This window comes from Alexandromys fortis, unplaced genomic scaffold (assembly GCF_014885135.2).
Source record: "Alexandromys fortis isolate MF-2015 unplaced genomic scaffold, M_Fortis_MF-2015_v1.1 scaffold_43, whole genome shotgun sequence".
NCBI lineage: Eukaryota > Metazoa > Chordata > Mammalia > Rodentia > Cricetidae > Alexandromys > Alexandromys fortis.
In genome coordinates, this window is record NW_026067928.1 from 8,285,836 (window position 1) to 8,346,783 (window position 60,948).

A 60,948-nucleotide genomic window follows, 5' to 3' on the forward strand; every position below is an offset into this window, starting at 1 on the left:
AAACAACTTCAGTCTGCAGCTTTCTCCACTTCACAGGCTCCACTCCCCGTCCATCCAGCAGGCAGAAAAACTGGAATTGCAAGCCAGCGTTTACCTCCAGGCTAACCACTGTAGGGCTTTATCTTTAAAAAGTGAGCAAGCTTCCTGTTTGAAGCCAGCGCTTCCAGTCCGGAAGAGGAGAATAAACTTCTCCTCACCTTGGCATCTGAGCGCCCAGCTGACCTCTGGCTTTCTGCCTGCGGGAGTTGTAAAGTCAGCCAGGTGAGCTGGTCTAACTCACTCGACTGTGTTCTGAGCGGCCCTCCTATCTGCAGGAAAAGTCGCTCTGAGAACTGCCTTGCTTTCACTCCCTGGGTTCGCACTTAGCACCTGGAATTAAGAAGGCTTCCTTCCTCCCCCAGGAAGAACATGCAACCACATGAAAAACTGCAATAATGCGCAGCAGATACGGCTCTGTGTCTTTACAATTGATTCATCTTGTGGGATTTAAATCTCCCTTTAGGAGGTACTATTATACTCTCTGTTTTACAGCGCAGGAAACTCCGGGGCATAGAAAGTTAACTACTTGTTCAAAGCCAGCTAGTTAATAAGTGCTAGAGCTGAGATGGAGAGCCAAAAATCTGGCCCCTAGAATCTACATTCCTAAAAGCTATGCAACACTACTTAACTTTGTTATCGGCTTAAAAAAAAAAAAGAAAGAAAGAAAGAAAGGAAAGATAGAAAAATCTTTTAGAGATAGAAAGGATCATTGAGCTTTTAAGTCTTATGTCATAGCTTATCTCATGAAATTGTGAAGCTAGGAGCATCCCAAGGAAAAGGAGGATGAGTTCAGAGAGGCTGTAAATGGGATCCATCAGCTAGGGCTGGTGACTCACATCTGTAGTACAAACGCAGGTGCAGAGGGAGGACCAGAAGGTCAAAGTCATCCGGTGGCAGAATTCATGGAAGAACAGTCTGGGCCCCATGTCTCAAGAAAGATAAAATAAAATAAAATAATGAGTAGTTTGAAAGGAAGGCAAGGCAGAGAAAATCTGTTAAAATGCAGCACTGTGGGTAGTTTTATTAAAAAATAAACATCACAGAGAATCATTCCAAAAAGCTCAAAATTTAGCTGTTTGTTGCTTAGTTTTCCATGCTGGGAGTCAAATCCAGGTCTTCATACATGCTAGGCCACTAGCACTGCCACGGAGCCTCATGCCTATCCCTAGACAGCTCAGAGTTCAGGAACAGCGGTCACAAAAGATAGCAACAAGGGCTGGAGAGGTGACTCAGACGTTAATAACATTTATTGCTTGTCGAGAAAGCCCAGGTTTGGTTCCCAGCACCCACATTGGGCAGTTCACAGCCTGTAACTGCAGTTCTAAGGAATCTGATCCTTCCTTCCTTCCTTCCTTCCTTCCTTCCTTCCTTCCTTCCTTCCTTTCTTCCTTCCTTTCTTCCTTCTTTCCTTCCTTCCTTCCCAAATACCTGCACACCTGTGGTTCACATATAGGGGCAGGCACACACACATACTCATAATAAAGAAAATTAAGATAGGAAATAGGCAGAAAGAAATCAATATATGTGTTAAAATTCCCCAGTACTGAATATACAACACGAAGTAGAAAGAGTTCATTGTGTATTCAAAGAGATGTCAGAACAAAGACCCAGAATCCAAAATGTATCCTTGTGAAATTCTCAACTCCTCACAGCTGAAGACGAATGCTAAGGGTTCCTAGGAAAATGGGGAATGCATTTGTTTATTAGGGATAAAAGACCATAATGCAGACTAAGATAAGTTTCATCAGTTATAACCAGTGCCGGCATCTTGCACTTTCTGGTGAGGAGGAGAAAGGGTCCTGAGGCTGGCGTGCACTACAGCCAAACCTGAGGATAAAAGAGAGGCACCTTTATGTGAAAATCAAGTAACATCTAGCATGATAAACATGTTTATGTTTATGTACGTATCTATAAGCAAAACAGAATGAGTAGTTGAATATGTTTAATTCGGAGCGTGAGCATTGTGCTCACTAAGCATGAGTCAGAAGATTTTATGTTTACAGTATGCCATTTTGAAGCCTGTGTTAGCTGTTTTTGTACCACTATGGCAAAGTGGTTGAGAGGAACAAGGGAAGGAAGAACTCATCTACACATTGATGGTGTTTCTGCCCCTACAGTAGCAGATTTAGAACCTTCTACCTGCCAGAGAGGGTAACAGGGCTTGCTGAGCAAGCCTGGTGCCCCAAGTTCAATCCTTGGAGCCTCCATAAAAGTGAAAGGAAAGAAGTATGCAGAGGTCTCCTGTCCTCTCCACACGTGATCTGTGGCATGTGTGCCACACATAAACATCATGTGCACAGGCAATAGTGTGGAAACATTTTTACTTAAAAAATAAAAGTCCTGGGACAAGAATATGGGTATCTGCGGGAAAACATTCTGCCTGCCACACTGAACTATGAAGTTTAAGTCAGTAATGTAATCATCCAGGCACAGATAATATCCTTGAAAGAAACCAATGCATTTAGACGAAATGAATCAGACAATGGCCCACGGTGGAGCTGGCTTTTGCTATGACTGACACTAAGACGAGAAACACAACTTGACACACCGCTATTCCGTTGGGTTGGCAGAGTGACTCAGGAGTTCATGGTTTGAAAAGCACGTCTACCCTCATGGGTGCAATGCATTAATGAATGTGTGGGAAGTGGGAGGAGGAGGAAGTTGGGAAAAGAAGAGAATAAAGCACGACTCATCTATCATATTGTGCCAAAATGACTCATGAAGGTCATGAAGGAGAAGCTTTGCTATCCACTGGATTTGATGCACACAAAGCAAGGCAAAAACCAAGAAAGCAACTTTTCCCTAAAGATTCCTATTTTATATTTGAGAAAGCAGTTCATTGCTTTGATTTTTTTTTTTTTTTTTTTTTTTTTTTTTTTTTTTTTTTTTTTTTTTTTTGAGACAGAGTCTCTCTGCATAGCTCTGGTTGTCCTAAAACTCACTCTTGTAGGCCAGGCTGACCTCCTCCTCACAGAGTTCCACCTGCTTCGCCTCCGAAGTGCTGGAGCTAGAGCTGTGTGCAACATACCAGCTGGAGAAAGCGGAATTTTAACAGCATATAGTAGAAAGAAGAGCTTGGCTTCAATCTGCTTCTCAAATCGCATGTCCTTAAGCAATTGCCCTAACCTTCAAAAGCATTATCTAGTCCTACAAAGTGGAGTAGTACTATCTGCCTAACAGGCTGCAAGAATTTGATATACTCCTGTCAATAACATAGTAGACAAAGTCACACTTGGTCACCTCAGTCTCTGTAAACACACCAATCTTCAGTGTATTAAATAGAGGGCTAGGTTCAGAGGCGTGGATCACATTTTCACATAAGTTATCAGAGTCCTTCAGTGCAGGAAGCACTGGAAAGCCCTGGTTCTATGTAGTGCCATTGATTCTCTGCAGACATTTCTGGTCAAGGCTAATTATTCTTCCAAGATGAATATAACAGCGTGATGTGTCATTCATAGGAATGGGACTTTTTATGTTTCTGCCTGCCCTGATTGCATCCAGATTCAGGGGTAAGTTATTTTAAATAGCTGACTGTCACCTTCAGGTCTCCCTGTAATCTTCAATTTATCCCCTTATGCCAACAAGATAAAAAAGAAAGTATATGTCTAACATAATCTGACACATATATTCTCTACTAAGGATTAGTTTATCCTTCTTAATTGTGCAAATAAATATTTCTCTTCTATATTCCACAATTAAATATTGTTTGTCTATATCGCTGTTCTGAACTCTGCAATCTCAGTCAGGTAGTCAAAAGAGATAGATTTGCATGAAAATAGAATTGGCATTAGACATACTTTTTGCAGGCACCTAGTCTATGAACTCAGCAGCATTCAGATTCTCTATGTGCTGGTGATATTGTCTTAACTTGTGTTTCTATTGTTGTGAGGAGACACCATGACCACGGTAACTCTTACAAAGGAAAACATTTGTATGGGGATAGCTTACAGTTCAGAGGTTTAGTCGATTATTGTCACGGTAAGGAGCATGCCAGCCTGCAGTCAGGGTGGAGAGGTAGCTGAGAGTTCTACATCTTGATCCTCAAGCAGCCGGAAGTGAACTGTGTACTGGGCATAGATTGAGCATATATGAGACCTCAAAGCCCACTCCCATGGTGACATACTTTTTCCAATAAGGGCACACCTCCGAATAATACCACTTCCTATGGGCCAAGCATTCAAACACATGAGTGTACATGGGGTCATACCTATACAAACTACCACAGTATAAATAAGAGTGTCCATTTCCCTAGAGGTTAAAGAATTTTTGCTATCAATCTTTATTATACATATGTGTTTATATATGTATATTAATTTTATTTTTATTTTGACCAGAAATAACACTTCATTTAGTCTAATGACTCTTCTAACCTTCTGCTGAAAAAGTAATTAATGATGTTATTAAGTTTTAATTTTTTTCAAAATTGAAAAATAATTAAGACAATGAACATGAAACTGAATTCAATTATTTTTCCCTGAGGGTGGGTTTAAATGTATTTAAGGCAAAAGCAAATGGAAGAGTTTCTCCATGAGTTTAAAATCACAGCAGTATTTTGGTGAATGACCCACAGATCACCACCATCAGAAGGCCAACGGGGTTTGCTGTGAAAGTAACTATGAGTGTCACTCTCTTCGATATGGTTTCTCTTGCTGAGAAGAGAAACCATGACTACTTATAAAGGAAATTTTTATAAAGGAAAACATTAAATGGGGAGGCTTACAGTTTTGGGGGTTTAGTCCATTATTATCATGGTGGGACATGGTGATATACAGGCAGACATGGTCCTGGAACTGAGTGTCCTACATCTTGATTGACAGTCAACAGGAAGTGAACTGAGGTACTAGACGTGTCTTGAGCATATATGAGACCCCAAATCCTGCCTCTACAGTGATGCACTTCCTCCAACAAGACCACACCTACTTCAACAAGGATACACCTCTTAGTAGTGCTATACTTCTTATGAGCTTATGGGGACCAATAACATTCAAACTACAATAACTACCAAATATATTAAAGCAGAGTATGGGGAGCTGGGTGAAAAATAAAATGCTATTTTTATTTAAAATTTTTAAAGACAGCACCTTGCTACATTGCCTACACTGACCTTGAACTCCTGAACTCAAGCATTCTTCTGCCTGGACTTTTGGAATACTGCAAACCACTTATTCACCCACAGACACATGTTGACTGCCCCTATGTGCTATTGTAGACTGAGTATTGTCAGACTACAGCCTAGCACTATGGTTATATAACCTGAGAACCCAAGGTTTATGATTGAAAAAATCAAAATAATATTATATAGTACATATAACTTATACAAAAATCAAGGTGTAGGGGATGTAGTGTCCACTAATGAAATTTTATTAGGAAAAAGCCAGACTCCTTGTCTGGAGCTGGGCAGAGTCTGACTATGGCTGTTGGCAATGAGGGGTTCAAATGAGAAAGATGGAGCTAGTACCCAAGTATCAGTCAGATCCCTGCACTGTGACATTACACTTTTAGTTCAGCTAAATATTGTAGCAAAAGTCAGTAGAAGGAAACAAAATAGGCTTTGAATGTCACACTTTAAGATACAATTGAATGTGGATATTTTCTTATGAAAATAGAAGCAAAGTATGATCACTCTGTAAAGGTTTTTAGTATGCAAAACAAATACAGTCTAGCTACTTCAACATCACCAAATCTAGTACCTGTTACAGTGTCTTCAATGTGTGTGTGACAGAGACGTAACTGAACATGCAAAGTGCCAAAGCGAACAAACCATTTGTTACACAGGGTCACATAGAAACCAGACTATCCTCTCAATTTTGCTATGTAGCCAAGGCTTGTATTGAAGTCCTAGCCTCCACTTCCTGACTTCTGCGATGACAGACTTGTATCACCACACCTGATTTATAAAACAAAATGTCTTACTATAGAAAAATTTTATTACAAAAATATTAAGATGAAACTAGAAACTAACAAATAAATGACTCCTGTGTTGCCCATGTCAGAAAGCCTGCTTACTAATGGGGGGGGCGGGGTGTGTGATCAAATTGGCCCAGTAGCCAAAGGAATACGGCCAGAGAAAATCATCTTGTTAAAATCAATTGACCTCTCGGTAAAAATACTTGCTCCAAGAGTTCAAGACATAGAAAACATCAATTAAGATTTGAGGTGTCGCCCGGGCGGTGGTGGCGCACGCCTTTAATCCCAGCACTCGGGAGGCAGAGGCAGGTGGATCTCTGTGAGTTCGAGACCAGCCTGGTCTACAGAGCTAGTTCCAGGACAGGCTCCAAAGCCACAGAGAAACCCTGTCTCGAAAAACCANAAAAAAAAAAAAAAAAAAAAAAAAAAAAAAAAAAGATTTGAGGTGTCCTTGTGAGTTTTTATCATCAACTTGACACAGACAAGAGTCCCGTGGGAAGAGGGAATCTCATCTGATGAACTGCCTTGATGAGGATGCCTGTGGTCATGTCTGTGAGACATTGTCATGAGTGATGATCACTATGGGATGATCCAGTCTCCTATGGGTAGTGCCATCCCTAGGCAAGCGCATTGGAGCTATAGCAGGAAGCTGCAGTATATACTTTTACTTGCTGGGCCATCTTGGTAGCCTACCTTTACTTTTACTGGCTACATTAAAACCAACCATCTTATGGATTAATGGGATGGCGTTCAAAAGTGTAATGGATTACAGGCTGCCTTTACTTAGCATTTGTGGCACAGGTGAGCACAGTTCTTATGAGATCTATCCTAGACTAGATAATTTTCATTACTATGATAAGCTGCCCTAACTAGGCAATTTATAAAAGAAGAAATTTACTAGGGGCTTGAAGTTTCAGAGGGTTATAGTTCATGATGGTAGATTAGAGGTCGCAGGGGGCAAGCATCTGGAGCAACAGATGAGAGCTCATGTCTTGATCCACAAACAGGAAGCAAAAGCAAACTGGGATGGGCTCAAGTTTTTTGAAACCTTAAATCCAGTCCTCGGTGACACACCTTCTCCAACAAGACCACAACTCCTAATCCCTCCAAAACAGTTCCACCAACTGGGGATGACGTGTTCAAACACAGGAGTCTATGGGTGGCATTTTCATTCAAGACTATCTAAGATTATAAAGTCAAACAGAAGCTTATAATTTAATAAAGCAAGACTGACAAAAGCAAGCATAGTTTGACTCCAAATAAACTTAAACTGCTTTATGTCTTCCCCTTTGTGTCAGAGCTTAAAACAAAAGGCAAGATTTCAATGACCCAAACAATAGTTGACTTGCAGCTAATAGTGACATTCTGTAATCAGACCAAGATGTTCAGTCATTTTAGGAAGTACATTTTATGTTTATAACAATGTTGATGGAAGAGTGTTCCCCTTAAGTTTTCTTAAAAAAATAAATAAATAAATAAACTCATGAGAAACATCTTAAACCTGAAAAGGGGAGTGGAGAAGCCGTCTTATGGCAAATGCGGAGGAAGATTTCAATCACCTGCTCCCACTATAATGAGGCCATCCTGGACAAGTGAGAACTCACTTATTTGGGAAAGGTTTTGGCCCTTCGTTTAACAGCCTTAATTGCCTCATATAGACCCAACTTCCCAACGCTACAGCAAAGCAGCCAGGTTTCAGCATAAGTTTTGCAAAGTATGAACTGCATTCAAACCACAGCATATTTACTCCCAGTGTCGAGAGATGCTGCTGTCATTGGATTTGAAATGTCCCCCAAATGCTCAGTCTCTAGTTTGAAAGTGTGATTTGGAAGAGGTAATGGGCCCATGCCTCTCTTCTCTGCCTCTTTCATTTCTTGCCTATGAGGGGGGCACTTTGCTTGACCATGTGTTTCCTCCACAGCAGGCTGTCTCTCCACAGCTAATAAAGCCCACAGATCCTAAACTACAACCTGTAAAGCCATGAGCTGCATCAACCTCTGTCTACCTAAGTTGGTTATCTGAGTAATGGAGAAGTCAAATATCTACCCTCAGGCATTCACACTGTTTGCTTCTTTCGCTCACAGTCAGCAATTCCAGCATTTTTCTCACTTCCAAATTAAAAATTGGGAGTTGGACAAAAATCTTACAGAGAATGAAGAATTTGCTGATAACCTTAACAGATAAATTGTATACATCTATCCCACCCTCCCCCACCCCCTCACATACCCATAATCCTTATTTAACTTGGCAAAGGAGCAATGCTTTGCTGGGGTGAGGGGAGCAATAGTACCAAGCTAGATGTAAGACAAAGAATACCATAGGCTCCATGACCTTCTTTCCTATTTTGTCACCTATCACAGATCCAAGGATGACTCTTTGCCTGCTGGCACAGGACTCTCTAGAACTTCTCTGTAATCTACAAGCAGAGGGCGGTTTCCCTTTAGTGATTGTTTGGTACACGCTATTTGATACTCACCTTCCACATTCAACAAATCACCATCAGTATCCAAGTCTGTACATCCTGTTCTCTTCATGTTCCCTTTAGAACCTGACTATTCAGTTGTCTTAGTTGCTTTCCTATCGCTGTGGCAAAACACCAGGAACAAGGCAATTTATAAAAGAAAGTGTTGAATTTGGTTCATGGTTTTCAGAGGGCTAGAATCCGTCATAGCAGAGCAAAGGTATGGTGGCACAAACAGCTCATCTATGAGCCCACAACTTGCTCCACAAGCAGCAGGAAAAGAGGGCACATGGAAAATGGCACAGGTCTTTTGATACCTGTATATCTGCCCTCAAGGACACACCTCTAACAAAGCCAGATTTCGCAAACGATTCCACCAATGGGGACCAAGTATTCAAGAATGTGAGCCTATGGGGAGCCATTCTCATCAAACTACCACATTTACTCTATGCCCCATTAGGATCGTGGCCAACCATCAAAGTTCCCATAGTCTGCCACAGTATCAGCACTGTTTGAAAGACCAAAGTCTCAGACTCTAGGCAATTTCTTAATTATGACCCCTTGTAAAGTCAAAAAGCAAAGCAATACATCCAACGTTCAATGGCACAGATTATACCGTTCCAAATGGAAGGAATTAGGGCTTAATAAGGAAATACGGGAGCAAAGCATAATGGGGCAAACCCCAAACCCTACAGTTCCATGTCTGATGTCAAAGGGCTTAGATGGTTCTGCCCTTCTAGCTCTGCTGACCACAACCACTTCTCTCTCTTGTCCGGGGCTGGTTTCATTCCCTGGGTGCAGCTCTACTTGGAAGATGTCTCATGGCTCTGGAGTTTCCAAAACTTTGTGGTTTCCAAAGCCATCCATGTTTCACGTCTATGACTTCACCCACTGTCCTCTCCAGATCTCTATGCAGGGACTACCTTGCCATACATCTGGCCTCAGTGGCTCTCCTTAGCCACAGAGGAAGATTCCATACCCCTTTCCCTTATTTTCCTGCATGACTCTAAAGCCAGTCTGTGTGGACGACACTGGCACATTTGACTATCAGCCTAGGGTGGTCCTTGACCCCCGCTGAATCACATTTACAGCAGCTTTGGTTGGTTTTTCCTTTCTAGGAAAATTCCTTAGCCCTTCCTCTTTCACAATTTGGAAGCTTAAGTGAGTGGGGTCTTGCCCCAAGGTTGCCTCTACCTTTATTTCCATACCAGTCCTCCACTTAATCTACTTACACTTTCAGCACAAGCTTTGGCTCCATCATTAAGTTTCTTGCTGCAATTTTTCTCTTCAAACTGCATTCTGTCTCTGTTTTCTACAGCTTTGACAAAACATTATGATCAAGGCAGCCTATTTATGAGCGTCTTTACTTGGGCTTACAGTTTTCCAGGGGTTAGAACTCATGATGACACAGCAAAGGCATGATATAAGCGTAGGTGAGAGCTCACCTCTAAATCTAGAAGCACGAAAAAGAGAGGGCACAATGGGAATGGCACAGGTCTTAAACCTCAGAGCCTTACCCCGGTGACACTCCCCCTCTGATAAGGCCAAACCTCTTAATACTTCTCAAATAGTTCCACCTAGGGAGAATCAAGTATTTCAAATGTATGACCCTATGGGCGCATTCTTATTCAAACACCATAGTGGTATTCCATGATTTGGTTAATAACTCAACTCCATGCTAATGCCTGTTTTATAATCTACATTTGTCTCAGCAGAACATATATCAGAATATCAGTGTGTTTCTAGATGAATATTGCTCATAGGACTCATTGTGGGGGTAAAAATCAGAACAAATAATATTTGCAATGAATTGACATAAGATTTCAAAAATGTTAATAATGATTACTTGTGTATTACAAAAAAATCTGTGAGAAAAATTTAGTCTATAAGATTCACTACTGTGAATGTTACTAGGTATGATCTGATAGAGTATTGGAACAGAAGCCAATCACACAGGTCTGTATATAAAACTATTAGAAACAAAACAATAAAATATATAATATAAAATACAAGATTCTATCATTTTCTTATTTTTACTGGTTATAATTTCTTGGCTCTTAAAATGACAATTTTTAAGATTTGATGTTTAAAATCTGAGAATTTTTTAAATACGGTGATTATATCCTCACATATAATAGAACCACAAATGTAAACCATTATAATGCACTTTAAAAATTTAGAATAATATACATTTGATTAAAGAGATAATATTTGTGTTAATTTCACTTAAAGGATTTAAGGGGACACCAAATTGTGCTCAAAATCTATTCTGAAAAATTCTCAGCTGGATTTTGTAGGGAATATTAATTTTTCTCATAGCTATTCAGACTATTTACATGTCATATTTGTTTAAAATCATTACTAAAATATAAATTCTTTCTATGGGTTTTCTGTCTTATCCATTTTTACCATTCTCATAATTTTGGCATGAGATGAAGACATCAAATACGATTCTGTATATTTGGGGCAGGGTTAAGATCAATAGAAATTGAGTATAATGAATAGGTTTTACCTTCTGCTTGAGAAGGAAATGAAATTGCGTGGCCTATTTTTTAAGAGCACATGCACATATGCACACACACCGAGTGGGGTTAAACAGAGAGAAAAAAGGAGTAAAAGTTCACTGGGACCTGGTGATTTATTGGGGAAGGCTCAGCAAGCTCACATAAAAACTGAAGGGGGGAAGTGGTTGGACATTGGGTCAAATCCCCATTCCCATGTTGTATAATAAAAGACTGACCGTAGCCTTTCAGCCTCGTCTCCTCGTAGACAATGGCAACTGCAGAGCAAGACTAATAACGGGATTTAGCATAAATCCACCACAGGAAGTGAACAGTGGCGCTGGCAAATAATTAGCCAGGAGCCGTTCTACAGCAGCATCAAGACGCGTCCATGAGCTCCCCAACTCTCAGTGCGTTTGTGATCATGAAAACATCATGGGTTCTCAGTGATTGTAGTGTTCTGTGTGTTTGCTGTAAGATAGCTCTCTTCCCCGTTTTTTTTTTTTTTTTCCATAAGCAGGCCTTGTTTTTCCTGTCCTAATGTAGCAGCCACAGTGAGGGTTTTGAAGTCTCAAGGGAGGGGTTTAGAATGTGCTCCTTTTTCCTCCTGCTGATGCTTTTTTACTATAAGGTGGATGGTGCTCATTTTGCACAGCTAACAAGTGAGTTCAAAGCAACGCGTTCCTTTTGAAATCCTGCCAGAATCCCAAAGCTGAAGGCTCCCCCTGCACGGCAGAGGCAACCTGGACTATCAAAGCCTGATGAATTTGCAGAGGAACGTCAAAATGACAGGTGTGCCACATTTTCCAGCACCTGCTTCATTTGACACTTAAAGGGAAGGCTAAGCGGGAGTGTAAAAGGAAGGGAAGGCATTCAAAACTTGCCTGTGTGCTCATTGATTTCTGTGACTCTGGAAACACATTGCTGAGCACTTCCGTTCTCACCTTCTGAACCCTTAGTTTCCGTCAGTGTTTGAGGTAGTGCTAACAACCATTCACGCCATCATAGTAGGGCCAATGCTGCAATAGACTTGGCTTTGAAGTTCTTTCTGTCAAATATGTACATGACGTGAAGCCATCTGATATTGTCATCACAGAACAGCTCTTGAAAGACAGTCAAGGCCAATATTTCTCTCCTTTTAACACTGGTAAAAGTTCGCTTTCTCAAAAACCAAGAGAGTTATGATGGTGAGCAAACACTGGCATAATGGCAAAGTCCTAAACTGAGCATCGAAAAGCCTTCATCCTGGAAATTCAGTCCAGCTCACCTCAGAGGGATCACTGCGGAATGAAGTCATGAAGTCGTGACAGGTCAGATGAGAGACTTCAGCATCACATTGACTAGTTTCAGCCTCTGTGTCCTGATGTAAGTTTAGAGCCTTGAACTTCATTGAAGACTGCTGTTGAAAATATAGCGCTGGAGCTGGATATGATGTCTATAGCGGGCCGTCCTTGCAGTCCCAGCACATGGGAGCTGAGGCAGAATGTTGTGGGAGGATCAGAAGCCCAAGTTTAAGATCAGCTTGAACCACATAGCAGAATCTGTCTCTAAAAAGTATTATTATTTACAATTAATAATTAATTAATTATAACTAGCTGTTAATTAATTAATAACTATGTCAGAAACACTGCAGTTGATCTACAAGTCAGATTCCCAAGCCTTGACCCCAGATCCTCAGCATTCTTACTAAATGTTTTCCCAAGGAACTTGCTGTGTCTGCTGTAAGCTAACATCTTCATTTCCTGGTAAACAGGAATGCCATCTTCAAATATTGCCTTCCTTTTATGAGCTTCAACTATACATGTCTTTAATGTTACTCTCTGATACTGACATCCATAAGTCATCATACTATGGGCTTTTGAAAGGATACCTTATAATTGTTACTTTACCATAAGGGAGAGTGGAGAGATTGATTAGTGGTTAAGATCACTTGTTTCTCTATCAGAGAGAATCTGTGCTGAGTTTCTAGTACCCACATCCAGTGGCTCACAGTTGCCTGTGAGTCTAGCTCTGCAGAACCCTAGCCCCTCCTCTGGTCTCCACGGGCACCTACACAGTACACACACATAAACAAACAAATTAATAATAATAATACTTCTTTTTTTTTAAAAAATATCCAGTGGAATGAGGGTATAGCTTAGCACAAACAAGGTACTGGGTGCACCTCCAGCACCACGACTGGAGGAAGGAGAGGAAGGTGGAGAGGAGGAGGAGAAGGAGGACCAGAGACCACAGCAGTAAGATTCTGATAATGCCCCAGTTAATTGACCTGAGTTAGCAAGGAAGTCATGCCATAGCTGTCTAAAAGGTGCCTTGGTCAAACTAAGCCCTGCAAATGCTGAAATGTTGAGGTCTAGAATTGTTGGATCCAAGCTTGAATTACAACTGGAGCACTAAGCAATTATTTAGCCACTACTAATTAATGAACGTTTAAAGTCTTAGCTTCCTCTTATGTACAGCGAGGATATTAAAGGCACCTGAAGTTACATTTTGCTCCAGTATGTAGTGGGGTTGACACACAGTCATGCCAACTATCACAAGAATCAGAACAGTTTGGAAATGCTGCACAGCGGAAAAGAAGAACCCCGCCAAATCGATTTTACATATTGACAACGTGTTGGTTTTTGGAACAGCGATCTGGGATGATGTGATCTTTGTCTTGCAGTGTTCTTTGTCTCCTTTCTGTGTTAGTTTTGTCTTCAGGCTAGTTCCCCTCGTGTTTGCAAAATAAATGCCAATCACAACTGAGACAAGCAACTTCTTTGTTAGAGTCCTGTAGAAAAGATGAGAGGAAAATATTTCTTTATCCATGAAATATCCTGACTGGAACAGCGTAAGCACTGTAGCCATCACAAGTGACCTCATGGGCAGTACAGAAATATTTTCTCCTCAGCCTCAGTTCCCATGATGGTTTCTAATATGCAGGAAAAGAACATCTGTAGGAGTAGGCACCAGATGCTGGAAAGAAATACATCAACTATCTTTCCCTGGGTCAACCACAGAGGTACAGAAGAGGCAGAACCTAAAGAGATGATGTTCTTTTAGGGCTTTTTGGAGCCCATTCTCTCTGGAGGAATACTTAACTCAGCCTAGATATGTGGGGAGGGCCTTGGTCCTGCCTTAAAGTGATGTGCCAGACTTTGTTGACTCCCCATGGGAAGCCTTACCCTCTCTGGGAACTGGATGAGGGGAGGGAAGATGGGGGGAACGGGAAGAGGGGAGGGAGAGTAAACTGGGATTGGTATGTAAAATCAGAAAAGATCGTTTAGAATAAACAAATAAATAAAAATAAATTCTTCTAGAAAAACGTAGCCAGTGAGAAGTACATGCAGACCTCATGTATAGCCCCTGTCTCTCTCTGATACCACCACCCGACAATAAGCCCCTACCTGGAACTTATGGCCTTGGCTGACTATATGACTGCTATTCTTTGAATAGCAAGCAACCTTGCTATTCAGGGTTCTCCAGCAACCCTCTGTGTGTGTGTGTGTGTGTGTGTGTGTGTGTGTGTGTGTGTGTCATGTGTAAACAGCAGTCTCATTTCAGAGGTAAGAAAATTAACTCATGGAGAACTGGAAAGCTTGCTCCTAACAGGAAGGACAGGATCTCAGGATCTGCACCCAAATGCGTTTAACTCCAAGGCTGTCATTTTCCTAAAGGTGCAGAGCCCTCTGATTGCCATTATTAGGAGGCCATCATTGCTGGCTGGAGAGCACACCTGGTGAGGGAACAAAGATCAGAAGCAATCTCAGTAAGGAACAAATAGAAACAAAACAGATGCTGAGTCAGGCAAGGACCGGACACGGTTTGAAGATCGCACAGCCATTAAGATCAGCTTTTATCAAGAATGTTTCCTAGCACAACATACTTACTCTGTAACAGAAAATGCAAACTTTAGCATATCCCATCTAACTCTTCTCCTTTAAACAGATACACAAAGATTTCTGTGTAAAGGAAATTCCAAGAGCTATTAAGACGATCACTCTAGATGGTATAGTGGGTTGTCTTTTCTTATTATCTTAATTTTTAAGCACTGCTGATCAAAGCCAGAGCCTCATACACTAGGCAGCATCCTGACACTGAGCTACAGTCTTCAGATATAGAGCTCACTACCTTTACACACATTCAAAATTTCTAATTTTTCTATTATGTTTATGTTTTTGAATTTGTGTTTGTTTTCTAAAAAAAATTATATGCGTATGTATATGCCAATATATTTAGTACTTATACGGTTAGCTCTAAGGAAATGTTTTTCTACGTATCGCACTGAAATAATCAGTTTCTGGTGCTTTCCTAAGGCATATTGATTTCAGGAGAAGATTAATAACACTGTACAATGCAGTACCGTTTTATTGTCAATTACATTTAAAGTCCATGTAGGTCGAGTGGCTCATCTTTAGGATGCAAGAAGATATAACAGTGGATAACAGCAAAAGCATAATTCCATAGACTCACATCAAAGAATTTTACTCAGCTCAGTGTTACTCAATACTAAAGATGTTTCTGTTCATTCTTATCTAGTTACTTCTCTTTCCTTGGAGCACAGCAAGGCCTGATTCTTGGTTCTTGGGTAGGATTAGCATTTCTACATGGACATCTAATAACTGACATGAGTTTAAATTGTTCTTCTCGGTCATTAAATGCCTAATTTAGTGACTTTTCCCATCTTCATTCATCTGAAGAATTTTGACGAATTCATATTGTAATATTCACATTTTTGTGAACAAACACAAGCATATAAGCAAATGTGTACACACAGCACACATGTATACAGTGGCCATTGCTGAATTGGGAATAGGGTGGAAATTCAGGAGTCAGGGAAAATTCCAGAACACAGAATGGCATTTGAGTGGTACTTAAAGACTGGGTAACAACTTACTATGCAAACAAGGTAAGGAGGAAGAGTCTAGTAGGTGCCAGGGGCTTGAGCAATACCACGGGAAGGAGAAACATGCATGTGTGCCGGAGACGGCAGCAGGCTTGTAAGGACATGGGAAATTTGAGATGAGGTCCCTTTTATTTCACATTACACAATCAACAGCACATAATAAGTTTTTAATCTCCAAATCAATTGAATACACGTTGGATTTTTGCTAGGGTTTCTCTATAGCTTTGGAGCCTGTCCTGGAACAAGCTCTTGTACACCAGGCTGGCCTTGAACTCACAGAGATCCTTGAGCCTCTGCCTCCCGAGTGCTGGGATTAAAGACGTGCGCCACTACCTCCCGACATCACAGACTTACATCTTCAGGAAAGACACATATCATAAGTGTATATCAGTTATAACTACCTGGACGTCCCACAAGCACTTGGAAGTCTACAAGTTGGAAGTAGAAATCATGAAATTCCCTTTCAAATACATTTCTTACATATTCTGTTGCTCAAAATGTCATCTTTAGGCAGGCGTGGCAATACACTCCTTTAACCCTAGCATTCAGGAGACAGACACAGGTGGGTTTCTTGAGTTTGAGGTCAACCTGGTCTACACATCAGTCCCAGGTCAGCCAGGACTGCATAGTGAGAAAGAATGTTGTAATGTATTCTAATTTACTTTTCTCTTTTGAGGGGTGACCTTTAAGCAACCTTCATTGGCTTCCACCCATCTGCTGAGTCACCAACTCTACTTCCATTTTGCCCTTGAATTTTTAAATTTATTTTACTTTATTTTTTGCCAGATATATTTGTTCTCTCAGACAATGCCTTTCCTCAAACAACTCACCAAAAACATCTCCCAGTTTTATCTCCTGGAGATTCGTTTCAAACTACAGTAATCCGGTCCATCACTATTTCTCAGTTCTACTATTTTATTGCTTTGCAGTCCCCACCCAGTTCAGTTTCTGAGGATTCTCACTGGCTTTTTAAGACACCCCTAACTGGTTTGGCTGCTTCATTGAGGTCATCTTCTTCCACCTGTTCCCCCAAACAGCCACTGAAACATACAAGCCACGCCCCCTGCTTAAAACTTTCATTGTCTTTTACCAAGAGGATAATAAAAGCCAGGCTCTTCAGTAGGACTGACAATGAACGTCTCTGAAGCTTCCACTCTCTTCTCCCCTCAGCCATTCCCACCACTCCAGGTTTCACTAAGTAGTTTCTAATTACATATAGTAGCATAACCATAAATACAAGCTACCCGAATCACGGTTATTCAGTCATTTCCTGTTCTTTTATGCACAACCTGTGGTTCTTCAATACCCCTAATTATTGAGTTAGAATATATTGCAACATTCTCTGAAGGGCACACTGTAGTCAAGCAGTCTTGAATAATGGTCATTACAAGTGCACTTCTAGACCTTTATATTAAGACATTGAAACCCTAATGGCATCGACACCATTGAACTACAGAATGATTATTATAACTCAAACTTTGCTCTAATCCTAGTAAATAATAGCAACAATGCTGCTAATAGCCACCATGTATTGGGAATAATAATCCTTTTATGTTGATAGATAGCTCATCTCCGTCATACTCCTAAATATGCATTGCGTCATTGCTCCATTTTTACACATGAATGGACTGAGTCTCAGTGGAAATGAGACACACGCTCTTCACCAAAAAAAGTAAGCCAAAGCGGAAGATCCACTCAGACCTCTATCATCCCAAGGCTCATTCTTTTGGCCACCGTGATACAATACTTAATGAGATGTATTAAATGTATAAACACATTACATAGTATAATGATCGAGTTAATTGTCAACATGACAGGACCTAGAATTACCTAGGAGACTGGCCTCTGGCCATGCCTATGAAGCACTATCTTGATTATGTTATTGATGGAGGAAGAGTCATCTTCACTAAGTGACTATTTCCTGCTCAGGGTGCCCTGGACTGTGTAAGCCTCTTGAGCTGAGCCCTTAGAAAGCCTTCCTTGCTCTGGATCTGGCTGTGATATGTATGACTAGCTGCTTCAAGCTTGCCCTGCCCTCACTTCCTCATCACGATGGTCTGTAACTTGAACTATGAGCCAGAATAAAGTCTTGTTACCTTAATTTGCTTTTGTAGGGGTATTTTATCATAACATCAGAAAAGACACTAAAAGACATACCATAAAAATGCTGCTTTTTTTTTCTTAAGGGAAAAAGGAGGAAGAGTTGATCTGGGGGCTAAGGGAGGTAGGGGTAAGGACTGGGAGGAGTGGAAGGGTGTAAAACTGGCCAGGATGTAATGTATGAGAGAATAAATATTTTTAAAAATGTGCATAAGGTTATATTTAATTCTATGCTTAAAATCTTATTTATGTTTATTTATTTGGGGAAAGCAGTTTGTCAAAGCTCATAACACCTACAGACATGTTAAAAGGGTTGTAATATAAATATTGTTAACTTTGTACTTGGCTATAGAAACTGCTTTCTAAATTATTTCATATAAAAATAATCTTAAGAATAACTAGCTGTACATGTACGAGATTCATGCACACCAATGGGAATTAAAAATTCCTACCGGGAATATGTTAGTGCTTTCGTTGTCTCCCTACACATAAGATCAGATACCCCCACTTTTGTACAACATTGTGACATTCCATCTTCTTTGTAAAATATTTAACAACAGAACACAGTTTTCGACTACCAATTCTTCAAGAATTGCAGAAAGGTTGCAAAGCCCTTTAGGAGGTCTAGGCCCATCTGGGATTTTCCAGCCACATAGAGGCAGTCTTACCTCTGTCACCCAGCCATGGGCTCAGCACTGTGTATATACTTGCATCCCTCTGAATAATGAATTCATGCTGGAAATCGAGAACCACAATTATGTGGAAATACTTCCAGAGTTAGGAATCATCAAGTATGGACCACAGGATGTGAGAAGGAGATGCTGTTGAGAGAAGTAAAACTCCAGTCCCAGAAAGTCGTGGATGCTGTGCTACAGAGTTTTCAGTACTCTTTATCAGGAAATACAATGAGCATAATATTGAGAATTATGAAAGAAAAGATGGGCGGGGCTTGATGGCACACACTTGTGGTCCCAGCACTAGGAAAGCAGAGGAAGGGAAATTGGCACAAGCGTGAGGCCAGGCTGCTCCACATAGCAAGTTCCAGACCAGCCAATGGCTGCCAAGTGGAAGTTTGTCTTAAGAAAACAACACAAGCCGGTGGATGATGGTGAAAGCCTTTAATCCCAGCACTTGTGACCCACAGAGGCAAGTGGTTCTCTTAGTTCAAGGCCAGCCTGGTCTACAGATTGAGTTCAAGTCCAGCCTGGTCTAAAGAATGAGCTCTAGGACAGCTAGGGATATACTGAGTCAAAAATACCGAAAGACAGAGAAAAAAAAGTGGGGGGGGAGAAGGAAGGAAGGAAGGAAGGAAGGAAGGAAGGAAGGAAGGAAGGAAGGAAGGAAGGAAGGAAGGAAGGAAGGAAGGAAGGAAGGGGAAAGAAAGAAAACAACAAAACAAACAGCACAAAACTATCTCTTCAATTACTATAAGTACTCAGGTATAAGACCTTTAAAAAGTTGCTTCACTAAATAATTTATAAAATTCTCCTGACATCACAAATATCTTCACTTCTGCTTTGCAACTTAAAATGTTAAATATACTGGAGCACATTGTAAAACAGCATTCACGTTGCTGTCTCTGTCTCCGTACTTAGAAGATAAAAGGTCTCTGTAGTCACCACTTGCATCTTGTGATAGCTGGTTTGGCTGTGTATGACAACGCTAAGGAAGAGAATATGATCCAGAATCGTGCAGCAAACACTCAGGAAACTGAGGCAAGAAGATTGTGAACTCCACACTAGACTGGTCTATGGAACAAGATCCCACCTCGGAAGGCCCATGTAGAGAGCATAACACACTCTAGACATGTGACTGATGGGAAGGGTTCACCCACAGTGAACCAAGTTATCTTGAAAAATAATAACAAGAGTTGAGTCAAGCATGAAGCCACATGTCTTTAATCCCAGCACTTGGAAAGCAAAGACTGGTGGGTCTCTGTGAGTTTTAAGTCAGCCTGGTCAACATAGTGAGTTCCAGGTTAACAAGAGCTACATAGTGAGGACCTGTTTGAGAGAGAGAAACAGAGAGAGAAAGAGAGAGTCATGAATTGAAACACAGTTTAGGGAATTTAGTAGCAGCGAATAGCTTCGCTTTAATTTGTTATTGCAATGTTGAAATCAGTAATTATAGGAAACACATTTTGGAGAACATGACATTCTGACATAATAAGAAATTTATTGCCAAATTCAAACCGCTGAATTGTATGCATGGTAGACAAAGATCAGTTGCTGCCCAGGTTTTCAGTTTGCTAGTCTGTATAAAGCCTGTTAGGCTGTTGTGACAGTGAGACTCTTAGGTGGCCCTTAGTGGTCTTCTCCTTTTGATGTCCATGTCCTTAGTTGGCCCCTCCCACATTGTACCATGGTGGCCTCTTCACAGATCAGTTACACACTGCAGAAGTAATGGCTTGTCGTTTGGAATTAGGTCATGAAAAAGACATGCTTCTGCTGTGCATTTCTCTTTTTCTTTTTTTTTTCCTTCTCACCATCATCTTACCCCACCCCTGCCTTCTTCTCTCTCCCTCTCCCTCCCCCTCCTTCTCCCACCACGTGCCCCCCACATGCTTGTCTGGATTCCTACAGGCACCCATGCTACTGAGTCAGTCAATGTGAGGCACATGAGGCAAATAACTCTGGGCATATAAACAGGCAATGAGAAAACATCTTATTACGGACACCTCAATGGAAGTTAGACTAACAGTAAATTACATTATAAGAAAATATGTATTTTCCCTGACTACAAAGATCTTTTACTTTACCACTAAAAAGTTAATGATCTTTCTGACACAAAAATGGTTGATGTTAATTCATAATTTCATGACCCAGTTTCAAGTAGATCTGGAATGAAAGTATCACATATGGGCAGCCAGGAATATCCTTTAAAGTAGCCAACATTCTAGTACAGCCACTGGTAATATTTTTAACAATTACTCTGTGAGAAACACAAACAAGAAACATGTCATTATTTAATGCAATTTTAAGAAGAAAAGCTACAGCAGCAGTTTGTCCCCTGTAACTTGCAATTGCTGGGTTAATATATTTCAGAAGGGATTCAAACTTCAGTATTAATATGGTTATGAAAATAGTTAGAAGAAAAGCATTTCTGCTAACAGTTCACAACAATATATGCCCCATTCACTGCTGGTTTTCACATGAAAAGAAGTTTCGACAAATGTATTCAAAAGAAACAAAATGTAATAAACAAACCAAAGAAATTGAAGTGCTTTATGAAGCTGTAAAACATCATATAAATAACAGGTATTATAACACTGGCACTCTTACTGGGAAAGCAAACCATAAAAAGGCATCTGAGGGAAAAATGGACAATGAGAGAGTAAAGGCTCCATGAAAGAATGAGGGAGGAAATTGAGGCTCAGAAACGTCAAGAGCAATGTCCTTTATAATCACCAAAAAGCAACATTCCCATTAAAGAGAGTAAGCAGTTCAACAGTGGAACAGGACAGTCTTCCAAAAGAAAGAAAATCTATGAAACACAGATCTGCGAATAATAAAGGAAAAGAAAAGAGAAAAGGGGTGGAGGGAGGATAAAGAAGTAAAAACTGAGTCCAAAGATGCCTCTTCTGACAATATGATTTGAATTTAAAGCCGTGGAGTCTGCTTTTGATAACTCTCTGCGTGTATTAGCTCACAATAAAGGAGCATGCTGACGTGTATTGTAAAAATGAAGTAAGAAGCTTATTAAGGGAAGGCAAAAATCCACCATCTCCAGGATAATAAAGTTTTTCTTTCACTGAAGAAGAGAACTTTTTATAGACCAGTAGCAGCTGTTCATACATTGTTCAAAGGCCATTCTTTTAAGAGAATTTAAATCACTTAGTTCATTCATCTTTGGTCACATAAAATTGACTTTATCTGTTAAGTGATGTTTGGTCTATATTTGATCTTATTTTTTTTTCAATCCCCCTGTTATTTAAGAACTTCATACAACCAAGAGAGCTCTTGGCATTTGGAGTTAATTTTTTAGTTCGGTAACCTCTCCAGATGAGTTATTAAAAATACTAAGTCTTTAACCCACTGAAGAAGAAAAATCGAGATTCCAGCATTCAAGCTTCTGTGGAGGCATTCGCCTTGATCCACAGTGCTGGGGAAGCTTAGATGGAGGATTGCAAGTCTGAAACAACATTGGGAAATCTGGTCTGGGGAGGGGGTGCACAAGCAGAGGGGAGAGACGGGGGGGGGGGGGGGGGGGGAGGGAGGGAGAGAGGGAGAGAGAGAGAGAGAGAGAGAGAGAGAGAGAGAGAGAGAGGGGGGGGGGGGGGGGGGGGGGGGGGGGGGGGGGGGGGGGAAGCAGAGGGGAGGGGGGGGGGGGGGGGGGGGGAATCTTGTGGCATCCTTTTTCTTCTTCAGTCCAGGCAATGAAGTTTTCTTTCAGGGGTGATTGCTAAAGCGTGTGTCAGCCCAAGTGCCACCATTAAGCTCCACTTACTGAGAACTGCTGACTTATTTTCATGAGTTTCTGTGGAACAGATACATTTCTAGAAACTTGAGACCTGAGAAGGATCCCTGCTGCAACGTTTATTCCCCGAGAACGCGCTTTCCCCAATTCTCAACACAGCAGAATTCTATTGTCCCTAACTCCTGACTGGTGTTCCTACATCTGGTTATATTTATGCTTGACTTTTGTAGGTGGCAACGTAATTAGGTTCAAATTTGTTTTAACAAATCACCATTTACAATACATCCGAACGCTCTCTCGTATCTCACGTGGCTCAGAAACAACTTTCCCAGGCTATGAGTAGCTTTTGACTACACTAGAACCCATGGACAACCAGTTCACACCACCTGGAAGGAAAATGTGAGAAAGATGTACGCAGAAGAAAATAGTTAAAATGGAGGACCGGAACTCACCAACTATAGGCACATAAAAGATTGTCAGAGCTCCGCTGGCAACATTCCAGGTTGGCCTGCTGTTCCAGTTCCCCCAATACTGAGGAAGGTTTGAAATGTCTATTTTACTGTCCAAATGACTGGCAACTTTCCAAACTACAACTTTGCTTTACAAAGAACTTCTCAAGTTAAATGGAGAGTTAAGACAACTATGGAGATAATTCAATCTAACACAATCGCATTAAGAGAAACTTCAATTGTTGAACTCTCTACAATGGTAATGTGGACATGGATGACGTTCTCTGTACTTTGTGTGTTTCTTTGTGTATGATAGACCTGACTTTCATCCTGCTGTTGAATATTGAACAGTTCCCAGCTTTATTACCCCTCAACGATTTGTTTTCAGAAGCATATCCATATTAACACGTAAGAGAGATGGAATTTCCATTATCTGCACAGTTCTTTGTGAAGTATTGGATGGACCTGTTTGAAGGTTTTGAGGCTTTTTTGTTTCTGTTTTTTTTTTTCTTCACCTCAATATAAGTTTTCTCTTTGTAACAGTCCTACCTGTCCTGTAGACCAGGCTGGCCTTGAACTCACAGAGATCCACCTGCCTCTGAGTGCTGGGATTAAAGGCCCATTCTGCCACTGCCCAGCTTTTTTTCCATTGTTAAGGCAATCTCAAGTACTCCAGATGGGCCTTAAATTCACTCAGTGTTGAACATGACCTTGAACTTTTGACCTTCCAGTTTTCTTATATTTCCCTCTCCTGAGTTCTGAGACGTTGCCACGCCTGCGTTACTAGTGCTGGAGATCAAACCCAGGGTACTCCAGGCAAACATCCTCCCAACTTAGCTACATCACAGCTCCAACGGCCAACTCCCAGTATATAGCAGTAGTCAGCATGGTCCTTCTAAAATGCAGAGAACATCTAATCCCCTATTTGATTAAAGCCCCTTAGCTCTTCCTGTGTTACCAAACAGTCACAATTTATTAGGGGATGTACATAAACAGCTGCAGAGCCTGAGGACTCTGTCTTAGATAGGGTTTCTATTGCTGGGAAGAGGCGCCATGACCACAGAAACTCTTACAAAGCAAATGTATGATCGGGATGACTTAGAGTTGTAGATATTTAGTTCCTTATCATTATGGCAGGGAGCATGGCAGTGTGCAGACAGATGTGGTACTGGAGAAGGAGCTGAGAATTCTGTACCTTGCAGACAAGAAGAAGATGTGTCTCTTTGTATAAAAAAAATGTTCTTCAAGACATAAATTGGAATATAGTACATAAATTGTTTTAAATTGGGTATATTCATTGAATGATACATATAGCATTTGTAGATATAAAATTTGCTATAGCCTGTTTATTTAAGCATCTACATACTTACCTGTACCTATTTTATTTTGAGACAGGGTTTCACTCTGCAGGACAGACCAGCCTTGTACATCCAGTTGTCTTGCCTCAGCTTCTGAAGGGATGGTATTATAAATTTCTGCCACACCTAGAATTCTCTCATACAAACAGACCAGTGGTTTTATTTAGTTCATTGTGAGTTCACTGATATGATATACCTTCCTCCTCCATGCTTCCTTCTTCAATTGTGCTAATGTGCTTTTAGGCTAAATACAAAAATAGAAAGCCATAAAACCTTAATGCAAGTCTCAATTTCAATTTAATAGTTTCAACAAAATTGATGTGCAAATAAATTTTATTCATTCTCCCCCCAATTTTATATTAGATTGCCCCTGCCACCATATTTTCTCAAAAAAAATGGTTTGGAAGTAGGAAATTTTTTGTTGAATGTTTTCTAGTGCTTTAACAATGAACAAAATTGAACACTGGCTCCCATATTTTCAATCACTTATTAAGTGCTTTGTCCTATCTCAGTTTTGTGTCTTAACTGTCCTATTTTTTAAAAGTAATCCTCTTTTTCACTGATATAATGCACATGTTTTAATCCATTTATTTCCATATTAAACATGTTAAAATCCATTCACATGCATTTGATTAACCTTTTCTTTAATTGCTTCTGGATTTGGAAGGGCTCACTTAAAACCACTTTCCTCCAACCAAAATAAGTGGATGATCTTTTAGTACTTTATTTTTAGGTATAAAATACTGAAGCAGGAGAAAGCCAGAGAGCAGACGTCCCAAAGATGTTCTCTGACTTCTTCCACAAATGTGCCACAGAATGTATGCACCATCCTCACACAAATATACAACATATACACAAAATAAATAAAATTAAAGATAAAATATTGAAACATAAATGTAGAAAAAGAAAATAATAACCCAGCTTTCTTTCTCCCAAATAATTAGTCCAATCATGCCTTAATCTTATCTTCATTGCTGTGATAAACTCCCTAACTGAAATCACCTTCAGGAGGAAAGGGATTATTTGGATTACTCTTCCAATTCACCATCCACCATTGAAAGTAACTATTAGCCACCCACGTTTCTCTTGTTTTCTGTCTTTCATTTTCAAATACCGAATCAGACAAATGCCATGATATGTTTCTCTTTCTACCTCCGGGTTCCATTTTATTGAGCATTATTCCACTGCCACCCATCCGTGAAGGATACTAAATGATCGTTGTTTCTACTTGTTTTCGCTATAGCCACTGGTGGCTTTGCTCTTAGGGTAATATTAGATTCACAGAGCAAAGCAGAAAGCATTCCTTCTCTTCCTGTCTTCTGAAAGAAATTCTATGGAAGGGATATAATTTTTTCCCCCAAAGCTCAGTAGAAATTACTAGGTGAACTCAGTCAGGTCTGGTGTTTTCCGGTTTATAGCTCCCTGCCTTAGTTAGGGTTACAATTTCTGTGATGAAAACTATGACAAAAAAGCAACCTGGGGAGGAAAGGATTTTCTGAGTTTAGCTAGAAATATTGATCTCACTAATCTTTTTTAAAAATTAGCTTTGCGTTTGATTTTTCTGTATTGACTTCATGGTTTCCAAATTTTTATATTTATTGTCTCCTTTTGAACTTGATATTATTTCTATCTAGTTTCCTATAGTAGTAGCTAATTGATTGAATTTTAGTTCTTTTTTTAAAAAATTTTCTAATATATACATTTATGTTACAGATTTCCTTCTCGACACTGCTTTCATCACAACCTACAAATATTGATAAACTCTATTTTTTGTTTGTTTAAAATATGTTTCAACTTCCCTTCAGACATTTGTCTAACCTGTGAGCTATTTAGAAGTATGTTGTTTAATCTCTCTTGGAGTATTTTTTTCAGGTTTTTTTTTTTCTTGCTCTCAGCTTCTGTATAACTTCTACAGTGGTTTGAGAGCGGACATTGCATGAGTTCAGTTTTTTAAAATTCTGTTAATGTATCATGATCCAGAATGTGTCATCTTTCTTAGAGAACACCCCAGAGACACTTGAGAAGAATGTGCATTCTATTGTTGTCTGGCTAAATATGCTGGATCTCAGTTGTGCTTCTTATGTCCGGGTGAACTGAATCGAATTGGTTAATAGTGAACAGAGAGAGAGGGAAGGAGCAGAGCCGGGCCCAGGTGCAACTGTCAGAGTCCTATATCCAAAGGCCTATTTCCTTTGACCGATCTCACCTCCCGAGGAGTCTGCGGCATCCCAAAATAGTGTCACTTGCTGAAAGCAGAGCATTCAAAGCAGGAGTCTACGGAAGACCTTCACATTCAGACCATCACATGTGTTTCTGGTCCTCAAAGGCTCACATACATCCCATTAATGAAACGTGCACTTGGTCCGTCTCCAAGATCGCTAAAGTTAACGGTTCCAGCAACTGATTAAAAGCCTAGCTCAAAACACGTTATGAGTCTCGCATTAACTCTTAGCTGGAAGCTCCTATAAATTAAAATCAAATAACATATTTTAAGGACATAATGCCACGGGGAAAAAAAAATACCGTCATTCCAAAACTGATGGGCGGGGGGGGGGGGCTATAGAAAAAAAAAAAGACTAAAATACAATTGGCCAAACATATCCAACATCCAGAACAGGCAGAAAGTATGTGCACTCTGGGCCTTTTCCAACTGCAGTCCATAACACCGCCCTGGAGCTGGTTCTCTTGCTGCCTGCAGCTTTCCTTGCCGTATATTCAGCATTCTGGCATCTCCAACAGGCTGTGGTCTTTAATGTGGCTTAAGCTGAACCCTTACAGGATCACACAGTCCTTTCCAGGGGCTTGTTGCAAGAAATCTGACTCTGCTCCACACTGCATGCCCTCCTCTGCCTTCCTTTGAAATCTCCAGGGAAGCCATAATCACCCCCCAACTCTTGCATTCTGCCTGCCTGCACACCCAGCCAGGTCCTCTGCAAGCCTGAGTAATAGCCAAGCCTTTGAGTAGATAAGTGGCTGTACCCAGGACTTCCCTAGGCAACCCTGTGTGATCAGGTTATTCTGTGCTCCTCTCGTCTCAAGGGAAAGGGTGTCAAAATAAGGTAACAATTTTGACTGGTAACCTACCTACAAGGACTGAGTAGCATTGATTCCTGATATGCCCTCAGGGCATTTTTTCCTATCATCCCCTTGCAAAGTAATTAGTGCGTGTTGTTATAGCGTTAATCTTTTCAGCAACCATGGTCTCCCTTTCCACATCCTCAATCAAGTTCCTTTTCTGCCCAAATTTTGTTTCTCAACTCTTTCTACTCTCCCTTGCCTCTGGATTAATACCGTAAAACTGGCTGAAAGAAGCCAGTGTTAACTGAATGTTACCGTGTCTTGAAGCTTCCTCTGTCAAATTAGTTAATCCTACCATCTTTAACCTCCAGCTCTCATCAAGTTTCAGAACACGAACAGCATGTAGACAAATAGTTTTGCACAACATTACACAAATTGTGTCTTGTTTAATTCCCAGCCCCATTCTTGGTCTCATCTGAGACCTCATGAACTCAGTATGTATTGTCCGTGTTTCTGTTGGCATTCTGGTATTCTGAGTTCCCACTAGAACTGCCCACTAGCTATGCTTCTAGGGTTCTGAAGCTTATATGACCCATATCTCCAAACCCTTTCAATTTACTTCCATAAGCCAGTTCCAAATATCTAAAAACAACATGGCCAGGTTTATTCACAGTGATAAGCCTATTTTTCTAACACCAACTTTCTCTTTTAGTGTATTTAGCACTGGGGCTTTTGTATCCCTGTTGATAAGTGCTAAAGAAAGTACCTTAACGAGGAGAGATTTTGCTGACTACTGTGTTTAAAGGTTTCCCTCCGTGGTTGTTTGGTCCCATGCACTTGGGCAGAGCAACAGTGTAGTAGGACCACGAGGCACAGTAGCATGTATGTGTGTGTGTGTGTATGTGTGTGTGTGTGTGTGTGTGTGTGTGTAGGAAGCAGAGTGAGAGTAGTCTGGAGACCCTGTACAACTCTCAAAGTCACACCCACCAGTGGCCCACTTTCTCAGCTTGCTCCCACCGCCTGAAGTTTCCAGTCTTTCAAAACATCACAACTAGATGTAGACTAATATTGGAAATATGAATCTGTGAGGGTCATTGATATTTAAACTATAACACTGAACAATGTGCTGCAATTAAAAGACAGTTATAGAGCCAGGCGGTGGTGGCGTGCACCTTTAATCCCAGCACTCGGGAGGCAGAGGCAGGCGGATATTTGTGAGTCCGAGGCCAGCCTGGTCTACAAGAGCTAGTTCCAGGACAGGCTCCAAAGCTACAGAAAAACCCTGTCTCAAAAAATGAAGAAGAAAAGGGAGGAGGAGGAGGAGGAGGAGGAGGAGGAGGAGGAGGAGGAGGAGGAGGAGGAGGAAAAGAAGAGAGAAGCAGGAATCCACTGTGATGGGGGAAAAAATTGGGCTGCTTATGTCTAGAGCCTCTAGAAAAGAAACTGTGGGGAAACCTGAGAAGCAGTAGCAGACAAAGGTATTCTGGAGTAAGTGGTTCTCAGCGAGGCAGCCAAGGAGTCGGTTAATATGAAGTTAGTGTCTCTTTGAGGATTAGAAGATCGATTAATTGTAACAGTTTCTATTAGGGTTCCCTGTATCTGTCAAAGTATAAGAGTGATAGAGAGCAAGAAGTATGTGTGGATCCCAGGCTAAATACACAGTGACTTCAGGAAAAAGACCTCAGAATATCCTATGCCCATTTGTATCATATGAAAGGTGGCCAGTGGACATTACCAGAGCTTTAACGAAAGAGTTCTAGCCCTTTTCAGCACAGACAACAAATTATCAATGACTTTAAAATGCTGAATTGGAATGATGTGCCTTGAGGAAATGTGTGGATCGTCTGACATGTGAAATTTGATACTCTCGTCAACTGGGTAGCCATTCAGATTGATGTAGTCCTAAGTATCTGTCATCTTTAGCTGAAAGAAGTCTGCCAGTCGTTTATATCTTTGGTCATACACCAAGAAAAGCACCCAGACCAACAGTAATATGACCAACGATCAACAGAATGGCCTGCAGGTGTGCCTGTGGAGTTTTCCTTTAAATAGATGCTTAAATTCAAATGAGGGTTATTGCAGGTGAGCCTGAGCTATGGGACAATGTATCATCAATGAGTCTTTGGAGGACTATCTTAAGCTCATCCACCAGTCTTCACGAGATGGGAAGAAGAAGGTTTTATAAACTACAGACAAACCTGAGAACTTTGGGTGTCAACTGAACTAGAGTTGTTGGAGACACTGCTATCTTTCAGCTGAACCAGTTATTTAGTTAGCAGTGATGTAGGAGTTCTGCTGAATGTCCCTTTTAAGAGGGTCTCACTGTGAAGCCCTGACTGGTCTCAAATTCACAAAGATCCACCTACCTCTGCTTCCCAAGTACTGGGATTAAATGCATGTTCTACATCACACTCCACATGACAAAGTATTGGGATACAATTACTTAGAATATTTTTGCTTCTATACCTGCAGGCATTGTTCAAATATATTAGGCAAGATTCTCTAGAAGAACAGATCTAGTAGGAAGAAAGTTTATTAAATTGGCTTACATGATAGGGTCTGGGTGACAGCTAGAGTTAATTGTCAACTTGACTGAATCTACATCACATCTACAAAGATGAGCCTTTGGGAATGTCTGTGGGAAATTATCTTGATTGTGATAACTGAGTGGGGAAAAACCAACCCAGTGTGAATGGCACTCTTCCTTGACTGGAATCTAAGAATCTGTCTGGAGAAAGAGAGTTGAGCAGCCACATGTATTCTCAATTCTCTGCTTATTGTCTGTGAGTGTGAAGTGACCAGCACAATCAATCTCTTGCTATATCTGTAACTGTGAACTAGAATAGAGCCTTCCATTCTTCAGGTCTTTTTGTCCAGATGTTTGATGACAGCAACAGGTCATTTTATTATTATACCGTCTACACACTGGAAAGGAAACAGACCTGTTCAGACCGTGAAACTGGATCCGCTAGAATTCTAATCACGTGCCAAAGGCTTGAAAGATTCCTCAGGAGTCAATGGTCTTAGTGGATATTGGAGGGCCTACAAAATTGTACTCTGACTTAAGCTAAGCTGCCAGCAACAGCAATAGCAAGGGTAGCTGCCACTTGCTTATAAAGAAGAAAAAGAGGGAGGAAGCAATGCTTATTCCTTTGTCTTGAACTCCCATTGGAAAGTGACCCCCCACTCTGAAGAAGAGTCTTCTCCCATTCAACTAATGCCTCACAGACACACCCAGAGGTGTATCTCCTAGGTGATTCTGAATCCCATCAACCTGGCAATCAAGACTAACCATAGTCAGTCAGTGCTGTCCACCTGTCTTAATTTTGTCTCAAGAGTTTGGCTTCATGAATGTCAGAGAAAGTTCAGATAGAATATTTGGACAACATATTTTTCATTGTTCAAAATTATAGACTAGTTCTCTGGCTGGAAACTTTGGAAGAACCATTTGGTTAGGTTAAAAATACACTTTGGATTATATTTTGCCCCCTTTCCAACCTGAGGACAACAGGTGCATTGTAGTTTTCCTAGAACAAGTAGAACTGACAGGCTTAGGCTTAAACTAAACCTCTTACTATATCAAAACCTAGTATTCCAAGAAAAGGGGTTCTGTCCCATCTTTAGAGCAAATTTTCCAGGAGATCCCTCTGTTTCCCCAGTGTAGGCCATGTCATCAACAGCTCCTAGGTCACTTCTTTTTCTTTTCTATCACAGAAGTGACTGGATAAGTGGGCCAAGGCTTTGAGCACACACACACACACACACACACACACACACACACACACACACACACACAGAGGTCCTTCAGTGCATAGGCTGAGAATAAGTGAATTTTCCATCTACCAACAACATAAGAAAAGCATTTGTTCCAAGGGTCTTGTTTAACAGCGCAGGAAATTGCATCAAAACTATGAACTCAGGAACCAGATTTGAGCTCTCTGGATTTCCAGACTAACTAATCCTATCTATTTTTGTCACCTAAAACTTCAGGGAACAAATGAAACTTTAGATGAGAGGATATTGACAAAAACTATAAAGGAAGAAATAGATCTTTTCTTTCAGGCTTTTATTCTCTGGAAACTTTTTTCATTTCCTGTAGGCTGGAGGGTTCCACACTGACTCATCCCCAGGAAGAGAGCCTAAAACTGGATCCATTCTAAAAAGAAAGAGAGAGAAAGAAATAAAAATGACCATGATACAAAAGGATGATTTATTGCAAAGGAAGCATTCTGAATTCCATAACGATAAAGTTTTGACACAGTAAATTCTAGAGTTTGAGGTTCTTCAGGACCCACTATATACCACAGCACAAGGTACTGACTAAGGCTTTGCACCCTTAAGGACTAACTGGTCTCCTAACCCCAGGAGAGAGAGCTTGCTGGGAGCCCAGCTTTACATTCTAGGTCGCCACAAGGAGCAGATGAAGCCGCCTCTTAAAGTTTCTTATTGAAGAGTGACTTACTCCTGAGAGGAGTGGTGGACCACCAAGACGTGTCTGGCATTGCTACTCAACTGCCATAGCCGTAGCTGAGGCCAGGGAAAGCTGCTCAGTGGAGAAAGGACACAGAGAGATAGACTGACAGAGAGGACAGAGAAGCGGAGACAGAGAGAAAAGAGAGCGAGACCCCAATTCATAAGCCAACCCAGCCCTAGGCTTCCCTTTGTATCAGGTCCCTAGAACCCTGGATGAAAAAGCATCCTCTGCTATGCCCGTTTGCAGATGTCGCTCAGGCATGAGGACTGCCTCTTCCCAAAAGCACTGGCACTGCTCATACTTTACTGCTGTGGGACAACGGCCTGTACCCTGTCACTTGTATTTTAAATAAATGCTGATTGGAAAGTAGCCAGGCAGGAAGTATAGGTGGGGTGACCAGGCAGGAAGTAAAGGCGGGGCAATGAGAATTCTGGGAAGGCGATTCTGCATTCTGCTGTCCAGACCCAGTCGGAGAGGAGGCAGGATGTAACTGCCTCACCAAATAAGATACCCAGCCAAGTGGCTAACATAGACAAGAATAATGGTCTAGTATAAGTTATAAGAGTTAATAAGAAGTCTGAGCTACTAGACCAATCAGTTTATAACAAATGTAGACCTCTGTGTGATTTCTTTGGGACTTAACCACTGCGGGAACCTGGCAGGACAGAAAACTCAGTCAACACTTCACTAACAGAGTTATTACTTATGAAGGACTGTGACATACTTTTAAGAGATTGTCAGAAAGTGCCCAAATAACGTAAGGTAATCTAAGCTTCACATCGCTTCTAATGTTCGTGAAATACAACTGTGATCTTTTTTTTTTTTTAGAAAAATGCCTGATGTTCATGTTCCTAAAGGCCCCATTTTCCCCCATAAAATTTCACTGTGATTACTCTTAAGATCTTAATTTTTTTTTCATGCTCACTAAACTTCAGATTGAAAAAAGTAATAATGTGAGGTATCAGTCTTTTGATAAATGTGTTTTAAAACTAGAATCATTTAGTTAAGTGTGGTGATACATGCCTGTACTACCAGCACTCCAGAGGGTGCGGCCAGAGGATCATGAGAACAAGCCCAGCCTCAATTAAATAGGAAAGACCAGAATAACCTGGGCCACAGCAAGACATCATTTCATAAAGGGAAGAAAAGAGGATGAGAAATGTATCCATCACAAATTTACTAGTTTTATTTAGTCAGCTTAGCTTTCATTGCATGCTCTAGCTTATCACGGTTACTCATTTTAACCGATGTCATTTTTCTCCCTCAGACTCTCACTGCTGTTTATTAGGATGATACAATATTTATCTCTAAGTACATCTTTCTATATTTGTTAAGCAACATAGCCATGTGAAACAAGGTATTGTCCTTAGATTATTTGTTCAAAAAGAAGAAAGAAAAACAAGTTCAGTGGGGAAGGGCTTCCTGGGACCCAGGAGAAGGGCTCAGAGCCTCGGATGCCATCACTCAGAACTGCTGACTAGTCTTGAGTTTCATTAGTGAAATGGAACATTTGCTATTCCTTATTTTCACAATACAGCCATAGAGAAAACCCAACGCCTCGCTACACACTGGCTGCACTTTCAAATGTGCAGGCTCTCCCCCTCCTATATTTTGCTGTGGAAAAATAGGTACCGGAATCTGGGCCATGAAAAGATGCCCTCACACTCCACAAAACTGAGTGAAAAACCGAAGAGCTTGTTTCCAGCCATCCCCGCCCCCTTCCCCAGTGCCCACCAGAAGGAGAAGGGGGAAAAAGAAAAAGAAAAAGAAAACCCACACAGAGCTGTTTGATTGCTTAAGCCGGGTGGTCAGACAATAGGACCAGAAAGAATGGCCGCTTCCTTCCTTCCTGTTGAGTGTTCTGCCTGAGTGAGCAAATTCAATAGCACTTTGCTTCACAGCAGAACTGGGCTCTAGCATGAGGGAAAATCAACAAAGAGCCATTCTAGGGCATTTCCAACCCCACCTAAGGCAAGCCTCTGCTCTATGGAAGCAGGGGAGGGAGGTCCCGATTCAGGCCCTCCAAGGGGAGTAGCCTAGAAATACACAAACACCCCCGTTATTGTTTATATTAAGGGCTGTTGTTTATGCTGCGCCTTGCATTTGAAGTCGTCCAATTCAGTTTCCTCTTTCAACTTTATAATGTACAGCTCTCTAACTTGGTTCAAACTGCCTTTAAATCTGCCTATTCTGGGGTGATTAAGAAGTCAAAATTGGGACGGTCAACTCTGATGCCCTTGTTGTCAGAATCAACATAAATGTTCTTTCAATTAATTATCTTCTTTGTTGGCTTTTAGATCTGATTTGAGAAAACACAGTGATTGGCAATCTGGCAGTTAAGAGCGGAAATCAGAAATGGGATGAAAGAGACAAAATGTCATTTTAAGCCATGCAATATTGCGCTACCTGTAGAAAAATCTATACATTTGAATAGAGTGTAATTTCAAATGCCTTTAGACTATCTTGTAGTAATACATAAAAAGAAATATAATAAGGGGTATTCTCTTTATTTCAGTGCTTTTCTTAACTCATAATTTGTGTAGATATACCTAGGTTACAACTACTCCCAAAAATATACCTTCAGAATTTACAGAAACCCTAGAGGAAAGGGCATTGTTAGTTTTTCCTACTGTACGTGACGCAGACTTAAAACTAATTGTGTTAGCTCAGTACTCTTCCCTGGGATCATTCCCAATATGTCAACAGTCTGTTCCTTGGAACTTTTGAATGTGATAACATGTCACTCCTTAGTTATGCTAAATGGAACCATTGACCTTAAAAAGGGCAGATTATCTTAGAAGGCCTTAACTAATTACACACGTTCTTCAAAAGCAACGGACTTTCTCCAAAGGTGGCAAAAGAGGAATTAAGAGAGAGGCAAAGTGTGCAAAGGATTTGACCCTGAGTTCTTGGTGTGAAGACGGAAGGGGCTTTGGGAGATGAACGGTGTGCACTCCGGGCGTGAACTAAAAGTCACCTCCAGACAACAGCCGAGAAAACAAGAGACCTCAGCCCTGTTTGCCAGGAATCCAGTCCTGCCGGCTGTCTATAAAAGCCTAGAAGGGAAGTCTCTTCTCCAGTAAAAATGCAACCCAGCACATAGCCTTGATTTTAGTCTCTTGAAATAGTGAGCTCGGAGAAAAGCTGAGCCCACGCAGATTTCTCCTCCACAAAACATAACACACCGAGATAACGAACGGCTGCAGTTTTAAGATGTTAGAGTTTATGCAGCTGAGTCATGGCAACAATTAAAAAACAATTGTGTCCTCCCTCTTCTTCATCATAACAAATTCTCTCGATTGCAACCACAACCTCATGAGTATGAAAATTTGTCTTTTTTTTGTTGTTGTTGTTGGTTTGGTGACATAGTCTCTGTCACTGTGATATCCATGTTTGACTACTTCTGCCGGTGAAATTGATTGTATTTGTACTTGAATGCTTCTATGTTCAGAACTTAGCATCAAATATTGTTAGTATAGTGGCATAATTGTACATAATATGCTTCCACTCTCTTATTCTTCTGACGGATTTTAACAAGAACACACCTGGGATTCAGAACAGATATATTTAATTGGTAATAGTATTAAATTGTTAAAAGACTCACTTCATCTTTCAGTATTAAAAAAAGGTCCATCTCTACATGCATTCTACTTTGCGGTCTTTTATATATGAACTAATTAAATATTTTATTATAGTTAGGAAGATAAAAAATGAAATGAGAAAGGAAAATGACTTCTAATAAAATTTTCTAATAGCTAGAGGTTATGTAAAGTTTTTAAAAATATTTTTAAATTTTCATTTCTTATTGTTTGTGTGTGTGTGTGTGTGCGCGCGCACGCGCGTGTTTATGTATATGTGTATGATGTGACTGTAGCTGCATGTGCGCCATGGTGTTTATATGGAGGTCGGCAGACAGTGTCACAGCATCAGCTGGTCCTCTCCTACTTTTCCACAGACCCAGAGATGGAACTTTGGTTGACAGCCCTGGCAAAGGCCTTTACTCACCGAGCCACCTCTCTGGCTCATAAAGTTCTTTTATATTTAATATTTTCTAATCCTTTATTGATTTTCTGTGGATTTGACATCAGGCATCCCAATCCCACTTAGCACCCCGTCTCCTTGCTTCCACCCTCTGCCCATGCAACTCTTCCCCCCCCCCCCAGCAAAAAAAAATTTAAATTTTAGAATTTTTTTTTTAGTAATTATCACTACCATTGGAATTTCACAGGGACTCTGGCAGGTAGCTCAGTGAGGTTATTGAACTCACACAAGCTTATCAATTAGAGCTGCTGGAGTGTGATCCGTGGCCCAACACTAGATCCCCCTACTTCATGTTTAGGGATATAAAATATCATCTGGGGCAGGGGGATAGAGATCAGTGATAGACGACATGAGGCCTTGGGTTGAGTTCCCAGAATCACAAAATAAGTAAATAAAATACTATATTACCTTTAAAACCAGTGCCAAAGAATGTCTCTATGTTTGTTGTTGTTGAAGAATGTCTCTGTTTGTTGTTGTTGCTGCTGCCCTTCTGGGTCTTCTGAGAATGCCTTCATTATTCGCTGCTATAGCAGAGCATCGAGGGTTGAGGAATTTATATACACCTGATATGTGTTTCGGATAGTTTTGAAGTTTAGGAAGACCATGGTCAAGGCACAGGCGTCTTGCAAGAATTTTTCTGTTATGTTCGACAGCAAGAGGCAGAAGGGTAAGAGAGTGCATGAGCAAGGGACACCACTTTACTGGGCTCTGAATAATGAGCCCAGTATTACAGCATCACCAAATCACCCTTACCGCCTCTTAAAGGCTCTGCCCTTCACACTCTTGGGCTACAGACTAAGCTTGCCATAGGAACCAGAGAGTGCTAATTTGATAGCCCAGAGCTGCCATGCACACATACATTTCCTACCAGTAAAGACACTTGACCATGTAGCCCCATGTGAACATGAAGGTAGAAAGCTAACTCTATTACCAATTCAGTCCTTACTTCTCATTCAAATTTTGCCCACTGGTACAAAAATATCTTAAGTGTCAACTTTTTCTTTCCTTCCCTCCTTCCATCCTTCCTTTCTTTCCTTTTTTGAGATAAGTTTTCTCTACATAATCCTGGATGTCCTGGAATTCAATATGTTGACCAGACAGGCTTTGCATTCACAGAGATCTGCCTGCTCTGCCTCCTAAACGCTAGAATTAAAAGGCAAGGGTATGTGCCATGATGCCTGGGGCTACTTTCTTTAATCTCCTTGATTAAGGAATAGTTTTTAAACCTTTGCTTAATTTTCAGAATTTTGATATTTTAAAACGTATCAGAGAATCAGGGTTTGTGCCTATAATCCTGATAGCTGGGATGCTGAGCCAGGAAGCTGTAGCTTGAGTCCAGCCTTTAGGTGAGTTCTAGGTCAGCTAGACCATCAGACCCTCATTCAAAACCCCCAACAAAAAAAAAAAGCATTTAAAAGTAATTTATTTTTATTTTATGTTCCTTGGTATTTTCCTTGAATGTATGTCTGTGTGACGGTATCAGAAGCCATGTAACTGAACTGATGAACAAGTGTGAGTTGCCAGGTGCGTGCTGGAAATTGAAGCTGGGTCCTCTGGAAGAGAAGACAGTGCTTTCAACCACTAAGGCGTCTCTCCAGCTCCCAAAATAATAGTAATTTTAAAGTCTGTGAAAGTCATGTTATAGAATGTTCTTTGATTGCAATTTTTGATCCTTTGTTCTTGGTGAGAATCAAGTTATTTATGTTCAATTAGCATATTACAGACACGACAATTCTCCTTGCCAGGGCTATGCCTCCTAATGCATCCCATTTTTACCTCTGTCTAACATAGTGTTTGACAGGCTTCTCTGCTGTGGATTTGTTTTGTGTGTGTGTGTGTGTGTGTGTGTGTGTGTGTGTGTGTGTGTTTAGAAGAGTTTTGTTGGGGGAAGTTCCTTGAAATAAGAAGTATATGTTTTTCCTTAGACATTCAGTTTTGCTCATTAATTCTGTACCTATATCATCTCATAGACTTCTATTCAGTTTATAATACATTACTGTCTGAGCTGGAACTCGTTACTTGATGGGACACTTAGGCTGACTTTTCTGTCTCTGTCTAAGGTCCAAGGTCTGACCTTTGTTCCTATGTTCCACAGTAGGAACTAAAGCTGATCACTCTACTATTTTATCATTTATTCTGCTATATTCACTTAATACATGTTTATTAATGTATTTTGTGCCAGATTCTATATCAGGAAGAGCTGTACTTTTAGGGCACTGCATTCTAGTAAAGCAGGCACATGGGTAAAAACTTAAGTATGGGGAATTAGAGGTAGAACCTTGGTGTCAGAGTGTGGTCCGACCATCACCAGCAAAAAATGAAACAAAACTCTCAATTAAAGTGGGATGAGCTGGGGGGGAAAGTTCAGTAAGTCAACTGTATTTTGTAAAAAATGCAGGGATATAGTTCTGAAAGCCATTACTCACATAACTCCAATTTCCGAGACACTCTAACAAAAATAAGCCAAGCAGAAGAATCCCATTTCCAGTGACTATTACTTTTCCTGTCATCTCTCCTCTGTGACAGGACACCTTTCCTTTGAACAGCTCTTTGAGGTGTCAGACAAAGTCTGACTAAGCAAGGATGACGAATTCTTTCATTCTTCACAGAACATGTTATAGACAGAAGTTTCTGTCCTGCTCAATCATGCAGCCATTTAGTCTCAAAGAAACACATAGAGGCTTATATTAATTATAAACTGTAACTCAGTTGGTAGAGCATGAGAGACTTAATCTCAGAGTTGTGGGTTCAAGCCCCACGTTGGGTGCCGTTATGTAACCAAAGCCTGGGCTTACATTTCCTGGCTGCCCAAACCTGAATAATCACACAGAAACAATGTTAATTACAATAATGGTTGGCCAGTGGCTCAGATATATTCCTAGCTAGCTCTTACATCTTAATCTAACCCATTTGTATTCGTCTATTTATTGCCACGAGGCCGTGGCTTATCAGTAATATTCTGGCATCCTTCTCCTTCTGTGGTTACATGGTGTCTCTTTGACTCTATCTACTCTTTCTCTCTCTATTTCTGTTCAAATTTCTGCCTGGATTTACTCTGTTAAACCATTGGCTGAAACAGCTTTATTCATTAACTAATAAAAGCAACACATATACAGAAGGACATGCCATACCATCATGCAGAGGCATTTCTTTATTTGTCTTTTCTATGTGGTACAGTTAGTATAAAGATGCAGTCCTTCATTGATGAGCTCCCTCCTGTTTGTCAAAGACACCTCCAAGCCTGTCAGCAGGTCATCATATTAGCTTATCATTTCCTTTATTCCACTTGTGTTCTCAACTAATTTGGAAGTTTTAGACCACATCAAATTCATCCCTGTACCCTTTGTATCTGAAAAAAAGAGAGGCTTCCAACAGACTTTTTAGTTATTAATGATTTATTACTTTTAGTTATTAATGATTTAATAACTGTGTGGATGGTAGTCACCATACATAGATGTAGTAAGATTTTTCTTTGGGCCACCAGCTCACAAATAACAACAATGAGACATTATTAATTATGAAAGTTTGGCCTTTAGCTTAGACTTGTTTTCAACTAGCTCCTATAACTTAAATTAAACCATATTTTTATTACTCTACATTCTACCATGTCACTTTTACCTCTGTCCCATTTTGTGTGTCCATCACATTGGTATCTATTGTGTGCCTAGATTCCTCTCTCTGCCTGGAAGTCCCACCTATCATTCCTATCTAGTTATTTGCCATTTGGCTCTTTATTAAACCAATCAGAAGGTGCCTCAGGCAGAGACATATCTTTATGAAGTAAAGAAATATTCCACAACACATAACTTCTTTCAATAACATGAACTTCTTTCAATTTTTATAATACCAAACAAATAATGGAGACTTCATGTTCAAATTTTTAGTCAGTGTGTATATATGCACATACCCATCTCACCCTGTAATACCGACAGCCTGGGAGGACAAGCGCTCCCATGTCATGGTATGTTCAAAACCACATCCTTCCCACTCTCTGGAATGTTAAGGTCTAGTCATGTCTGTGACTGATAGACTCTTGTGTTTTCTTTCCCTCCTTCTATAACATAATAGCATATAGAAGATCACCCCTAAGATAAGAAAATGTAGATGAGGAAAAGTCATTGTTTTTGTTCTAACCGATGATGGAGGTGGGTCTTATATCTATCTGTTGCTTTCATTGGTTAATTAATAAAGAAACTGCTTGGCCTTTGATAGGACAGAAAATTAGGTAGGCAGAGTAGACTGAACAGAATGCTGGGAGAAAGAAGCCGAGTCAGGCAGTCGCCATGAATCTCCCACTCCAGACAGACGCAGGTTAAGATCTTTCCCGGTAAGCCAGCTCGTGGTGCTACACAGAATATTAGAAATGGGTTAGATCAATATGTAAGAGCTAGCCAATAAGAGGTTAAAACTAATGGGCCAGCAGTGTTTAAAAGAATACAGTTCCCGTGTAATTATTTTGGGGCATAAGCTAGCTGGCAGCCAGGAGCCGGGGGCAGCAGGAACGTGGACTGCAGCTCCTTCAACAAACAGACATACATATGTCTTTTTGTTCTAACAGATATATAACAGATATATATATATATATAATATATATATATATAGTTTGTTAATGTATCAGAATTTGTGCTTTTATGTATGTTAGAATTAGATATATTTCTAGACTAAGTAAATATATCTCTGTTTATATCAAATTCAGTCATACAAAAAGTAGATATTGAACAGGACATCTTATAAAAAGAGTATTAGCACGAAGACACGGGTATATTTTATTATGCCTTCATTAACAGTTTGGCTGGTTCCTGTGATGGAAACAAAAGCTACTATTTCAATTTATGAAAATTTTCTTAGTCCATGTTGATCCTGAACTCATGGTTTTCTTGATTTAGCTTCTCAAAAGACTGGATTAAGGACATACTCTAACTCACACAGAATGAAAAACAAATGTATGTATTTTTTCATTCAAAATACTTCTTTGAATGCTGGTAAGATATCAAGGTACTTGTCACCAAGCCTGAGAAGCTAAATTGAATCACAGGATCACACAGTAGAAGGACTGAACTCTTACAAATGGTCATCTGACTTCCACGTACCTTACATTACATACAAGCACCCACACATATACAACATGCACATACACACAATACATAAAAAACATAATATCTCCTTAACTTCAAGACTGAATATAGTGAGTTCCAGATCAGCAAGGGTTACAACTGAGATCCTCTTTCAAAACAAACAAAAACCCTTTAGCTGAGTAGCAGGTCTTTACCAATAAAATGGGAATCGGATTTCAAATTTTAAAAAGATAGATATAGCAAGTATTTTAAAGGATAGTATATGAGGCTTTGTAAGGACATGTCACGCCTAAATCTTAACATTCCACCCCAGTCTCCAAAGGCTCATATCCACCTCATAATTCGAGATGCATTCATTCCATCTGTATGTGTTGTCTTCAGAGTTGAAATGGTTTTAAAATTACTCAGAAGTGCAAAATCAAGTTTCTTTTTTAATGTACAGCCTCTTTCTCCTTTTACGTTTCTAATAATTATCAGCATCTCCTTGACATAATTAGCAAACCCAACTTTAGTCTCTCTCTCTCTCTCTCTCTCTCTCTCTCTCTCTCTCTCTCTCTCTCAGAGGAATTATAGTACTGTTTTTTAATTAATTTTTTTTGTATATGCTTTGGTGATTTGCCATGGGTGTCGAGTCCCCTGGAACTGGAATTACAGACAGTTGTGAGCTGCCATGTGGGTGCTGAGAATTGAACTCAGAACTTCAGGAAGAGCAGTCAGTGATCTTAACCACTGAGTCATCTCTCCAGTCCCCCAAAATCAAGCTTTTACTAAGACTCAAAATAAACTTTTAGTTGTGAACCCCTATAAATTCAGAAAGCAAGTGATAACCTCCAAAGATGTTGTGACAGATATGAAGCCTCCCTGTTCCAAAACAGAGGAACAACATACAACAAGAATCGAAAATCAGAACAAAGTAAGAACAAAATCCATCAGAGCAAACATGAAGCCCTGAAGATCCTCATCTGACCTCTGTCACATATGGTGTAAAGACGTAAACTGGAACATATATGGGCAGGTCTGTGCCTAAGGCCTTTCTGTTGGCCTCCCTCCCTCCCTCCCTCTCTGTCTCTGTCTCTGTCTCTGTCTCTGTCTCTCTCTCTCTCTCTCTCTCTCTCTCTCTCTCTCTCTCTGGCTTTACTTATTGTCTACAGTCTTTATTAGCAAACATTCCATGTTCCTGGCATTGCCATCCTCCTGATGTCTCTATCGCAAGTAAGGTTTCATCCTTAGAACATCACAGGTCAGTCCCTCTGCTTTCCACAAACATCCTCTGATTATCTGTTTCCTTGACCGCCAGGCCATAGAGATACTTGAGTGGTGTGGGAGGTCTTTCTGTCTATGTGTTGTTTTTATTGGTTAATGAATAAAGGAATTGGCTTGGCCTAGAGCATAGGAGGAGGAAGGCAGAGTCAGAGACAGACACCATGGAGCTGCCAGAGACAGACATGCTGAAACTTTGCCAGTAAGCCACTGCCACATGGTGATATACAGATGAATAGAAATGGGTTAAATTAATATAAGACTTAGCCAATAAGAGATTAGAGCTAGTGGGCCAAGCACTGATTTAATTAATACAGTTTTCTATGTGATTATTTTGGGTCTAAGCTAGCAGGGTGGCTGGGACGAACAAGTAGTACCCTTCTCCAACACTTGAGAACAACTTTGGCTATGTAGATTCAATTCTGACCAAGTGACGTGTGTGTGTGTGTGTGTGTGTGTGTGTGTGTGTGTGTGTGTGTATCAGGAAAGTGGGATTGCTCATTTTTACACTAATGAAGTCTCTCTGATTCCTGAATATTTTCCTAGGACCTTTAATCTCACCATTTAGGAAGTATAGAGTTCAAGTGCTGCCTCGCACAATGAAAGAAGCCCTGAGCTCAGTCAGCACTGTATAAAGCTGGAGTATTCACTCATGCTTATAGTCCCAGCATACCAGGGGTTCAGCCATAGCTCTTCCTGACACAAAACCTATGCACAGACAGACATGTATGAAGCAAACAACAGGATAAATAATAAAAGAGGTAACTGACCAGTTCCAGTTCCTGCAGTGATATGCTGGAACAGAGGACAGACCTTGGGACCCAATCAAACACAGAGAAGTCCGCTTAAGTGTCCAACCAACTCACAAGTCCCAGTGCAAACAAAAAGGACCAAAAAAGAAACAGTGCTTTTGTAGTGGGGGGGGGGGCAAGGATGATACTCCTTAGCTATATACATCCTTACCCCTTTCAGCACTCTTGAAGACTGTGGAGTAACAGGGGATTTCAGCTTCAAGATCGTTTTCATTATCGATTAATTCTGGGTTTTTTTTTTTGGCATATAGTTCACTTTTATTTTAAAATGAACTTATCAAGGACATTCTTAGGATGACAATGAGCATTATTTAGGAGGACAGATAGTACATGCCAGGCTAGTAAGACTGAGAAAAATTGGGAGTAAATTAAGCAACTTTTTATACTAGTAATAGCAGACAATAATCCCTTTCTCATTAAAAAAAAATAAAAGTTACTTAAGCCATTTAAAAAGTTTGTTACTGTAGGCCTTTAAATTAGCTGAGTGTTAAAAGAACTGAGCCAGAGTTTATTTGAGTCGTCTCTATCAAGTGGATGGATACAGAGTTTGAACATTGACCTAAGACTTCTGACCTTTCATTTCAGAACTGCTGGCTGATGGGCAACGTCCTGAATGAATGCCAGTTTCCTCTGCACTCACTTTCAGAGGTCAAAGGAGTCTGTATCTTAACCAGTTTCTTTAGAATTACAGCATTCTAAGAATGACTACCCAGGCAATGCTAGTGATATTTTACATAGTAATATTTTGTTTGTGATCTAACAAATAAAGCTTGCCTGATGATCAGAGTGCAGAGCTAAACTACTAGTTAACCATAAAGGTCAGGCAGTAAGAGCACACACCTTTAATGCCAACACTCAGGAGAGAGAGTGTGCAGATGGATCTCTGTGAGTTCAAGGCCACCCTAGGCTGCACAAGACCGAATCTGTTTAAAAGAGAAACCGAGGCCACAACACTTGGAATCACAGGCCTTTAATCCCAGCACTAGGAAGTTGGAAACAGGAAGAGATATGGCTGGGAAGAGAGAGGAATATAAGGTGGGAAGGGACAGGAGCTCAGATGCAGTCCGAAGACTCTGTCTGAGATGCTATCTAAGGATTCGATTCATAGAGACAGGATTGCCCTTTCAGTTTGAGCATTGGTAAAGGTAAGAACTCCCTAGTAGCTGGCTGCTCTGCTTCTTTGGTCTTCAGCATTAACCCTATATCTGACTCTGGGTTTTTATTATTGAACTAATTAGAATTCCTGCTACAATTTTACCTTTCATTAGAAGGTTGAATTTGGATAAAGCTTGGAAGAAAAAGATGAATAATTCTTCCAAGTCTCTGGCAAATATATCACACTCCAGAGTGGACCACAGTCACCCTTCTCCCCACCAGGTCTTGGGCACTCTCTTAAAATAAATGGTAGGCTATAACTACCTTTTATAAGGATGCTAACGGTTCATATTGGGCCTGTCTTCTTTGAACTGCCCTGTTCTTGCTTATGAACATGAGAACACATTGTACTTCCCTTTACGAGGGGAAGAGGGAAATGTTTCATTCATTTTGTTGGATTGAATTGTGTGCCCTCAGAGACAGAACCCAACAGTGAGTGGAACAAAATCAAGATAGTACTACCCGTAAACTACAAAGATTCCCTGATAAGATTATTGCGATAAAAGTAATTTTCTGTTCTACAAAAGTTGTTAATAAAGAGAAAAGAATACTCTGTTGGGATAAAATACTTAGTTTTTCTCTCCTTTCCTTCCCCATCCCTAAACAGAACGTTTGTTTCATTGAATACATAAGAGGTTCCTACTCAAGCATCTTGTGCGTGTGTGTGTGTGTGTGTGTGTGTGTGTGTGGGAGAGAGAGAGAGAGAGAGAGAGAGAGAGAGAGAGAGAGAGAGAGAGGTTTGTTACTGTGTGTGTGTGTGAGGGTAGGGGGATGGAACCCCACTCAAGCTAGGCAAGCACTCTATCACAGAGCAGGACAGAAGGTTTTACAGACCGTCCTATTTCTCATTATCAGAAAGTCTTTTTTAGATTCTCTGCAATGATCATTCAAAGTTCAGTAAGACTGTTGTGATTGACCTTTTACCCAGATCCCCACCCTGGGTGAGTTTCCTATCCCTACCCCCTAGGGAACAGGAAGTTCATCAAGGTAAACACGTGGGTGCAAGGCAGTTAGGTGAAGCCGCTCCTGGCAGTGTAGGTCACCAGGACAGACTGCTCAGAAAGTTCAAGTCCTACACAAGCAAAGGATGAGTAACTGAGAAAATGACGTCTTTAACCCTTTACCCTCTAGGCACTGTCTCTTTCACTAAGACATAAATATAGCAGAGACAGTAAGACAACTGAATAACTTATCAAACCTCTTTGGTTTCTTAACAAGGTTTGCACTAATCTCTAGTGCATTCTGAAAAGTTTCTGCACCCCGATAAGTCCTCCACTCATGCAATAATCCAAATCAGACCAAATCAAGCCAAATTAGAAAAAGTCCAGGTTTAATGGAAACAAACGCTCCCAGATGGCTTTCCAGCACCCCGGAGAGAAAAGAAAGATGGGAAAACCATTTGTTTGTTCTCTGGGGCCAGTTTAAATGCCCTTTGGGAGTGGTCTTGATCATCTCTAGGGAAGGGTCATCTTTTGGCAGGCTTTCTTGGGAGCGGAGTCCGGACTGAGAGGACTCCCAGGGGAGGGGGCTTGAATTGGAACTTTCACTGGAAAGTTCCAAACTCTTTGGATACATGAATGCTGGGGTTGGAATGAGGCCTTCACTCAAAATTCCAGACTCATTGGATATAAGGATGCCCAGGGCTGAGGTGAAGCTTCCACCAAACACATTCCCTTCTTTCTTTTAGTCATGGTTTTAAGCCACATGCAAACCACTGTTTCCAGTGCTTCTTTTTGCCTGAATTTGGGCTTGGGCAATCTACCTAGAAGCTTTAGTCTTATTTTCTAATTAGGTCTATTTTAATAGCCACTCACAACCTGACCTCACGGGATCTGTTACTAGTACTGTTGACGTCGAGGGCCAAACACGTGCTGCAGATTGCTGAATGTTTGCGTGTGCATTTCAGATGCCCAGGGAGCAATGCTGTAGGCAGAAGAGGGGCCAGCTAAAGCACCTTCTCCAGCCAAACTAGGGATGTTCAGTGCTGTCCCAGTGGTTAAAAGGGAAGCTTAAAATAAGAAGATGTCTTATGGTCAGACAACAGAGAAACACAGATGCGAGGATAAAGTGAACCCTGAGATCAAGAGAGATAGGAACCCGCAGGCAATCTGGGCATGGGTTCCTCAATTTGTGGCCTTAGCCAGAAGCTGAAAATGTACTTTATCCTGTCCTGGCTAAAGGCAGAAATGCCAGAAGTATTTGAATCCTGCTTCCTAAATGATTTTAAGGTCTCAGTTCTTGAGACAGGAATGTTAGAATAACCTTGAGGATGAACTCCTACCGGGGTTGGTTTTGGACCACACCTCCCGTTTCTCTGATAATCCTAGCAAGGTAAAATCAGTTTTGCCACTCCCTAAACCTCTAATCTGAAAGAATAGACTCCCTCTGGCGTGTAGTGGAAACAAAACATTCCGATCTACTCCAAAGATTAAAGGACTACGTACCATTGTCTCCTCTCTTAAGAGTTAACGCCTTCTGCTGTCAGTCACGTGGTCAGGGGTCCCTGCCACCTGGAAGCCCAGGAGATAGAAGGAAGAGTTGTTGAGTTAGTGAGATAGTGTGCTGACCCTCCCCTGGAACCCTGCCTCTGTGCGGCTGCTTGCGCCCAGAGTTTCTGTCACACAGCACTGAGGAGCCTAAACCAACCCCTCCCCCCTTTGCTTCTTTCCTATGTCCTTTACTTTGGGATACTGGCCAAGGACTGGGCATGCTTTTGCTGCCACTCCAGGCTTTCTCACTCATTCTCCAGGCTCTCCTCACCCCTGCCCCCTTCCTCCGTGCAGCTGCCTGCCAGCCTAACTCTATTGCCGGGCCTGCCTGCTTTCCTGGCCCCTAACTCAGAAGAAAAGGCTCTCCTTTCCCCTTCTTTCCTTCTCCCAGAATTCGCCAACATCAACAGCTTTGCTGGCCTGTTATTTTTCTTGAAGACTTGAATAAAATTGTCCCCAAGCTTCCTTCTGAGTCTGTATCTAAATTCTTTTACTAACAAAACGAAGAACTCTAAAAGAGACCTCTAGTTTCCCCCTGCAATGCAAGGCTTCTACTACGACAGTGCACTTTATCAGACCTCAGACTTTCGTGAGATTTTGCAACGATGAAGCATTTAAATCTTGGCCTCATGCATACTAGGCAGGTGCTCTGTCTGTGAGCCACATCTCAAGACCTTAATTTGCTTTAATTTTTTCTTTTTCTTTTCTTCTTTATTTTTTTTTTTAAATTAAGAGTTTAGCCTGCTGTTCCAGCAATTCAGAAGTCTAGGTAAAAGGATCATTTGAACCCAGGAATTTGAGACTACTTTGGGCAACACTCCTACCTTAAAGGGGTGAGGGCAAAAAACTGCATTTTCTAATTCAGAAAGACCAATGCTAACTTTAACGTTGCTGTGTGGCTATTAGTTAACAGTCACGTTCCCTTTACCCTCCGACCTCACTTTCCCGTTACCCTCCGACCTCACTTTCCCATCTCTTATCTTTATGTTTTGATGCAACGACGTTGAAACAGAGGAAGGAAGTATGCGAAATAAGCCCTAAAACATCCCAAACCATCACTTACCTGACTGTATTAAGATTCAGAGAGCAGGGACATGGACAAGCTTTGGCAGATGTTGGCATCTGTATGGATAGCACGTGTTTACCTCTCTGTGGCATTAGAGTCTCTTCACTGTAAAGGAAAGCCATAGCGTGAGGTCTTTGTTTTGTTTTTATTGGAGTTCCTACTGACTACACAATCAACAAATTATCTTGAATGTCTTTTCTTATTTCTCTAATGAGACCCCATTTTTAAGGACAAATGATCTTAGTGGCTTCAGCTGTACTGTCGACAGTATTAGTCGTTATAAAACTCCTTACTGATTCCGTGCTCCTCATCTGCGATAGAGTGGTATTTGCCTAACATATACCAGCTTTGGTTTGTCACCCAGGTAATACGAGCAAGTTTCTATTCTGAAATCTATCAGCAGTGGTATTCACATAGGAGGCAATCACTGATACAGGCGACCAACGTAAATAACGACTTCTCTGAAAGTTCTCTTATTCAAGGAACCCGAGGCTGCGCACTGGAGTCTCCCCTCAGAATAACATAAAAAAAGGGGAAACTTCCCACCTCTTGTTTTACTTATTTTTGAACATTAAAAAAAAAAAAAACCAAAACCATACAAAACCTGTATCAACACTCTGAAGACTGAATCTAGCCTAGCTCTGTTCATTGGAGGCCAGCCTGGTCTTCATCACTGTGAATGGTTTGAGGCTGGCTAAGGATACTTCGTGAGATCCAGTCTCCAAAGCAAACAAACATCCAGGATGGGTGGGCGACTCATATCTTTAATTTCAGCACTTTGGAAGCAGAGACAGACGGGTCTCTGAATTCAAGGTTAGCCAGCTCTACAGAGTGTGGTTCCCGGACAGCCAGGGCTGCACAGAGAAACCCTGTCTTGAAAAATAAAACACAAACAAAATTAAAGAGTCTGTAAAATCACAGTGCTTTACAGAAGCAATAGAATGGACGTTAGAAGACAAAAGTGTCAACTTTGGGAAGAAAGAGTGTTTGGATTTCAGAAGGAGGCTGTGCCATTCAGCTGTCCTTAGCTGTGTGTCTCTAGCACTGTTGGATGTCTTTGGGTTTTTGTATCTTGTCTACAAATATCTGATAACGCCTGCCTCCTGTGAGAATTAAACGGGATCCTTCTTGCAAGTGGAAAACAGGACTACCGCCATGCTAATGGCAGCTGCTCAATTTGTTTATTTTATTTTATTCACAGGGAGGACAGCTGCGGGGAGGAGGAGTCATGGACCTCACACTGCTATCCATGAGATGCTAAGGTGGGTTCCGAAGAGGCAAGACTCACAGCAAAGCGAAACCTGGAAAGACCAAGACAGATGGGTGTGAATAGGCGTCTCCCTACTGTTACTTCCTCCCCCTTCCAAATAGCCATGGCTGCCTTGCTGCAGACACACTCAGAGAGGACTCTACCTGGTGCTTGGATCTTGAACCACTGTTTCTGAGACTCTACCTGGATATTGCACATATATCTCAAAGCGATCATGTCAACAACTATACGAAATATAAATGAACTGCTCTCTCCGAATCCACCAGGTGCCTGGCATTCTCCAGCTTCCTGACTGGTGTTCCTACCTATCCAGAAGACTGGTTTATTTGATTTACTTGGTTCCTGAAGGACATCAAAGGATCAGCAAGTCACGTGCGCTCATCCTGAGTCATTAGTTTGCAAGAAGCAACTCTCCTGTGCCCTCGTGAAACTGTTTTAGCCCTTCCTTGTTGATATTCTCACAATGCTGCCTTCCCTTTCCTACTGTTTTTCTTATGTAAGTACACTGGCTCAGATCACTAGAACAGTTCTTAGTCAGTATGCCATTGGCAGCACTCAAGAGGGTGTACGTAAATGCTCTGAGTATGATACTGCATCACTGGCCTTATGGCCTCTTGTAAGCAGATCAACAAGGAAACATCAAGAGGGCCCTGTGTGTTCTGAGCAAGACCCTGCTGACATTCACTCTCAGTACAGCAACTTTGGGGTCTAAGGAAGGACGCTATCATATTGTTCTTCTCACTTGTTCTGGGCCTGATCACAAGATGTTTACAATTTCGATCTTATTCTTTATCTTCCGGATTCTAATTCTCAAAGAACTAGGTAAGAACCTTTTACAATCCCACCTCTTCCTATTCCAGTTTCTCAGAACTACTTCATCTGCCCCTAGGAATCCCTTGGTCTCTCCTAAAATCTATCCTAATCCTAAAGTTAGGCTTCCTCAGGACCCAATGAGTGTGGCTCTTCTTTTTCTTTTCTACCCCTGTTATCAGCAGGCCTAGGAGTAGAACCATCATTTATCTCTGAAATAGTTTAAAAGCTGTAAGAATTAATTATAATTTCTCTGTAAATTTCACAATTAGACTATCTCAAATATATCAATAGCTGACATTTTTTCCAGAGGTAAATCTTTGATAATCTTCAATTGCTCTATGATTATTTATGTACATCACCTCTCCTTTAAAGATATTTTTTTACACGGATATGGGTAAGAAAAGAGAAGGAAGAGTCGTGTACGCATGAGTGCAGTGCCCGAAGGAGTCAGAAGAGGGCTTCAGATCCCCTGGTGGTTGTGGGTCTGCTGTTGTGGGTGCTTAGAACCAAAAGCAACACGTGTTCTTAATCATTGAGATGTGTTTTCAGTTCTCCTTGAATAAATCTTAATTCTATTTTCCTAGAAAAGGGTGTATTTAATCTGGATTTCCAGACAAGTGTGCGTGTGTGTGTGTGTGTGTGTGTGTGTGTGTGGTGTGTATGTGTGTGGTGTGTATGTGTGTGTGTGTATGTGTGTGGTGTGTATGTGTGTATGTGTGTGGTGTGTATGTGTGTGGTGTGTATGTGTGTGTGTGTGTATGTGTATGTAGGTGAGAGGATCATCAACAACGTTGTCCTGTCACCTTTCTTTGGGTTCTGGGGACAAAACTCAGGTCATCAGGTCTGCACAGCAAGGGCTTTGCCTGCTAAGCTCTCATCAGTTTCAAATTGGTAATTAAAAAAAAAAAACCCAACTAAGAAAAAGTCTTTATAGGTAACATCACTGGCTTCATCTTATGCTTAAAGCAAAGTGAATGAAGTCACCCTAAAATCTCTCGTGTGTTATAAAAGATTGTTGAAGTCCTTGAAGGAATGTTTCTGAAGGGACTATGGTCTTTTCCTTTCATGGGCTCAATTAATATGCATGAGATATGCCAGACACTGCTCAAAAAATGAATCCATTGACTACACCAGGCTGGGCTGGGGAGTTTCTTCTTTATTTTCTGCATCAGAAGGGCGCTAACAGAGTGTCTCGCTTATTTCCTTTATCTTCTTTCTTGTTAATGTATTGAGTACGTTCATATATCTGTTCAAATCTTGGACAAAGACTGGAGAAATTGATGTGGGATGCCCCTCTGTGTACTGTGAGTATGTTTTATTGCCATTGGTTGTAAGGAAGCTGATTTGGCCAGTAGACAGGCAGAATAGAGCCAGGCTGGAAATCCAAGCAAAAGAAAAAGAGTAAAGGAAGATATGACAAGATATGGCTCAGTGGGTGAAGTGCTTGCTGCACAGGTGTGAGGACCCGAGTTTTGTTCCACAGCACTGCCCTCAGAGATTGGCTGGGACACATGTTTCTAGCCCCAGGCCTAGGGTGGGAGGACATGGATGGATCCTGTCCTGCTTTGCCCATCTACTTGAAACTTCAAATTCCAGTCTTAAGAAGAGACTCTGGCTCAAAAAATAAGGTGGAGAAGGGACTGGAAAAGAGCAGCAGCATTGGCCTCGAGGCGTGCCAGTATGGGTGAACAGACAGATAGACAGACAGACAGACAGACAGAGACATGCATGCACACACATGCACACCAGGGCAATGCTTTTTAAATCTTGGATAATCTAATATATTGAAAGTATCAAAAAAGGAAATTACAAAAAAAAAATACTATTCGCGCCAGGTGGTGGTGGCGCACGCCTTTAATCCCAGCACTCAGGAGGCAGAGGCAGGCGGATTTCTGAGTTCGAGGCCAGCCTGGTCTACAAGAGCTAATTCCAGGACTGGCTTCAGAGCAACATAGAGAAACACTGTCTCGAAAAACTATATATATCCCAAAAAAGGAAATTACTTAACTATTAAGCCATTAACCCAATTAAGTAAAGCCTTTATCATGAACAAAATGCTACACTGGGACTACCGAGAAATAAAACAAACAAGGTGGTGTCTTGGCCATTTGTAGATTTAGCAGTCTGTTTGAGAAAATTTGTTTGGCACTAGTGACAATAAAAGTCAAGATATAAAAGGGATAGAAAACCCGTGTGTGCTGTGAGCACCCTCAACGCAATCCCAGCCCATTTCCTACACAACCTGCTCATCCTAGGCATTGTTTGGATAAAGAAAGGTGATCCTGAAGAGTTGGTAACAGAACTAGGAGAAACGTGAATACACACTATTAGGCACACTGTGATACTTCTTTTTCCTTTGCACATTATTTTTATTTTTCTTGTGCACGTTTTGCCAGCATGTATGCATGCACACTACAGAGGTCAGAAGAAGGTATCAGATACCCTGAAACTGGAATTACAGATGTTTGTAAACCACCATGTGGCTGCTGGAAAGGGAAATGGGGTCCCTGGCCAAAGCAGCCAGTGCTCTTAAGCACTGAGTCACCTCTCCAGCCCCTGAATTTGCTTATTCTTTTCTTTCCTTCTTTCTTCCTTTCTTTCTTTCTTTCTTCCTTCCTTCCTTCTTTCCTTCCTTCCCTCCTTCCCTCCCTCTCTTTCTCTTTCTCTCTTTCTTTCTTTCTTTGAGGGAAATGTAGTTGCTGGGGATTAATTTCAGAGTTTTGCATCTCAAGCTCATGTTCTACCTACAGCTGGGCAACACCCAGAGCCTGATACGACCAGTGATAAAGTACACACAAGAGCTAAAATATGAACATGGGTAAAAGGATCAATAGAGCTCAAGTTGAAAAGTAGATATAAATTTAAACAATTGCTGTCAAATAATCCTTCTGTCCACATCTGTACACTGTGAAGATGTGTTGTTCTCACTGTTAATAAAAAATTGGTTGGCCGGTGTCTAGGTAGGATTTTCGTGGCACAGAGAATGCCGAGGAGAAGAAGGGCAGAGTCGGAGGAGACTATGAGATGCAGAGTGAACAGGGTGGAAAATATGTGCATGAGGTAAGGAGCACATAGATTAATAGAAATAAGTTATTTAAGTTATCAGAGCTAGCTGAAAATGAGCCTAAGCCACTGGTTGAGCATTTATAACAAATATTAAGTCTCTTTGTGGGTGCTGGGCGGTGGTGGTGCGTGTCTTTAATCCCAGCACTTGGGAGGCAGAGGCTGGTGGATCTCGTGAGTTCAAGATTAGCTGAGTCTATAGAGTGAGTTCCAGGACAGTCAGGGCTACACAGAGAAATTCTGTCTCGAAAAAAAAACTAAAAAATAAAAGTCTCCATGTGGTTATTGGGGGTGTGGTTGGTGGGATGAAGCTGATCGGCGGTCTAGACAGAAAAGTCTGCCTGCAAATAACAAGAGTACAGGCAATTGTTTGTGGAGCACTCACTGCTGCTCTTCCGGAGGACTTGGATTTGGTTCACAGTCTATACATGATGGCTCATAGCTATGTGTAACTCTAATTCCAGATTATCCGGTATCTTCTGTCTTCTGTGGGCACGAGGCACACACATGATACACGTGCATACATGCAGACAAAAGACTCATACACAACAAATCTAAACAAACTCTAAACAAACAAATCTAAAAAACAAACAAATCTAAAAGAACTACATGAAATAAAATTGGAAAAGAGAAAAAAATGGTCGAGAACTAGGATAGCCTGCACAAGGTAAGTGTATACAATAGAACTGTGAGCATCCTGTCACGGAGAGAGCCCGGGGTTAACAGACTCCACGCCTCCTTGAGGATTTACAGCAGGTAATGGCTGCTGGGGAAGGAGATGCATCTTCAAAACTGTAGCCACTGGTAAAGTATCCAAGTTCCTAGACATAACCTCTCACCCATGCTGCATAAGAAATCCTAATAAAACTGCTTTAAAGGAGGAGGGGACAGGGGCGGGAGAAAGAGTAACACAGAGTCGAATGGGAAGAAACAGATCAGAAAGAGGAAGGGGTCGGTGGGAGGAAGGCAGAAGAGGAAGAGGAGAATGGGGACAGCATCAGAGCACAGTATGTACGTGTAGAGAATGTCTCATGAAACCTATATGTACGATTAATATATATTAATAGAAAGAGTAGAGTTTTTTCACAAAAAAAGAATAACATAGATAGCTGTAGTTGTACTTCAGTGATAGAATGCTCACCTCTTATGTATAAGGCTTTAGGTTTAATCAAAACACAAATAGAATAAGGCAGGTGGGGGGAAATCGGATGTGTGTCAAAGGTAATCTGGCCCCGTGAGAGGCTAAGGAAGTCGGTTGCAGCCTGGCTGAGGAAACGGGAAAGGTCTCTTCCAGAAATGGAGAGTCACGGAGGTGTTAAAGGTGTCCAGCTGAACGCGAAACTCCAAGAGAAGGATCTGGATAACAGCTGAGAAATGTTGCCCCAGGAAGTGACGGGTGGGAAGGAGCGAGGGAGCAGCTGCGTTTCGAGGGGTCAGCTTGTGGAGCACATGGACTCCTTGGGGAGAACTCTGTGCAGCCAAGTCTCAAATATCAGCTCTGAGTTTGAGGAAGAAAGCTTGCAGAAACCCTCTGTGGGAAAGGAGAGGCTCCGTCCCTTTCCAGGTCAGATCTCCAAATGACCGCGGTGTTAGGGAACTGGGAGAAACGTCTAAGCCTTGCCTACGCAGGAGAGGGAGATGGGAGGATATGGTTTCTTTCTCACAGACCCTAGGAAATCTTTAACTCAGACCCCTATCTGACCCATAAGCTAAAGAAACACTCATTAATCATCTAATTATGAAAACTCTGGCTTCTAACTTGAACAAATTTATAAACTAGTTATGACAGCTTTTCAGGAGAAAAATACCTTTCTTCATCCTGTAAATTACAGAACGGGATCTTAAGTTATGGATATTTACAATGAGAAAAACTTGGAAATCGTTCAAAAGCTTAACACGGAGGAAGAAATTAGTTGTGACTGTAATTATTTGCATTTCAGATATGAAAAGTTTGTTCTTACAAGCAGATAAATTTAAAAACGGTATTTTTCTACCATAGGAATTTCTGAAGCTTCCGTTATTTACCCATCTCAGTGATTTGTGAGACACATTTTTATGCTCTTGTTTTTTTAAGGCAAAAACAAAAAAAATGTTGAAGAATTGTTATTCTTGGAAATAGTTCTGTTCACTAAAGTGTAGTGAGCTTTCTTAAAAAATGCTTAAACAAGTTCTTCCACTATATTTGGCTTCTGATTACATATTTTATACATTTTTTTCAAGAAACGTTAGTGACAGAATTCTTTTTGTTGTAAAAACAAACAAATAAACCAAAACCAATTTAAGTAATGTGCATGTTCTCTGTTCTTTGCAGGAAGGGTTGAAAGTTTTCCTAGCAAGTGCTGGCAAAAGTTTTTCTAGGCTAATGGGAGGAAGTAGGACTTTCTCAAGGGATGAACAGAGGGGTGTCCAGCGGTCCAGTATCGACCAGTGGGGCAGCGGTGCCAGACATGAAGGTGGGTTCTTCTCAACACCGCACCTTTACCCCGGATAATCTGTCATTAAGCATGCACAGCCTCGTTCATACTAGATCTATGCTCAGTCAAAGGCAGGTCAAGGAATACTAAAGTTTATCTTAACAGATTAAGAAGTTGAGTGGGATAAGAAATACCTTCCCAGATCCCCCCCCCCCCCCCCCCCCCCCCCCCCCCCCCCCCCCCCCCCCCCCCCCCCCCCCGCCCCATCTCCCACTTCCTCCCACCTGCTAGAGAGCCACTGTGCTGCAGTCTAAATTGTGTAGGTATCTTTTCTAACAGTGTGGGAGATCAACAAGGAGCAATGTGGAGCTTCAGCTCAAAACTCCCTTCTTAAGCAGAGTTTGTTTTGAGCGGGAACCTAAACCCTGAGGCTTTCTGTCAACCAGCTTTAATTATAATCATCGTGGATAGCCAGTAGAATCACCATAACGTCAGAGAAGCTTCATCACAAATACACTTCACTACGGTCTGGAGTACGTTCACATCCTTGAAAGAAAATATAATATTTCCATTAAAACAAATTTTGCTGAAAGAGAATATGAAAAGTTCGTATGATTTTGGATCCAATATTACACAATTACCAGGTTGGGGCATGGTAATGCAAGGCTTTAATCCTAGCACTGGGGAGGCAGAGGCAGGTGGATTTCTGTGAGTTCCAGGTCAAACTGAACTACATAGTGAGACCCTGCTTTTAAAAAAAGAAAGAAAGAAAGAAAGAAAGAAAGAAAGAAAGAAAGAAAGAAAGAAAGAAAGAGTAAAAGAAAAGAGAGAGAGAGAAAAAAAAAGGAACTCGCAGGCATCAGATCCTGGGGGTAGCATTGTAGGAAAATCACGATTTTCTTAAAATGCTATTTTAGAATTCCTTCTGTTTCAAACTACGTATCTATATAAGGCCTTAGAACAAACAAATGAAAAGCGATTTCAGTCTAAATATTTGACAATACTCTATGGCTGAAGGTGTGAGAATCAAGCCACTAAGACAGACAGGCAGTAAGAGATTTGAGAAAAAAAAAATGGTAAAACAAGGCCACTTCTCTTTTGTCTTTATGTGTTTGCCTGCATGGCTGTCTGTGTGCCATGTGTGTGCAAAGAGGGCATCAGAGCCCCTGGAACTGGAGTTACAGACAGTTTTGAGCCATCAGGTGGGTGCTGAGACTAGAACTCAGATCCTTGGAAAGAACAGCCAGGGCTCTTAAACACTCAGCCCCCTCTCCAGCTCAAGGCCACTTATCCTCATGGGGAAGGCAACATTTTTGTGCTGATGCTAATGGGGTTGCTACAGCTCTTTAAATTAAACTAGTTAATTCGTAAGCTCAAAACTATGCTTGGGATAAACCGCTTTTGAAACAGAATTAAGTAAACTTGAGCCAGTTCCTTCACTTGAGGAAGCCTCAAAACTCTTGGGACCGCGGTTGATTTTGCAACTCCCCAAGAAAAGATAACGTAGCTTGGTTCAAATGTGCACAGACACTTTTCCAGAAAAGTGCTCGAACGAAGTTGGGGAAAGGCAGTGCCAACAGCCATCAACAGATAAATGAAGCCTAGCAGGGAGATGACTCAGCAGTCAAAGCCTCGAGCTGCCCACCTGTGTTCAATCCCCAGGATCCCTGTGGTGGAAGGAGAGAACCAACTCCTGCAGATTGTCCTCTGACCTCTACTTGCACTGTCTTCTGATCTCTGCTTGCACATGCTCAAGTCCTCATGCTTATACAGCAACTGCTCTTGCCCACTGAGCTGTCTACCCAGCCCCTTGATGAGCACTTTCTACACGCACACACACACATTCATGCGCGCACGTGTGTTTTATAAATATCACGTGTTAGATGTTATTATCCACCGTATTCAGTAGGAGAAACCAAAGGTGGCTCCCAACACCTCATTTACAGTGACACTTCCTCCCGGTTGTGTTCTATTCTTTTCTCTAACTCAGTAATAATTAAGTACATTTGTTTATGAATCTGTCACTAAAAGTTTAGAGTGTACTATGTAACAAATCATGAATGTGCAAATGTTGTTACAGTAACACATTGTCTCTATAATAAATATAACAAAAATAAAAATATGATTAAATAAAATGGTGACTGTTTTAAAATAATTCTTGATGGATTGTGTTATTAATTAACACTACAAAAACAAATGTTCTTTTTTTTTTTTTCCTTTTTCTTTTGAAGCAAAGTCTCACTGTGGAGCCCAGCCCTTAAACTCATAATTCTCCTGACTGCTCTGCCTTTGAAACACTGGAATTAGAGGTCTGTGCTGTTATACTTGGGCCACATTTGTTCTTTCTAAAGATAGTACCAGTGAATAGACTTAATTTTAATTCTAATCTGATGATTTGTTGGAGAAGGCCTCTTGTTTGTTCCAGGCTGCTCAGCCCCAAAATAACCACACAGAAACTGTATTAATTAAATTACTGCTTGGCCAATTACTATAGCATATTCCTAGCAAGCTCTTACACATTAAATTAACCCATTTCTATTATTTTATATTTTGCCACAAGACTCGTGGCCTGCCAGCAAGGTTCCAGCTGACAGCTTGCGTCTTTCCCTCTGGCAGCTACATGGTGTCTCACTGACTCTGCCTTCTTTCTCCCAGCTTTCAGTTTAGTTTTCCCCACCCAGCTCCACTCTTCTAAGCCATTGGCCTAAAGCAGCTTCTTTATTTATTAACCAATAAAAGCAACACACACACATAAGGATTTTCCACACCATTTTTTTGGTGCAGTGTTTTAAAAAGCTGATTCTAGGCTCAGCTCATATTGATAGTTAGATATCTCTAAGTCTTGGGGTGGGGGAGAGGTGTCAAATCCTGTTAAGGCAATATTTTAGATGTGCTTTCACATTGCTAATGATAGCAAATGGCTTCATAGTTTTGATAAACTTTCCAAGCCTCTAGCCCCTGATTCTCTCTCACACTGTTCTTTGCTCTTCATTTCCTTATGACTTACCTGGACTTGGGTTACGATGGTTAAGTATTCCAGTCATTGCTCAGCTGTGGGCGTGAGGTTAGGCCAGTTGAAAGTTAGCTATGTATGCCCAACCCAGAACATGTAACTGTAAAGCTCCAGTCTGTGCTGTAAGCAAAACTCCCATGAGAGTGGTCATGGCATTGACCAGAGGTGACACAGGTTTCATCTGGTAGAGCAGAGCTCCCGGGCTGGTATTAGTGACGTCAGAGTTTGTATGCTTTCTAGAACACTGCATCAGTGAATACGTAGAATAAATAAATAAACGGGACAGTTTATTTTGTAGGAAATTACTCCCTTAGCAAAACAAACAATTATACCAATAAATGGAATGACTCAGACATGTCCTTGTTAGAGGCGTGCTCCCGGCTAGCACGTAGGATTTTGGCAAAGGCTCTGCCAACACAAATGATGCTCAGAGCGTCTGTGACAATCCCGCAATGTGATTGGTTCTTACTCCTTGAGGAGGAACTGGAGTGAAGACTAACTCAGTGAAGGGGGCGGGGAGTGGGCATCTGTCCTTTCCTTCCTGGCTACCTTCTTAAGGATCGAGTAAGGCACACCATTAACTCTCATGACGTCATGTTTGAAGCAGTGACTCCTTCCTGTTTGTCCCAAAAACTTATTTCACTTTGAAATGTTTCCCCCCCTCATAGTTAACACTTTCTTTTCAGCTATGGTTATATGGCATGAGTAACTCGTAAACTTTTTTTTTCTTTATAATCAAGATCTTGTGGTTTTATATTTGTAGAACAAACAAGGGTCAAGATTCCGCTGAAAGTGCAAGTGTATATATACATGTGTGTGTATGTGTACACAAATATACATACACACACACACACATATATACACACATATGTGTATATATATAATACATACACACAAATCATCCCAGCCAGTATTCTGGAGGTAGAGATAAATTTTAGCATTTAGATGATTTCAAAATCCTGTCAACTTTTCTGCCTATTAATAATAATTAAAAAAAGAAGTTGTGCAACAAAACTCTAAACTGGTGCAAACAACCTTCAGTAAACTACCCCAGTTTTTTTCTCTGCTCTTGAGTGATGCTTGTCAGGACACTGGATGGGCAGACTCTGGTTGTAAGTAGACAGTGTGATGGAGGAGGAGAGTGAGCCCACCTCTGGCTCTTGGAAGGCCCATCTGCGAAGGTCTGGGAGGGAAGGATTCTATAACAAGGGCTGAGCTCAGCCTTTTTGTGTGTCTAAACAAGAGATAAATTATTGTTAAGTTAAAACAGAATGTGGTGATTTAGCAAGGCTTTAATTGGATTAGGGCTATAAAAGTACCTTTTGCTACAAAAAAAAAAAAAAGGAGATTCAAAATTTGAAAATGGAGGTTATACAGCTCCGTATGGCAAAAGAGCAGTGTTTGGAAAGGTTGTCATCCTCACAATAGAAGCTGATTTTATATTCCTAATGAGGCCTGGGAGACAAAAATCCATTCTTGAAAGGTTCCGGCCCTCCCCAGTGTTCTCTATTTAATTAGAATCGCTCCCTATACTAATCTCCCCAGCTAGCAATCTAATAGCCATTAGCAGAATTTATTTACTGTTTAACCTGCTACTTAAAGTTTAGGCTTCATTCCAAGGCTTTAGGCAGGTAACCAAGAGGTTCGGCCTTTCAAGTAAAATCGTGCCGCATCTTTTTAAATATGTGTATGAGAATTCCCTTGGAAGCAAAAAAGAGAATAAGTACATACATAAATTCAAAGGAGACATTTGGCGGGGAGGGGGCAAGTCAGGTGACTGAGAAGACAAAGCAGATAACAATACACCTATCTCAGTGAACCTGCAAATCTGTTGAACTGAGAAGTTTAAGCGGACCCGTTTTTGCAGGGTCAGCTTAAGCTGTGTGAATCATAGAGTTTAATAGTCAATAAGGCAGGTGAATGAATGCAAAAATAAATAAAAATAGATCTGGCATACTCAAAAGGTTAGCCTTTTGTTCTTCTCCTACACTGGAAGAAAGAGCCCTCTGGGAGTTACGGTCATGGTCTGGTGTGTACGGCTATGGCAATACTTGAGACAAGGCCCTTTATCAAGGAAAACAGCTTTGGACCCAGGGATCTGGAGGCTGTGCTGCGTCGTGGCAGCAGACGGAATCTCATACCAGGAGCATAACTGGAGACAGTGCTCTGGAAGAGGACACACACCGAAAAGAGCAGGGGGAGCAAGCTGAGGTATCCAAATGTGGACAATAACAACGGACTTTCCAGATGACCAGTGCAGCCCGGAGAGATGGCCACTCATCCCAGCAGGCCAGGATGGGAGCCCCGGGTGACACAATCACCTCCCACCTCTTACAGGTCTTCCACCTTGCAGTATCCTGACCTGGAAAACCAAGGGTCCATTACCTGAGCCTTTGGGACAGAAATCACATCTAAAACCACAGCAGTAACTAGCTTAGAACTTGGGAGTTCACTATTATAACTTCAGCATATTCCTTAGGAAACCTTCCATAAAGCTCTATTAAAGTTCAATAAAGCGTAAAATTTAGTTTTGTGTCTTTTATACTCACAATTCTTTTTTCTATTTTCACATCTACTCAATCAGACTAACTAGAAAAGAATTACATCATTTCTTGATATAATAATGAAATAAAATATAATCAGGCAAAAGCTAACACATTCGAATTGGACAAAACCAACAAACAGAAGAGAAAGATAGCAAGACAAGGCACGAGAAACAGAGACCCACTTTTTCAAATACTCAGGAATCCTATAAAAATACTTAACTGGAAGTCATAGTACATCAGAGCCCTGCTCAGCCGTCATCCAAGAAGCCTCCTCCCACAGCTGCTGTGAATACAGGTAAAGACCCACAGCCACCCGATAT

General features: G+C 41.0%; 1 long non-coding RNA gene across 1 annotated transcript; it reads right to left on the minus strand.

Annotated features, from left to right (window-relative positions):
• Positions 1–31,188: 31,188 nt before the first annotated feature.
• Positions 31,189–49,213, minus strand: LOC126503134 (uncharacterized). The gene is made up of 5 exons (XR_007592171.1): positions 48,114–49,213; positions 47,507–47,614; positions 46,399–46,464; positions 36,061–36,289; positions 31,189–31,293 (listed from the first exon to the last, which is right to left on the minus strand). It is a non-coding gene; the product is annotated as an uncharacterized lncRNA (long non-coding RNA).
• Between the last annotated feature and the right edge of the window lie 11,735 nt (positions 49,214–60,948).